Source organism: Gymnodraco acuticeps, unplaced genomic scaffold, assembly GCF_902827175.1.
Source record: "Gymnodraco acuticeps unplaced genomic scaffold, fGymAcu1.1, whole genome shotgun sequence".
NCBI classification, from domain to species: Eukaryota; Metazoa; Chordata; class Actinopteri; order Perciformes; family Bathydraconidae; genus Gymnodraco; species Gymnodraco acuticeps.
The window spans coordinates 63,914-124,978 of NW_022990961.1; the positions used below are offsets into that span (position 1 = coordinate 63,914).

General features: G+C 40.2%; 2 protein-coding genes and 1 long non-coding RNA gene across 5 annotated transcripts; 1 reads left to right on the plus strand and 2 right to left on the minus strand.

Annotated features, from left to right (window-relative positions):
- The first annotated feature begins 12,550 nt into the window (after positions 1-12,550).
- podxl (podocalyxin-like) lies at positions 12,551-53,950 on the plus strand. Its single transcript, XM_034235169.1, has 8 exons — positions 12,551-12,889; positions 41,506-42,348; positions 45,842-46,047; positions 46,401-46,424; positions 47,681-47,813; positions 47,908-47,951; positions 48,048-48,167; positions 51,550-53,950. The coding sequence occupies exons 1-8, from the start codon at positions 12,847-12,849 to the stop codon at positions 51,745-51,747; spliced, it is 1,611 nt and encodes a 536-aa protein (XP_034091060.1). The 5' UTR covers positions 12,551-12,846; the 3' UTR covers positions 51,748-53,950.
- On the minus strand, positions 22,001-28,217 carry LOC117558783. 3 transcript variants are annotated; one of them, XR_004570873.1, is made up of 6 exons: positions 27,182-28,217; positions 26,790-26,856; positions 25,733-25,840; positions 24,929-25,036; positions 23,875-23,985; positions 22,001-23,318 (listed from the first exon to the last, which is right to left on the minus strand). It is a non-coding gene; the product is annotated as an uncharacterized LOC117558783 (long non-coding RNA). The 3 variants fall into 3 exon arrangements; XR_004570872.1 differs by having other exon boundaries at positions 27,133-28,215; XR_004570874.1 differs by lacking the exons at positions 24,929-25,036; positions 25,733-25,840 and having other exon boundaries at positions 27,133-28,163.
- Positions 53,951-54,035: 85 nt separating the features above from the next.
- On the minus strand, positions 54,036-60,673 carry mkln1 (muskelin 1, intracellular mediator containing kelch motifs; the record flags this gene model as incomplete). Its single annotated transcript, XM_034235168.1, is given in 5 exon segments — positions 54,036-56,727; positions 57,695-57,749; positions 57,861-57,963; positions 59,790-59,929; positions 60,559-60,673. Coding segments are annotated over 5 exon segments (535 nt in total), but the record flags the coding sequence as incomplete, so codon positions are not given.
- Between the last annotated feature and the right edge of the window lie 392 nt (positions 60,674-61,065).

Here is a 61,065-nt window from a genome sequence, read left to right on the forward strand (position 1 = left end):
GTTCGTGTGTGTTGGAGGAGGGACTCTGTAAGAAAGTCTGAAGGCATATATTTTTTCCGGTTGTGTATTTTCAAATTCTAGCGCACTCGAGCTGGTTTCTCCATTCTTACCTTTATATATACAGTCTATGATTCTTACCTACCCTACCTTTAACTCTTTTTAGGGTGCAGCTATATGTTTTATTTATTTGAAAGTGGGCCCATTTTAATAATATTTGTTTCCCTTCAAATGTGCAGAGGACTCCCCAAGTGCTGTGTTTAATTTATTTTAAAGTAGGCCTGTGTATTATTTTGAATTCTCCTTATAAGAGTTCTTTGTTTCTTATTAGAGGTTAACAGTTTTATATCATTTAATAAATAGCCTAATAAATGCAAAAAAACTGTAGTTTTTGTCTGATATAACAATACAAAATTATGAAATATGTTTTGCGGCTCCAGACAAAAAATGTTTTTGGAAAAGGGAGCAAAATGGCTCTTTTGGTCAAAAAGGTTGCCGACCCCTGCCTTAGACTGATAAATCAAAGTCTAGTTCTGGGGCTTTATAATGAAATACTTAACCATTTGGGAAGGATAAAAAGTCTCACAACTAGATGTTAAAGTTTGTCCTGAGGGGGGCGTTAGAGGAGAGCTCAGGGTGTTCAAAAGTAGAATATCTTTATACTCTAAAAATACCAGTGCCGAACCGTCAGGGCCTTCTAGTAGAATACCCTGGAACACTCAGATAAAACAAACAAAAAATCGATTCAATTATATAAATAAAATGTATATAAAATGAATAAATGAGAATGGTATGTGTTGTTGATCTGTAATATTACAGTGTTACGATGATTTGTTTGTCCATCTCGGTCCATGCACTATACGCATTTCAGTGGTTTTGTGTTAGAAAAGAAAGCAACCAATCAGATCTGTTTCTGGGTCTCTATTCTAGAAGGTCCGGTAGTCAACTGGCTCGAGACAGAGGATCTATGAATGCGACGAAGCAATTCATGCCGTTTTATTGTTTTTAACGTTGAAATGGAAAGTGCAACAGGTGAAGATGAGGAGGGGGGGGGGGGGGGGGGCGCGTGTGTCTACAGAAGGTCCAGTTGTGATAGACACGGTTCGCCACTGAAAAATACTGAGCCTACATATTAAAAATTAAATCTGAATAATGAGTGAATTATTCTCCCAAAGTAAGGTTTAATGTTAGGGTTCATGAGTATGAAAATGAATATGAAGGATGTGAGTCTTTATCTCCATCTGTAACCATAAAGGTGGCAGATACGTTTTTTTGGGAAGTTTTGAATGAAGGTTTTATTGTAGCAAAATGTCTTTCATTCAAATAGGAAAAATGTATTGAAAAAGCCTGCTGGAGCTGTCCAATTACAGTATATATTGACCTTGGAAACAATCAATATACTTACTTATTGAAGAGTCAAATCTGAATAATTTAGTATAAATACAGAATTAATTATTCTCCCAAAATAAGGTTTAATGTTAAGGTTTGCGAGTATGGATATGACACTGATTTGAGTCATATTCTCCCAACTCTAACCATAAAAGTTGCAGATAAGAAGGATGAACTCTGAAATCTTGAGTAAGGTTTTCCCAAGCAAACTGTCTTTTATTAGAATAGGAAACATTTATTTTATTTTGAGCTGTCCAATTGTTTCTTAACCTTGGAAACAATCTCCATTGACTACGAAGACGTGGCACTGATAGGACACAGAGAAGGAAAAACTTGGGACCTGGGAAGTGCCAAGCTTTGATGGATGCACCTGTTCAAAATGAAATATCTCATTGTCGCTGACGTTTGCCAGAGGAGAGTTCGAAATGACCTCGGAGATTTCTTCTAACAAAAACAGAGCCTTGTTCATCAGTGGACAGTGTGTGTGTGTGTGTGTGTGTGTGTGTGTGTGTGTGTGTGTGTGTGTGTGTGTGTGTGTGTCTGCTGTGGATCTGGCCAACAGTTTGCAGTGTCAGTCGGAGCAGTAGCACCTCCAGATAAGTGTGTGTGTGTGTGTGTGTGTGTGTGTGTGTGTCCTATCACAGGCAGATAGAGGTGTGTGTCCGTCAGCTCGACCCCGGCTGTCACTGATTCCCTGGAGACTCCACGGTCAGATAGTTTCCTCTTAGTGAGTCCAGGGAATGTTCCTCCATGGCACACACAAAACACCTTCTTCCACTCCCTTTCTTTAGGCTGCGTCACCTACTTCCTCCCTTTAACCTTTACGCCCCCCATCTCCTCCCCATCCATTCTGAAGTAAACAGAAAGAAGGAGGTTTAACAACAAATCGTTTCACAGTCAAAGCAGAAGAGAGGCATTTGCTAAGAGCAGAACCTTTTGACACTCCAAAAATCTCTTTAAGAAACACACACACACACATTGACGTACTGTAGTTATGGCTCCAGATGCAGCTCCGCTTGGTACCAGGCTTCAGATAAGAAGGTGTGGAGTACTCTGCGTCCCATCATTACTCTCATGTCAGGCCTCCTCCCACTCACAGTTGAGTAGGAAACAACGGAGACCATTTTCAGCCATCACACCATGACCATGATATTGAAGGAAATAAATTATAAACAAAGCCACGAAGCGAGAGAAGAGGCAATGTTAGTACAACATGAGAAACAATCGACTTAAACTAACAGATAAGGGAAGATAATTTGATCGATACATTAAGAAAATTAAACTTCTGGAGAAACATGGTAGGGCAGATTCAGTGTTAACACAACAAGCTGGATACATTTTGTTTATTTATAGTTTGACAGATTTGAATATATTGAGCGGACTAGAGGGAATAGCCAGTTGGACTCAATCGACCCCATCCCATAGTAAAGGGTAATCTCAGTTAATGTCATTGTAAATAACTATTTGACAGTATTTAAAACTGTTTATGTAGCTTCTAAACTTTAAGGATGATGTCCTATAGGGTCCATCTGGGGCTACACTTTAAATTAAGCTTTTTGAAAAAATCTAAAATGTTACATCTTCTACACAGAGATTCTCATTTGGCTTACTAACCTTATCAAAATAAACAATTACTTCAAACTACAAATGCTATACAGATACATTCTACTTAAAAACGTTAGTAAATCGTAGGAAACTAGCCAACAAATTATTACTAATATAACCGACAGGACTCCCTCCCACTGGGGTTCATTGTCAAGGCTAGCACTCCGCGCTACTAGCATTAGCTGCTAACTGGCTAACACATGTAAACAGTTAATACAGTCGCTTATCAACAATTGAAAAATCGTATACAGTGTGATTGATTGATTGATTGATTGATTGAAAAGTTTATTAACAGCTTGTATATTGGGTACAGTACAGTACAGCTCAAAACATACAATTGTTAAGGGGACGCAGACCAGAGAAAGACTTTCGTCTTGTTTACATCAGGGTCCCCCATTTCCAATTCATCATATCATTTAAGACATATAAGACATATTTGACATACAGATGGCTTATTTACAATTTACATACAGGTGGTTTTTACATACAGATTGCTTATTTACAATTTTCATTTTAGATTTCGTTCTAATACATCCTAACCGGACATTTAAGACATACCAAGTCTACAGATATACAGTTAGTAACAGAGTCTAAAATGCGAGTATATACATAGATGGGGGGGGAAGCTGTCCATTGTACGACAGGTTGAGATTTGTACCATTACCGGGGCCAGTTTTGCAATGCTCTCCCCCGAAGGTGCTCTTTAAGAGAGGTTTTGAAGGTAAGTATAGTTTTACTTTCCTTTACAGTTGTGGGAAGAGCGTTCCACCTTGATGTGGCATAATTGCGAAAGGTGTATTCCCCCTTTTTGTGCCAAATCTGGGTTTCACATATTTACTTTATAAACATTGCTATTCGAGGATACCCAGATATCATCACCGACTTACCTGCAAAATGGTGTAATATAATACTACAAAAATGCTTAAACACGATTGCTACACATAAAAGCTACAACTTTTGTTTACTGTGACTTCGTGAACAGACTTGTTTTGTAAGGAAGGTAAACACGCTTTAGCTTCACCTTTTCAGTCTATAAAAGTATGGCATTGTTTTCCACAGCGGTTAAGTCGGTCCTACTTTCCTTTCCCTAATTATTTATCGTCAACCGTTTCCGATGCCAAATTACAGTTTCCTCAAGTTGTTTATACCGTAAAGGAAAGAGAAAGTCCATGCAGCTCTGGCTCGGAGAACAATCTTAACTTCTGCATGACACACTGAGCACAAGTTCAAAACTATTCGTCAAACACAAAGAGAGAACTTTCACTCATGCATACAGATGTTAGCTGCAGTGAATCTGCTCTGAACTGATAGAAAAAAAGGGGAGGATTATAATCTTATCTACTTGTGATTGGTACCAGGAGAGTTCTCAGAAAGCTGGGAAGGTCTGGAGGAGAAGCAGCACAGAGGTGGGAGGTTTGAACCTGGGGCGGGGGGGGGTAGGAGGGGGGAGAGGAGAGGTTTGAGGGGGTACATTATGTGAGATGTGGATGTTTGCAGCACCATCTAACATCAAAGCAAATTCCTTGTGTAAACGTACCTGGCGATAACTGGTTTATCTACCAGACATAAATATTCTGTTTAAGCATTGATATTTAAATCTGAAGTAAGACATTAAGTAAAGTGAAGTATTCCAATTAAGGCGTGATCCTGAATACTTTTGTATTGTGTGAGTGTGTGCGTGTGTGTGACGTGTGTGTGTGTGTGTGTGTGTGTGTGTGTGTGTGAGAAATGTTGTTACACACACGTCACACACATACATGTTAATAAACACTCAAAGGAAATCATCTCCCTTCTCGTGCGGCAAAGATTAAAGTATCACCAGAAAGTAAACAGTGTGTGTGTGTGTGTGTGTGTGTGTGTGTGTGTGTGTGTGTGTGTGTGTGTGTGTGTGTGTGTGTGTGTGTGTGTGTGTGTGTGTGTGTGTGTGTGTGTGTGTGTGTGTGTGTGTGTGTGTGTGTGTGTGTGTGTGTGTGTGTGTGTGTGTGTGTGTGTGTGTGTGTGTGTGTGTGTGTGTGTGTGTGTGTGTGTGTGTGTGTGTGTGTGTGTGTGTGTGTGTGTGTGTTTCTTCATCTACCAGACATAAATATTCAGTTTAAACATTGATATTTAAATCTGAAGTAAGACATTAAAGGGATAGTGGAAATGGAACCTCAAATAGTTTCGTTTTAACTTATATACAAGCATAATTACGTACCAAAACAATCACACCTGATTAAAAAAATATAATAAATGCCTTACGCATGTTAGAAGCACTTTATTGCAGCTTCCCCGAAGTTTTTTAGAAACGAAATGTTCGACTCAGCCAAACCGGAAGTGACGAAAACTTAGGAAGACGATACGATAACAAACCATGGCGTCTATGCAGAATGAACGTGGAAGGGCAAATATACCAGACAAAGAAGAAGGATTGTACGAGGTATCCAGTGATGATAGCGAGTCAGAAACATCCTCTCGGCTTTCCTACGAAAATGTCGTTTTAGGAACTGAATCTGAATCCGGTTCAGTAAGCGACGATGGTGACAATATTGAGCCAGACGATGGACCATTACGTCCTTATTTGTTCGAGCCCGAGGTGATGGTTCACGGCATGGGCAATGGCGAGGATGACCAGGACCAGGCGCCAGATGATGCACCCCTACGCACAAATAATCTTGACTGGTAGGTCCCTAAGCATAGCTCACGCATCTTAAGATCACCTGTAGCCTTTACAAATAGTAATCATTGTTAACCAGTTAAGGCCGAAGGTCCCCCAGTGGACCCCTCCCACAGTTTTTTTTCTCTCACATGTCTCAGGGCTTCTTAACATTTATGAAACTATTAATGTTTCATACCCTTTTAAAGGTAAGAAACTCCGCTAACTGACAATAAGAACAATTGTTAGCTAGAAAAAACACAAGCGTAATACCAAGCCTTTGAATTAGCATTGAGCGAAACAATGCTAACTAATGCTAACGCTTTTTTACACACAACACACGGTAGAAATGCCCTTATTACTATCTTAACTGCACAAACAAGATATACGATTTAAAGCTGAGACTCCACAGATTCCACACATGTAATGTCATCACTGTAAGACCTCGAATTCCTGGAGCTATCAGCCAGAAAAGAGAAAGTAAACAACATCCGGTTCCAAAATTACGTCCGGTTACAATAATTACGTCTTACCGCGGATACAAGCGGCCGAGATGGGTTTTCTCCGCAGGGTGGCTGGTGTCTCCCTTAGGGATAAGGTGAGAAGTTCGGTCATCAGGGAGGGACTCGGAGTTGAGCCGCTCCTCCTTCGCGTCGAAAGGAGCCAGTTGAGGTGGTTCGGGCACCTAGTTAGGATGCCACCTGGGCGCCTCCCTAGGGAGGTGTTCCAGGCACGTCCAGCTGGGAAGAGACCAAGGGGTAGACCTAGGACCAGGTGGAGGGATTATATCTCTTCGCTGGCCTGGGAGCGCCTTGGGATCCCCCAGTCAGAGCTGGTTGATGTCGCCAGGGAAAAGAAAGTTTGGGGCTCTCTGCTGGAACTGCTACCCCCGCGACCCGACCACGGATAAGCGGGAGAAGATGGATGGATGGATGGACGTCTTACCTTTTTTGATTTGTGATCAAAAGTTGTGTTCAACGGAATAAAAACGCATCTCAAGGTTAATCCAATGTCGTTGTGTCACGTAGAATTTTTCTGTCGCACTACAGCCATACAAAACACATCTATTCACCATAATAAAGGTCGGCTATTCACATGCAAATGCTATTGAATGTCCGCCATTGTTTGTGCCCGTCTTCCTGAGCTCTCGTCATCACCCGAAGATTCCCGACGATTCCCGAAGTATTTCGTTTCATTGAGAGGGCGCAGTAAAATTGAAAATAAAATGAAACTAGGCGCATGAAATTAAAAAAAATTGTTTATTATGCTTATTTTTAATAAAAATACATAAATTAAACCCAAAATTCGCGGATTTCCACTATCCCTTTAAGTAAAGTGAAGTATTCCAATTAAGGCGTGATCCTGAATACTTTTGTATTGTGTGTCTGTGTGTGTGTGTAGAGAGGATTGTAGTGGGGGGGGGGGTGAGTGTTTAAAGAAGACCCAGAAGGTGATGAGGAGGTGGGGAGTTTGAGGGGTTCTGAGGAAGAATTCACACTCACATTCCTTACATGCCCGCCCGCCTCATTGTGGTGGGTTAATGAGGCGAGGGGGGGGGGGGGGCGATGGATCAACCCACCGGAGCGCCGGCCGGCACGGAGCTGAGCTCAGGGCTGAGGAATTTCCAAAACGGCAGACATGAGGGTATGGCACGGTGCCAACACACACACACACACACACACACACACACACACACACACACACACACACACACACACACACACACACACACACACACACACACACACACACACACACACACACACACACACACACACACACACACACACACACACATTTATATCAGTGTGACCCACGCTGAGCTGGTGTGAAAAGTCAGACAGTTGGTCATCCACCCCTGACAGGATGGAGATTCCTCCCTGAGAGTGGATTTGAACATTTGTGTGGCCTTTGTAGGATTTCATTAATGGAATATATTGATGTCAACTGAGGATCTGTTTCTACAGTAAAAAAAAACAACATTTTGGGTGAAAGTGACACATGGTATTTTCAATTTGTGTACAAAAATACCAGATTGGAAGATCAAGGAATGCACTTACTACATATTAAACCACAAGGTCACAGAATGGCCCAGACAGAAATTGTGTTTATATGATTCATAAAATCCATCTGCTCCAGAATAAATGGAAACTTTGCAGTAAAAGAAAACCTGCCCAGTCTGAGTTTTTCATGTTCTCCCATGACACGAGGATGTCAAACAACACAGAATCCGTGGAAAAGGTCTTTCTTATCTTCAGACATTTACTGAATGTCAGCAAGTATGTGACAGAAAGTACTTGTGATCAGCAGTGTATAAGTTAACATGAAAGAGGATGAAGAGAACATCCTTCCTCCATCACAGTCACAGCTGACAAGTAGACCAATGAGAAGAGGAACAACGTGGGTCTCTTCAGGAAGCTCAGTGACACATCCTTCCCTCGCTCCATCTGCCATTTGCTCACTGATCCTGGCTCCAGCTCTCCAGATGAAGTGCGTCAGCCACATGGCGCTAATGGAGGGTGAAATCTATGCAGAGCTGGAGCATCAAACTGGAAGCACTCGAGCTAACGTGACATTCCTCTGACCGGCTGCAGGCATTAGGTCAGCTGCTGGAAGTCATGCATGCAGCAGGCGGTGTGATCATCACTGCTAATCTGACTGCGGAGTGCAAACACAACTCACCTCAACCACCACAACAAAGACAGCATGCTGACCAGCTGCTCGTACACAGTGCTCAAATCCCATCTGATTTGCCCTCTTTTAAAAATGATTTTACCACTAATTGACGGACAAGGCTAAAACCAGTTAAAATATTTTACACTAAGTCAGACCACAATGATCCCTTTTTTTTCCTCAGGTGATTGTCGCTGCACCATGTGACCAAGCTCTCTGCCGTCTGCTCTTATACAATATAGTTTGTAAGTTAAAAGGCCCTATTCTTGTAATTGTCAGGTGTATATCAGTATGTAGTGTCTCTACTTTAAAGAGTCCTCTCCTGCTGATGTTCAGGTGTATATCAGTATGTAGTGTCTCTACTTTAAAGAGTCCTCTCCTGCTGATGTTCAGGTGTATATCAGTATGTAGTGTCTCTACTTTAAAGAGTCCTCTCCTGCTGATGTTCAGGTGTATATCAGTATGTAGTGTCTCTACTTTAAAGAGTCCTCTCCTGCTGATGTTCAGGTGTATATCAGTATGTAGTGTCTCTACTTTAAATAGTCCTCTCCTGCTGATGTTCAGGTGTATATCAGTATGTAGTGTCTCTACTTTAAAGAGTCCTCTCCTGCTGATGTTCAGGTGTATATCAGTATGTAGTGTCTCTACTTTAAAGAGTCCTCTCCTGCTGATGTTCAGGTGTATATCAGTATGTGGTGTCTCTACTTTAAAGAGTCCTCTCCTGCTGATGTTCAGGTGTATATCAGTATGTAGTGTCTCTACTTTAAAGAGTCCTCTCCTGCTGATGTTCAGATGAATATCAGTATGTAGTGTCTCTACTTTAAAGAGTCCCCTCCTGCTGATGTTCAGGTGTAGATCAGTATGTAGTGTCTCTACTTTAAAGAGTGCTCTCCTGCTGATGTTCAGGTGTATATCAGTATGTAGTGTCTCTACTTTAAAGAGTCCTCTCCTGCTGATGTTCAGGTGTATATCAGTATGTAGTGTCTCTACTTTAAAGAGTCCTCTCCTGCTGATGTTCAGGTGTATATCAGTATGTAGTGTCTCTACTTTAAAGAGTGCTCTCCTGCTGATGTTCAGGTGTATATCAGTATGTAGTGTCTCTACTTTAAAGAGTCCTCTCCTGCTGATGTTCAGGTGTATATCAGTAGGTAGTGTCTCTACTTTAAAGAGTCCTCTCCTGCTGATGTTCAGGTGTATATCAGTATGTAGTGTCTCTACTTTAAAGAGTCCTCTCCTGCTGATGTTCAGGTGTATATCAGTATGTAGTGTCTCTACTTTAAAGAGTCCTCTCCTGCTGATGTTCAGGTGTATATCAGTATGTAGTGTCTCTACTTTAAAGAGTCCTCTCCTGCTGATGTTCAGGTGTATATCAGTATGTAGTGTCTCTACTTTAAAGAGTCCTCTCCTGCTGATGTTCAGGTGTATATCAGTATGTAGTGTCTCTACTTTAAACAGTCCTCTCCTGCTGATGTTCAGGTGTATATCAGTATGTAGTGTCTCTACTTTAAAGAGTCCTCTCCTGCTGATGTTCAGGTGTATATCAGTATGTAGTGTCTCTACTTTAAAGAGTCCTCTCCTGCTGATGTTCAGGTGTATATCAGTATGTAGTGTCTCTACTTTAAAGAGTCCTCTCCTGCTGATGTTCAGGTGTATATCAGTATGTAGTGTCTCTACATGTCTCCATGCTTTAATGTTCAAAAAGCTCTTTATTCTTTTCATACTGCCTGTGCTGCAGCACCTCTTTTCACCCTCTGTCTGAAACCAGAGCCCAGTCTGCTCTGATTGGTTAGCTGGCCGGCTCTGTTGTGATTGGTCAACCTGATTAGAGATGCCCCGCCCCTTAGCCTATCACGTACAATGTGTTGGAGCGCTAGCCAATAGGAGAGCGAGTGTTACATAATGATGTCACTATGTTCCAGAAGTAAACAAAGGAGTTGAATGGAGACAATACAAGGAGGGGGGACTCCATTTACATGCACACAAACCTATAAACACTACAGGAGAGGGGAAACCCCCAAAAGCAGCATCTTTCTTACTTGCAGTTATTTAAAATATGTCATTGTGTTAATTTCCATTTTCAAAAATGTCTTATTTTTAAGAAAATCCTTCAAAGTCTCCACTACATATCCTTTGAGTCTGGACAGATTGGTCTAAACTGAAGCTTATCCTGCTGAGGCGGTAGTTTGAGTTTCATTTCTCACAAAACATGATAAAACAAATACCCAGCAATCAAAGGACATGTTGGAGTCCGAGCGTGACTCCTGATGTCTTTGAATCTCGGCCTCGTGTTATTAATGACTCCTAACTGTTCCAGAGGCAGGAAACACCCAGGAACACCTCCACACCCCTGATGCTATCTCTGCTATTTGTTCCCACATTTCCTATCAGCCGCCAGTGGAGCTGCTGCCATCACGATAGCAATTGGATAGCAAAAAATTGTTTGTTGTTGTCGTATTTCAGAGAAGGATCTGATGTGTCAGTCGAGGGATATTTGGAGCTCAGTGAATGGAGGCAGAGTAGAAGTGCCATGAAAGCAATTCCTGGGACGTTCGTGAACATCGTCGTCATGGCTACAAGCGACTGAGTCAATTTGAGGGGTTTCTGCAGGGCAACAGTCTGCTGGCCGACTTTAATCCAAAAGCCAAACACAACGCCAGCTGGACCAATGTGCCCGTTTCTAGAGTAAATTAACTCATTGTTGGGTAATGGGAAAGGAATGAATTCATATCCATCAATTAGAGCAGGGGTGTCAAACTCAAATATACAGTGGGCCAACAATAAAAAATGGGTACTAGTCGAGGGCCGGACTGGTTCAATGTTTATTGCAAAACTTATTGAAATGAACTTATTGCACATATTAAACCTGGAACTAACAAAGCTTCAATGATTGCCTATAATAACAACATTAAATAATCAGTTGCATTCATTTCTTATGGCTCTATCTGCAGCTTTTCCAGAGTCATTTCCTTATGATTACATTTTTCCACAGAAGGAAACATCCATTAAACTCAGGTTGCTGCTCTGTGATGCGAGTTCAGATACTTGGCATCTCATCTCGGGTGCAAGGTCATCAATGTTTGGGCTCAGGCTCTGAGCGGAGGAGACCCTCAGGATGGAGTGAAGGTGTGCGTGCAATATACTGGCGGGCCAGATCTAATAGGAATTAGAAATTATCCTGCGGGCCGAAATTAAATCCACCAAGGGCCTGATTTGGCCCCCGGGCCTCGAGTTTGACACATGTGATGTAGAGTTACCAGAATATGGAAAGACACAACTAGGATGGCTTTAATAAAACTGGTTGGTTATATATGTGATGGTTTGCATTAGGGCTGCTCAATTAATCGTATTTTAATCGCAATTACGATTTTTGGCTTGCAACGATTATGAAAACAACATAATCGAAATAAAACGATTATTTTTTTTATATTGGTTTTTCAGTTGAATTATACTTGGCGTTCAGGGTAATCAACTGTTAAAAACATACTGTTCACATTTTCTTTTTCAATAAATGGATGATTTCAAAGTAAACGGATAATTGTTTTTAATAATCGTGATTTCAATTATTGACCCAAATAATCGAGATAATGATTTTTGCCAAAATCGAGCAGCCCTAGTTTGCATTGGATTTCTCCTGTGACATATGCCTATCAAGAAAGAAAGAAAGAGATAGAAAAAAAGGAAGAAAGAAAATATATAAGTGGAACAATTTTATTTTTTTTAATGGAAGAACAAAAGAAAAAAAAAATTGAAAAAAAAAATTGGAATTAAAAAAAAAATTTAAATAAATAAATGTAACCTGATTAATGTCACATTACTATGTTAGTTAAAAACATAGAAAAACCATACTTCTTTGTATTGAAATCCAAAAGTAACAGAAAGTAATCTGGTTACATTACATTAATATTGTGATACTCAGATTACTAATTACATATGTTCCGGTAGCTAGTAATTGTAACAGAGTACATTAAAGTAACCCTCCCAAGTTAACCTGAAGACATGCTGACTCCTCGATCTAAACGGGCCTTTCCCTTGATCAAACACCATCAGATCTGTGTGACTTCACCCTGCGTCCTTGAGTCATGGACCGTTTTAGGAATGAATCCAAAGCAGGGGGAACACATTGTCTCACGGCTTCCTTTGTTATTCAAAACGTCCCGGTAGCAGCAGTGAGTCCACAGCGCTGGGATTGGAGAGGACTGGCTCTGCCCCTGGTTCCTCATGATAAGGGAGGTAGTGCACACACACACAGCTCTTTAACTCAGCATCAGACCAGTGAGAGAGGGAGAGGGAGACACACACTCACTAACACACACACTCTACCCCCAAATCTCCAGCTCTGCTCAGAGAAAGAAGCAGCAGAGACACACACAAAAGCATTCTTGGCTTTCAGTTTAAGGGAAGAAGAAAAAAGTGAACAATACGCCTGGTGAGATCTTTTTACTTGAGATAGAAATAGAAGGAGAAAGGCGTGACAGGACTCAGACTCGTCGGGTTTAGTGAGGATCGTTGGTAAGGATCTCTACATCAGGAGAAAAGTGGACAGCAACAGCATGCGAGCAGCGATGAGGATCACGTGGCTGCTGCTTTCTCTCAGTGAGTACAAATATTTGAAAGTGCACGTTCACCTGTGGAGTTAGGGTGCGTTCTCTGTGTGATTGCTGTAGTAGTCGTACTCTAGAAGATACTATAGGATGTTAGGACATTACACAGAAGAGAGCAAACAGGTGCACACACACTTAATGTACTCCAGTATGAGTAAAAGTTAAGTATTTCAGTACAAATAAGTCTTTTAACATGTACTGTTTATAATGTAGCCTCTGTATCAACAGTAGAAGTACTCTTAAAATGTATTAAAGTCATGCATTACATATACAAATCTTAAAGAAAGTACAACATCAGTATAACAAATGGGGGCGGTGGTGGCGAAGTCGATAGGGACTTGGCTTGGCAACTGGAAGGTCACCAGTTCAAGTCCCGGAAAGACCAAGTGCTACCGAGGTGTCCCTGAGCAAGGCACCGTTCCCCACACTGCTCCCCGGGCGCCGTACATAATGGCAGCACACTGCTCCTAACACTAGGATGGGTCAAATGCAGAGAAACCGTTTCGTTACATGTTACCTGTACTGTGTAATGACAATACGTTCAATCTATCTATCAAATACAGAACAGACAAATAGTATTGATATTGAATATTATACGGCCAGATTTGTATTGCTAGTGAACAATGTTATGACTAGTATAATCCTAGTTCTAGTAGAGAACGAAAATTAAGGAGCATGACATTTTAAAAACGTTGTATAGCTGTGTTTCTGTATCATGTTGTTGGATTTATACTCGTTCAGTGTAAGCATCATGTTGTAGCTGGTGGAGCGAATTGAATTGTTACGCTCTTGGTGTTCAGAGAGTGTTTGGGGGGCTGCGACCCGTCTGAGTTGCTTCAGGACTGGATTATTTGAAGGGGTTTTAGAACCCTGCTAATTCAAACATGCAGTATTTCTTCATGTGATGACCCAATCTTACAAAATCACTGCTTAAATATATGACTTTGCATTTGATTAGATTATAAAGTGTTTTAAACCCTCATTAAAGTGTCTCGCAACTACAGTATATCTGTCACATACATTATTTTCTGAGTTCACTGGTAATATGTCCCGCCTTTTCCTGGATCAAACGATATTTAAATAGGCTATTTACACTAAAAGAACTCTTTAAAACGTTGCTTTTTTTACATTAAGTATGATGAGATTGTGTTTAAAGTGTTGGTCAGTTTCAATTACTGCACAAATAGTTTGTATCCAGGTCCATGATTACATTTAGATCAGTCGTTAACTTTAACTGTGGATTTAGTGTACAGTGTGTGAGTATAGCCATACAGCACATGCAATATGATCGTTAACTACTGATATCTAGGTGTATGTCACATAGAGATGAAAACATTGTTAAAAAAGTTTGTGCTCATACTTTCCACATGACAATTTTAGGATAAGATACGGTACGATAATACTTTAATGGTCAGATGAAGTCTGAAGTTTGACTTCAGTGTTGAAATGCATACGAAATCTAGTATACCCAATAGATGGGAGTTTAATGCAAGAATGTCTTATCAACTTGTGGACACATTCAGGCTCTTAGAAGCAAATAGAAGACAAAAAGCCTCAGTTGATGCCAAACTTGAAACGTGCTGCTGCCGCTCGGAGGCTTTTTGTCTCCGTCGTGCTTCTTTGTGCACTCATTTGTGTCATAATTAAATGGAGTGAAATCGTCTGCGTTGAGCCGCGCTCTTAGTTTCTTTTCTTCTGTGTCTCTGATCGAGTCTGGGAAGCTTACCGCTGCTGAGGGAAATCTGTAGGAAAGGGTTTATGGGACGGTGATAGAAAGTAAAACATCTGCCCCTCCAACACACACACACACACACACACACACACACACACACACACACACACACACACACACACACACACACACACACACACACACACACACACACACACACACACACACACACACACACACACACACACACACACACACACACACACAGAATAATGAAGTGCCCCCCCTCCAGTCTGAGAGGCGAGGAAAGTGTTTTTCTTTAATTATGCACCTGCCGCTCTCTATACAGTGTGTGGATTCAGGCGGGGGGCTTTTATTTTTGGGAGTATGAGAAAAAGACATGTGACACTTCTTCTAAACTCAAGTCAGCACTTTATTCTTTAAAAAACAAATAAAAGCCTGACACTTTTTGGAGCGTGTGAACTATCTGTGTCGGTGTGTTTGACAGAATGTTATCCCAAAGAGGGTGAAAGCCTCGCTGTGAAGTGAACATGTACTTTGAGAGTGTAATCGAGAAGCCTTTTTGTACACTTTGAGATCTTAGTGAGTGATTTAGTTGTATTATACCTGATCACTTTTAATCAGACTTTAAAAGACTTCAGGGATTTCATAGTTTGGGAGGGTTTCCTTAACAATATAGCAATTAGACTACTAACAAGCTGTTCAAACTATTAAGTAAGCCTCTTATTTAATATCCCCCCCCCCTGTGGGACTAATAAAGGTGATTGTGTATTTCTAACTTGATTACTTTACATCAAATGTGCAAAAGAGACCACAGAAATGTACAAACTTATGGTAAAACTCAATGTAACCTCCAGTCCAGGATCATTGTTTTCCCCATACACCATGTATTCGAAAATAACCAGCTTTTAAAAACGTGAATACATTTTCCCGAGCGCCACAAACCCCCTGAAATGATTCAGAATGACCTCATCTTGGATCTTGTTCTCCACGGGTCTTTAGGATTTGTTTCTCCTGACTGTATGGGCGCAGCGACTTCCTGAAATTACAGCTGATCGTCACGGTGATGACAAGATTTCAGGAAGTAACTGCGCCTAGTCTGCCGGCTGTAGTTACAGTAAACCACAGTTTTGTTTTTATGTGTTTGCCTTATCTTATCTAGTAGAATTACCTACATACTGTTCATTTGAGAATTACTCAAGAAGGTTTCTCGTACAACAGTGGTAGAATAGCAACGAAAATGCCAAACTACTCCTTTCCTGTAGTGTGTTATATAGCTTTTAGTGCATGTAAATGGTCTGCAGAGGCTTACAATCCCACATTTCCCCCCAGAGGGAGTTTCCCTTTGTTTATTTCCTTAACATACTGTAGTGACATCACTATGTAACACCCGTGCTTCTATTGGCTAGCGTTCCAACACATTGTACGTGATAGGCTAAGGGGCGGGACATCTCTAAGCAGTTGACCAATCACAACAGAGCCGGCCAGCTAACCAATCAGAGCAGACTGGGAATCACCTGAACATCAGCAGGAGAGGACTCTTTAAAGTAGAGACACTACATACTGATATACACCTGAACATCAGCAGGAGAGGACTCTTTAAAGTAGAGACACTACATACTGATATACACCTGAACATCAGCAGGAGAGGACTCTTTAAAGTAGAGACACTACATACTGATATACACCTGCACATCAGCAGGAGAGGACTCTTTAAAGTAGAGACACTACATACTGATATACAGCTGAACATCAGCAGGAGAGGACTCTTTAAAGTAGAGACACGACATACTGATATACACCTGAACATCAGCAGGAGAGGACTCTTTAAAGTAGAGACACTACATACTGATATACACCTGAACATCAGCAGGAGAGGACTCTTTAAAGTAGAGACACTACATACTGATATACACCTGCACATCAGCAGGAGAGGACTCTTTAAAGTAGAGACACTACATACTGATATACACCTGAGCATCAGCAGGAGAGGACTCTTTAAAGTAGAGACACTACATACTGATATACACCTGCACATCAGCAGGAGAGGACTCTTTAAAGTAGAGACACTACATACTGATATACACCTGAGCATCAGCAGGAGAGGACTCTTTAAAGTAGAGACACTACATACGATATACACCTGACATCAGCAGGAGAGGACTCTTTAAAGTAGAGACACTACATACTGATCTACACCTGAACATCAGCAGGAGAGGGACTCTTTAAAGTAGAGACACTACATACTGATATACACCTGCACATAAGCAGGAGAGGACTCTTTAAAGTAGAGACACTACATACTGAGTCTACACCTGAACATCAGCAGGAGAGGACTCTTTAAAGTAGAGACACTACATACTGATCTACACCTGAACATCAGCAGGAGAGGACTCTTTAAAGTAGAGACACTACATACTGATATACACCTGAACATCAGCAGGAGAGGACTCTTTAAAGTAGAGACACTACATACTGATATACACCTGAACATCAGCAGGAGAGGACTCTTTAAAGTAGAGACACTACATGCTGATATACACCTGAACATCAGCAGGAGAGGACTCTTTAAAGTAGAGACACTACATACTGATATACACCTGAACATCAGCAGGAGAGGACTCTTTAAAGTAGAGACACTACATACTGATATACACCTGAACATCAGCAGGAGAGGACTCTTTAAATTAGAGACACTACATACTGATATACACCTGAACATCAGCAGGAGAGGACTCTTTAAATTAGAGACACTACATACTGATATACACCTGCACATCAGCAGGAGAGGACTCTTTAAAGTAGAGACACTACATACTGATATACACCGGAACATCGTCAATAGAAGCTGCTGAAGAGAGTCTTCAGATGCTAGAGAGTGAAGTCAGTCAGTGTTAAAATAGTTCAAGAGGAACCTGGACACCAGGAAGGAGGCAGCAGCGTCCTCAGTTATCAGTCGTCTCCAGGACTTCCTCCCCCGACGCAGACCGTCTTTCTGCTGCGTTTTGCAGGTTCACGACTTGTCCGTTTCCTACAAGATAACAGCAGGCTTGGCACTCTGGACTGGTGTCTGCGCTGGCTGGCGTACATGCGAGAACAATAGATGAGGGAAAAAAACTATATCAACATCCCAGTTCCCAAGCAGGGCGTGGCGGCAGGAGACGGCCTCGAGGCTTTTCATCCAAATCCTGGTGGAGAAACAGGCCGAGGAGATTTAGGGAAATATAGCAGTCCTTAGCAAAGTGGAAAAAGCAGTTGCATAACAAAAAAGACTCACTTAAAGCAGGGGTGTCAAACTCAAGGCCCGGGGGCCAAATCCGGGCCGCGACCTCATTTTATGTGGCCCGCAAGAGCTTGCAAAGAATATAATATATTGGTGTAATTGTTGAATATTTACTTTCAATGATTTGCCCTAGACTTCTGTTTTCAGACGTAGTTATTTAGGAAGATATTACCAGAACTGATAATAATCCAATGCAGGGCCAACAATGTAATATAATACATTATTTAATATATATTATATATTTACATATGTATATTTATATAATTAAAATTACAACCGACCCTTTGAGTGCAACCATAATGCTGATGTGGCCCGGGATGAAATTGAGTTTGACCCCCCTGACTTAAAGCCACGAAACCACAAGATCTTTACACCAATTGCCAGATATTGCTGACAACAGTTGTGAGGATTTTGGATATTATAGAAATGTCATTAAAACATTTTCAAAGTATACCAGCAAACCTTATTTAGATGATATGACAAAACACTGTGTAGAGACATTCTTGATGTCTGCATAAATAAAGATTATGACTTATAATGATTTAGATCAAGTGATCTGCACTGCAAACAAAAAGAACAAAAGCCAGTATCTTGCTTCAACCAAATGACTCGTGGTGACTTCAATCTTTAGCTGCCATTGATTGATTGCCAAGTGGTTTGCTAACAGGTCTTATCAGGAAAAACAAACAAAAACAATAGAACCTGTTAACATGGGTTCAGTCTTGTTATTAAGTGTTGAGTTCCCTAAACGGCCAACAGATGTTAATTCACCTCAAAAAGAGAGTTTGGGTTAAAAGATGTAATTCAAGAAAAGTTAAACGATAAATTACTTTTAAATTATTCCAGTCTCTGTATTTTCGGAGGAACTTACTATTTTATCATTCAACATTGTTAATTAATGGAGTTTGCTCAGTCGTTTTGTCTTGGGGAATGGTCTGCAATAAGTTTGATTTGTTGTTGGCGTGGCCTTTTTGCATTTAAAGCAGATTTGATGCCATAGAGCAGGGGTGTCAAACTCAAGGCCCGGGGGCCAAATCCGGCCCCTGACTTCATTTTCTGTGGCCCCACAAGAGCTTGCAAAGAATATAATATGTTTATTATACGGTTACATGATACTTTGCAGAAGCACGTTGCCCATAAACTACATGTCCCACAATGCATCTCAAATTAGACTTTTTTTCTCAGAATTGGATTTTTATTTCAAAATGTCACTTCTTTTTTTTGTTTTTCCAGAATTTGGCTTTTCTTTTCAAATCATTTTGTGACATTCTCACCGAAGAGACTTGCAATTATTGGCCCTAGACTTCTGCTTTCAGACGTAGTTAATTATGAAGTTATTACCCTATCTGATAATAATCCAATGCAGAGACATTAATGTAATATAGTACATTATTTTATATATATTAAATATTTATGTATTTTTATATAGTCTTAAAGTTACAACCGGCCCTTTGAGTGCAACCATAATGCAGATGTGGCCCGCGATGAAATTGAATTTGACACCCCTGATGTAGAGGAAAAACACTTTGCAAAGACACCTGTGATTCCCAGTCGTTCCTTATTCTGTTTCAACCCTCTGGATGTTTCCCCTCTCACTTCTGACCTCCCTGGAGCATTTCTGAAGATCTAAAGCAGCCTTTTTATGAACCATGTGTTTCGACCAGATGCATTTTTATGTTTTTAAAGGCCAGGCACGGCTGGCATGTGGAAGTTTCCATCGGGGAGCACCCTCTAAAGCCAAGCATTTCATCACTGTCCTGATAAAGAGCCCCTCGCCTTCACCTCTACTGTAACCTCGCACTCCCTTTCTTTACCCAGCATGCCACGCTGCACAACCAGGTGTCCATTAATCAGGCCTGTGTCTGGTACCGTCATGGACAGCCTCCTCATTCCTCTCCTCCCTTCATCTCTCGCTCCTCAGCACTCTTTTCTTCTGCCTCATCACTTTGTGTGAACTCCCCTCACTCCTCGGGTTTTAGGAAAACAGAAAACAAATGCTACGGCTTTATTAGCTTGTGAACACAGCAGAAAAAAGGCAATCATTTATTTAAAGAAATGCATTTGAAAGTGTATTTGCATGTGAAGTAATTCATCCCGACTCAATAATTCACAAAAATATGAATAATTTAAGATTTTCAAATATTCTTAAAGTCGAGAAAAATCTTGGTGAAAGCCTCACAGCTTGTTTCTACATGACGATGAAGTTACTCTGAAAACACTGAAAAGCTGACTTTAATTAAATGTATTATGTCAACAAATGTCACATAACTGTATTAGGTTAGTTGAAAGCAATAAACAACAGTAGGTTCAACTTCATATTATTGCTTTCAACTAACCTGATACAGTTATGTGAAATCTGTGGACATAATACATTTAATTAAAGTCACTGTTTCAGTTTTTTCAGTGCATGTTAATATGTAGAAAACATGGTCAGTGAATTGTATTGGACTCCAGAATACATAATAGAAATATTTAATATATTAGTGTTCATAATGATTCTTATATTTTATGTTGCAACATAGCTGCCAAATACAAATTTGCAATGGTTTCCGAAATACTCTCCTGTTGCCCAATTTATCTCGGCAGAGGGTACGTGTGTGTGTGTGTGTGTGTGTGTGTGTGTGTGTGTGTGTGTGTGTGTGTGTGTGTGTGTGTGTGTGTGTGTGTGTGCGCGCGTGTATTGGGGGGGATTGCAGAGCTTTAACATTGAACTTTTACCATCAGCGCACCCCGACAGCTCGTATAAACACACATACCAGTCTGGTCTCCAAGGACTGGGAGTGTGTTGTTTGTAGATAATGTGTGTGTGCTAATGTGTGTGTGTGTGTGTGTGTATGTGTGTGGTCGGTCATTTCCATGTGGCCGTTAGATTTACGGTGTCTCAAACCCTCTTCACTTTCTCTCCTCTCACCCCCCTCCTTTCTTCTCTCCTCCCTTTCACTCGTCTCTCTTTTATTCCCACCGAGTGTTTTAACATTCACAGCTTTCCCCTCCCCTCCCCCACACCACCAGTTGAGGGCTGGATTAGGCCTTTCAATGGGACGAGGATGGGTTGGGAGGGTTATTTTTAAATTGTAATCCGTTTCAATAACTAGTTACATGTCAGAAAATGTATCAATCAAGGTAATATGTGTACGCCAAGTGGGCTGATTTTGATGAGTTTTACGTCCTTTTTAAGGTTTTAGGGGTCTCAAAACTGCCATTCTTTACCCATAACATGTCAGAAATGTATTCAACATCCTCAATTTACCTTGGAAAACACACCATAATCGTCCAAGCAATTTTTTGCTCATAGATAGATAGTAGTAAAGTACTTTATTGATCCTAATTTGGGAAATGTTTGTGTTGCAGCAGCATAAAAAACAAGGCAATGTACATAAGAGAAATGAAGACACTAGAAATAAACAGTCCAAAATATTTCTGAAATAGGGTTAGTGGAAATACAAATACAAATTTCCAGTAGCAAATATAATGTATATCGTCTACATAAGCTAATTAACACAACTTATGCTAATCGTGCTAATTGCCCAACATATGCGAGTTAGCATCCGGCAGTTTCTATGTTCCAGGGACCCGTACTATATATTTATCTCGTAAAACGTTGGGGTACTCAACATATCCACGTTCACAATGCTGGTAAGTAGACTAAAGCCTGGCCGTGAGGGAGTAGCCCGCTCCTGCATGGCCGCACGTGGGGGCCAGAGGGTCTTTGTGTGGGCTGTCAGAAAGCTAACGGCCCCTTTGTCCCACCGCCGCTTTAGAGCGACAGCTACATTTATTTATTTACTCACAGAGCATGTTCACGCTCCGACACACACCAATCCTGAGTTACAGTCAGGGGGTCTGGCAAGCTGCAATCACTGGCTGGGACACACACACACACACACACACACACACACACACACACACACACACACACACACACACACACACACACACACACACACACACACACACACACACACACACACACACACACACACACACACACACACACACACACACACACACACACACACACACACACACACACACACACACACACACACACACACACACACACACACACACACACACAACTCAATTGTGGGGCCCGAACTGATTTTACCCAATTGTGGGGTCCACCCTTTCCAATTATACTAGACCTCCGTAAAAAAATCAGGCAATATAGAAAAAAAACTAGAATCACAAAAATCACTTGAAATAAACATAATTCCAAGCTTTTGTCATTATGCTAGTTTTTTACCCACTTAGTGGGGCCCAGTTTCTAGCAGTCAGCACTTATGAGGTCCATTATACACACACACACACATATTTCTAGTTTTCATATCTTGGAAGGGATCAGACACACACATATTTCTAGTTTTCATATCTTGGAAGGGATCAGAGTTACTAGAGACATTATTGAGTTGAATGGACTTTCCTTGTTACCAAAGAAACTGCAGAACAGCATCATGAACATTTACATTCTACTCTGATATTTTTTACACCAACAAATTCACATTGCTGGTAAAATAAGTCATTACTTAGGTGATTAGCCTCATCTTAACATAGAATATAACTAGACAGTAGACATGGCAGTAACATTGAAACACCATGGAGACCAAATCAATAATCCCCTAAAGATCCTTTTCGTTCAACATTGTTTTTTCTTAGAGGCAACAATTAGTAATTCTTGAGAAAAAAGTATAATTCATATAAACTCTCTACAACATTATTTTAATGCTATAAATATTGATTTGTATATTATTGGGGTGTTTCTATATCGTTAAAACAAAATGTACAACTTGACCAATCCCATGACCCAAAAAACAAAACAAACAGGCCTAACAAATCAGTAGACTTTTACCTCCTTTTGAGTTACATTTAACAATGACATATTCTGGTCATTTTGAGGTTCAAATTTGTATAAAGTTTCTCTCCTGTGAAATGTTTCCATGCTTCAATGAGGGATTTTAGACTTTGAAAAACATTTACATGCACAAAAAGATATTTTCTACACTACAGGAGAGGGAAAACCCTAAAAGCAAAAAAGGAAATCTTTAAAAACATGGATGATTCTTTCTAGCAGCATAATCGGAATGCAATTGATTTCCCTTTAATTTATATTAGTTGACGATTCAAAAATGAAAATTTGGTTTGGTTTAGGTAAAACCCCTAGTTTTGGTAGTGGTACTTGAAACCCTTCTTTCAACATTGAACGTATTTTTCCTTGGTTCAATTTTATTTCATTTACATTCGGAGAGAAGAAATTGAAATGTTCATGTAATACTTAACGGCTCCCCAGTCCCTATTTGTTAGGGCTTGAGGTTCGGCAGGGATACAATCCTCACATGCATCTTTCCCTGGAACCTGGTTCTTGATTGTCCATTTCATAACCCAAGTGTTGTTCCACAGCAGCACTTTCTGCTGACGTCCAGCTGCGTTTCACAAACGTTTGTTTCCCTAGGTGGACAAATAATAACATGTCATAGGTTTAAGAAGTTTAAGAGCCAGTTATTATCATACAGTTAAGAATCTTATAAAACATTTAAAAAGTACCCATATTGCAGATCTGAAAGAATGTTAATGGTGCGACACCTTCTGATCACTTTATTCCATCACAATCAGACACACCATTTTGTTTGATACTAAGAGTTTGATTATCAACAAAGTGATTGGTCAATTTATCTGTAAGCTCCCATTCATTGTGCAGATACAAACTAGCGTCTGGCATAATTTATAGAATTTATCAAAGTTGCAAAATGGTATTCCAGAAGATGTCCGTGTGGCTCATTTACAGTCCTGCTCCAGTGTAGTTTGTGACATCTAAGGCAAATACTTGAAAATGTCTATGTTGCAGAGTAAATGAATACACTTAATTTATTACAGACAGAATACTTACTTAAATGTACATAATAATACATGTAAACATTGTAAAATGTAAAAGGTCTTATCTTGGTACATAGTGAAAAGGAAAGAATACACATATTGTGGAGACGGCTCCATATTACTGAATTACCTCGGTAGTAGCACAGTCACTGTTTGATGCTTATGTAGACATAAAGTTCCAAGGAGAGCGTCTCGTCCTCAACTCCCTCCCTGGATTAGTCTGCCCGTTTGTCACCTGGAACTGAGATACAAAAATAATGCACTAAGAAGGTAGTAACCATGCATATAATCATTAGTTGCTGAAGTTAGCTAAATGACAAACTATCTGAAACTGGATTTGGATCAAAACAAAGGCATGGCATTATTTAGTCCTGTGGTCTCAATACATTTTTCAATATCAAAAAGGGGTTGCAATGGACTGCTTTCAAATTACCCTTTCAAACATGCATAGGCTCAGGAAGTGTAGACTTATACATACAATGACCTACTATTAGATGTTAAGAAGGTACTTTAGAAATCTTTTAATTCATTTTAAGTTATAACCAAACGGGAGGGCCTCATAAGGACAAGACTAGAAACAAGTGTGTGTGACAGGTTTTTGTAACTACTCCCATCGAGGCTAAGGTAAATGATAACCATTTTAACCATGCTTATGCTCACAAAGTGTTAACTTACGCCTACAACAACTTGAGTTTAGATTCCAAAAGGTGTTGCACAAATGTTTTTAAATGACTTTAAGTTATAACCAAACGGGAGGGCCCCATAAGGACAAGACTAGAAACCAGTGTGTGTGACAGGTTTATGTAACTACTCCCATCGAGGCTAAGGTAAATGATAACCGTTTTAACCATGCTTATGCTCACAAAGTGTTAACTTACGCCTACAACAACTAGAGTTTAGATTCTAAAAGGTGTTGCATAAATGTTTTAAAATTACTTTAAGTTATAACCAAACGGGAGGGCCCCATAAGGACAAGACTAGAAACCAGTGTGTGTGACAGGTTTAAGTAACAAATCCCATTATAGCTAGTCTAAAAATATGTTCAATTTAGTTTCCTCAGTCAGATCTACACAAATCACTCAATTAGTAACAGGATTAAAGCTGTATCAGAAAATAGTTTTTTAAAAAAGGGTCCTCTCTTGAAATTAACATATTGTGGAGACAGCTCCATATTACTGAAATACCTCGGTCGTAGCACAGTCACTTGTTGATGTCTCGGGGAAAGTCAAGTCTAAGGGGAGCCTCTCCTCCTCAACTCCCTCTGGATTAGTATGCCCGTTTGTCACCTGGAACTGAGATACAACAAGAATGCACTAAGAAGATACAAACTATCTGAAACTGGATTTGGATCAAAACAAAGGCATGGCATTATTTAGTCCTGTGGTCTCAATACATTTTACAATATCAAAAAGGGGTTGCAATGGACTGCTTTCAAATTACCCTTTCAAACATGCATAGGCTCAGGAAGTGTAGACTTATACATACAATGACCTACTATTAGATGTTAAAAAGGTACTTTAGAAATCTTTTAATTCATTTTAAGTTATAACCAAACGGGAGGGCCCCATAAGGACAAGACTAGAAACCAGTGTGTGTGACAGGTTTATGTAACTACTCCCATCGAGGCTAAGGTAAATGATAACCGTTTTAACCATGCTTATGCTCACAAAGTGTTAACTTACGCCTACAACAACTAGAGTTTAGATTCTAAAAGGTGTTGCATAAATGTTTTAAAATTACTTTAAGTTATAACCAAACGGGAGGGCCCCATAAGGACAAGACTAGAAACCAGTGTGTGTGACAGGTTTAAGTAACAAATCCCATTATAGCTAGTCTAAAAATATGTTCAATTTAGTTTCCTCAGTCAGATCTACACAAATCACTCAATTAGTAACAGGATTAAAGCTGTATCAGAAAATAGTTTTTAAAAAAAGGGTCCTCTCTTGAAATTAACATATTGTGGAGACAGCTCCATATTACTGAAATACCTCGGTCGTAGCACAGTCACTTGTTGATGTTTCGGGGAAAGTCAAGTCTAAGGGGAGCCTCTCCTCCTCAACTCCCTCTGGATTAGTATGCCCGTTTGTCACCTGGAACTGAGATACAACAAGAATGCACTAAGAAGATACAAACTATCTGAAACTGGATTTGGATAAAAACAAAGGCATGGCATTATTTAGTCCTGTGGTCTCAATACATTTTTCAATATCAAAAAGGGGTTGCAATGGACTGCTTTCAAATTACCCTTTCAAACATGCATAGGCTCAGGAAGTGTAGACTTATACATACAATGACCTACTATTAGATGTTAAAAAGGTACTTTAGAAATCTTTTAATTCATTTTAAGTTATAACCAAACGGGAGGGCCCCATAAGGACAAGACTAGAAACCAGTGTGTATGACAGGTTTTTGTAACTACTCCCATCGAGGCTAAGGTAAATGATAACCGTTTTAACCATGCTTATGCTCACAAAGTGTTAACTTACGCCTACAACAACTAGAGTTTAGATTCTAAAAGGTGTTGCATAAATGTTTTAAAATTACTTTAAGTTATAACCAAACGGGAGGGCCCCATAAGGACAAGACTAGAAACCAGTGTGTGTGACAGGTTTAAGTAACAAATCCCATTATAGCTAGTCTAAAAATATGTTCAATTTAGTTTCTTCAGTCAGATCTACACAAATCACTCAATTAGTAACAGGATTAAAGCTGTATTAGAAAAGAGTTTTTTTTTAAAAAGGTCCTCTCTTGAAAAGGACAACATTAACATATTGTGGAGACAGCTCCATATTACTGAATTACCTCAATATCAAAAAGGGGTTGCAATGGACTGCTTTCAAATGACCCTTTCAAACATGCACAGGCTTAGGAAGTGTATAAATATACGTAGAATGAACCTATAACACAAGAATGCACTAAGAGAAGATCTCAAAAGGTATAGCTATCCAATAATAAACAAATTAATCACGTACTATAATTATTTGGATGGAAACAATAAAATGTGTTGAATCACGTGTTATTGTTGAGTTATATGTGTAAATGTACCTGTTTGCGCAAAGGCCAGTCAGCATCCCCGTAACTGCAGGTTATTTCTTCTTCTGGGGAGTTGTCTCTGCAAATAGGCAGAGATCCAATCAATGACAATAGTTTTCATCTTGCAGTTTGGTGTTTGCCCAGTAACTTGTCTTGAAGAGATGCATCAAGGGGTCAAGACTTAAATAAATAGAGATTGAATGTTAGTAGTATAATTTGCATACTTGGATTGGATACAGTGTTGAAAGTAACATTTAAAAAGAAAAATTATTATTATTATTATAGACTTCAGAAAACACTGTCCAGAACCCGCCCCCCTTCACCTCAATGGAGAGAGAGTGGAGAGGGTCCCCACCTTTAAGTTCCTGGGGGTTCAAATTTCGGAGAGCCTCAGCTGTACACACCACTGCAGCAGTTAAAAAGGCCCAGCAGCGACTGCACTTCATGAGGGTGCTTCGGAGGAACAGACTGAACAAGAAGCTGCTGGTGTCCTTCTACCGGGCGACCATCGAGAGCGTGCTGTCATTCTCCATCTCTGTGTGGTATGCTGGATGTTCAGCTGCGGACAAGAAAGCCCTGCAGAGAGTGATTAGGATGGCAGAGAAAACCGTCGGCGGCTTTTGCACACTGGGACAGAGTTGCACTCTGAATCTCGTTGTATTTTTTGTATAATGACAATAAAAGGCTTTAACTTTAACTAAAACCAAGTGTACACTAAAGTGCATTTCCAGTCACTAAAACAAAGATGTGCTCTGCTCCCACATAGTTTTCCTTGCAAAAGTATCCAAAAGACTAAGGGCAGCAATAGACAATGCTGGAGACAACAGTGTGAAATCTATTTGACTACACATTATTATAAATAAACTACGGTCATGTTGCCGGTTAGAATGCTATGTTTACATATTCACTCACCTGTGTCTGAGACACATTACATTCAAATGTTTATCAACAAAGTTTGATTAAAACATCCAAAGGGTTATGTTTAAATCATCACAACTGACGTCAACAAATAAGAAATAATAACCCAATTGGCCCCAGAGATGCTTATTTAATTATATATGATTTATTCTGAATAATAACTGTTTGACTAAAACAGTTATTGGGATAACTTTGTATTATTATATGGGAACATGCTCAACTTCCATGTGGCCCATTTATATGATGCCCAGAGTCTGTAACAGGCATATGGTGTTTCTTTTGTTTTAAACACTCACATTTGACTTTTGTAAGTGGCTTATTTATTGATGAATGAATATTTAGAAAATGTTACCAAATATTACAAAATTATCTTATCTTAAATAATTGCATAGCTTTTTGCTTTTCCCTAGCTTTAAATGTTAATACTGCCAGTAAAAAGTAACTTTTTGGAGTTAAGATTCCCATGGGAAGCAATGTTGGGATTATAAATTAAGATATTGTGATTTAATTTGCACTATTTGCTTGTGTTTATTTAAAACATGCAACATTGTAAGCACTTACCTTTAAACGGTGTGTTACAAATGTGATCCTGGCATCCTGTTGAAGACCAAGCCGTCTATTCCTCACTGAACTCTGTTTTCTTAATTGTCAGCCATCTCACCTGTTAGACAGAAGAATAGCCTTAATTATTAATTACACCCTGATCCTGTTCAGGATATTTCAATGTTAGCAGGTTCTCAGTCAGTTCAGTCATTCTGATGTTTAATGATGACCATTGTCACATAACTTATTGAAGCTAATGTTATCCCAACTTAATTGAATAAGAAAGTTAATAGCTAGCTTACGTTATCTGGCTAAGAAGGTATAATATTATGTATTATTTACACCACTTTTACAAAGAGAAGTGCCATGTGCACTAAAAGCCTGACTTAATGGTGTGCTGTTCACTCTCTCAGTCTTCTAACCTCATCATGTAGCGCTTGACTGTTTAGCTGAAGCTGTGAATATTTTTCAGCCAAACTCAACTCTTCAGCTGTTTGCTGGCTGTTCTGTGCTTTGCTCTCTGTTGTATCCATATCATCACTGTTGCCAGTATTTTTCATTATTTGCTAAATGAGTTTTAGCAATTTCCTTAGATGATACATTGAAATATCCTCTTCTTCATCATTTATTACATTATCCACGGATCCTGTTATTAGTCTTGTTAAAGCTCGCCTTGTAATGACATTTCCACTTGAGACTTTAGCTTCATCACACACCTCTTTGAGCTGATCCAGTTGCAACCTGCTGTGCGCGTCCGGTGCTCCAGCCCTGCTCGCTCCCGTCAGGGGAAAACTCCGTCCGAGTTGGTGTCACACACAGACACGGCGAAACATTAATACCTCAGCAGTGCCTCCAATATTTGTTGCACACGTGGACACAAGAGGGATTTCCAGGCGTGCATACGTTTAAAAAACAAGACGATCTTTACTTCAGTTCTTCAATTTACGTAAAAGCAAGACTTTACATCACGTGTCTGCATGCACTCCTCTCATCCCCCGAGCTGCCCCCCCCCCCCCCCCACGTGCCTGTGTAAACTTCACTAATTTAGGCATTGCACATGAATACAGTGCATAAATATCCAAAATCCTATGGAGGAGAAATCACGTTGCTTACTTCCGGGTTTTAGGACGCGTCACTGCATCACTGCTCTGTCCTGTTTCTCACAGCACGGCTTAGTAAGAGTGGGGGAGGGGAGGGCAATCAGGTGCACGTGCACCATGCTCTGCAAATGCACGGGGAAACGAACCACAGGAATATTGCCGTTGTTAACTCCCTGCATCCTGATGCTATCTTTACTTGTACTCAAGCACAAGATCTGAATAATTCTACTTTTACTCAAGTACAAGATCTGAGTACTTCTACTTTTACTCCAGTACAATATCTGAGTACTTTTACTCAAGTACCAGATAGAGTACTTCTACTTTTACTACAAGATCTGAGTACTTCTACATTTACTCAAGTACAAGATCTGAGTACTTCTACTTTTACTACAGATCTACTTTTACTCAAGTACAATATCTGAGTACTTCTACATTGACTCAAGTACACTATCTGAGTACTTCTACTTTTACTAAAGTACCAGACCTGGGTACTTATACTTTTACTCAAGTACAAGATCTGAGTACTTCTACTTTTACTCCAGTACAATATCTGAGTACTTTTACTCAAGTACCAGATAGAGTACTTCTACTTTTACTACAAGATCTGAGTACTTCTACATTTACTCAAGTACAAGATATGAGTACTTCTACTTTTACTACAAGATCTGAGTACATCTACATTTACTCAAGTACATATCTGAGTACTTTTACTCAAGTACCAGATCTGAGTACTAATATTTTACTCAAGTACAAGATCTGAGTACTTCTACTTTTAATCAAGTACAAGATCTGAGTACTTCTACTTTTACTTTACTACAAGATCTGAGTACTTCTACTTTTACTTTACTACAAGATCTGAGTACTTATACTTTTACTCAAGTACAAGATCTGAGTACTTCTATATGTACTACAATATCTGAGTACTTCTACTTTTACTCAAGTACAAGATCTGAGTACTTATACTCAAGTCCAATATCTGAGTACTTCTATATTTACTACAAGTAAGAGTGGGGGAGGGGAGGGCAATCAGGTGCACGTGCACACCATGCTCTGCAAATGCACGGGGAAACGAACCACAGGAATATTGCCGTTGTTAACTCCCTGCATCCTGATGCTATCTTTACTTGTACTCAAGTACAAGATCTGAATAATTCTACTTTTACTCAAGTACAAGATCTGAGTACTTCTACTTTTACTCAATTACAAGACCTGAGTACTTCTACTTTTACTAAAGTACCAGACCTGGGTACTTATACTTTTACTCAAGTACACGATCTGAGTACTTCTACTTTTACTCCAGTACAATATCTGAGTACTTTTACTCAAGTAGCAGATAGAGTACTTCTACTTTTACTACAAGTTCTGAGTACTTCTACATTTACTCCAGTACAATATCTGAGTACTTTTACTTTTACTCAAGTACCAGATAAAGTACTTCTACTTTTACTACAAGATCTGAGTACTTCTACATTTACTCAAGTACATATCTGAGTACTTTTACTCAAGTACCAGATCTGAGTACTTCTATTTTACTCAAGTACAAGATCTGAGTACTTCTACTTTTACTAAAGTACCAGACCTGAGTACTTCTACTTTTACTTTACTACAAGATCTGAGTACTTATACTTTTACTCAAGTACAATATCTGAGTACTTATACTCAAGTCCAATATCTGAGTACTTTTACTCAAGTACAAGATCTGAGTACTTTTACTCAAGTACAAGATCTGAGTACTTCTATATTTACTACAAGATCTGAGTACTTATACTCAAGTACAAGATCTGAGTACTTATACTTTTACTAAAGTACAAGATGAATACACTGCATATATATCCAAAATCATATGGAGGAGAAATCACGTTGCGAGGGAACCAGCATCTTATTTCCGGGTTTTAGGACGCGTCACTGCATCACTGCATCACTGCTCTGTCCTGTTTCTCACAGCACGGCTTAGTAAGAGTGGGGGAGGGGAGGGCAATCAGGTGCACGTTCACACCATGCTCTGCAAATGCACAGGGAAACGAACCACAGGAATATTGCCGTTGTTAACTCCCTGCATCCTGATGCTATCTTTACTTGTACTCAAGTACAAGATCTGAATAATTCTACTTTTACTCAATTACAAGACCTGAGTACTTCTACTTTTACTAAAGTACCAGACCTGGGTACTTGTACTTTTACTCAAGTACAAGATCTGAATAATTCTACTTTTACTCAAGTACAAGATCTGAGTACTTCTACTCAATTACAAGACCTGAGTACTTCTACTTTTACTAAAGTACCAGACCTGGGTACTTATACTTTTACTCAAGTACAAGATCTGAGTACTTCTACTTTTACTTCAAGATCTGAGTACTTCTACATTTACTCAAGTACAAGATCTGAGTACTTCTACTTTTACTACAAGATCTGAGTACTTCTACATTTACTCAAGTACAAGATCTGAGTACTTCTACTTTTACTACAAGATCTGAGTACTTCTACATTTACTCAAGTACAAGATCTGAGTACTTCTACTTTTACTACAATATCTGAGTACTTCTACATTTACTCAAGTACATATCTGAGTACTTTTACTCAAGTACCAGATCTGAGTACTTCTATTTTACTTAAGTACAAGATCTGAGTACTTCTACTTTTAATCAAGTACAAGATCTGAGTACTTCTACTTTTACTAAAGTACCAGACCTGAGTACTTCTACTTTTACTCCAGTACAATATCTGAGTACTTTTACTCAAGTACCAGATCTGAGTACTTATACTTTTACTAAAGTACAAGATGAATACACTGCATACATATCCAAAATCATATGGAGGAGAAATCACGTTGTGAGGGAACCAGCATCTTATTTCCGGGTTTTAGGACGCGTCACTGCATCACTGCTCTGTCCTGTTTCTCACAGCACGGCTTAGTAAGAGTGGGGGAGGGGAGGGCAATCAGGTGCACGTGCACACCATGCTCTGCAAATGGACAGGGAAACGAACCACAGGAATATTGCCGTTGTTAACTCCCTGCATCCTGATGCTATCTTTACTTGTACTCAAGTACAAGATCTGAATAATTCTACTTTTACTCAAGTACAAGATCTGAGTACTTCTACTTTTACTCAATTACAAGACCTGAGTACTTCTACTTTTACTAAAGTACCAGACCTGGGTACTTATACTTTTACTCAAGTACAGGATCTGAATAATTCTACTTTTGCTCAAGTACAAGATCTGAGTACTTCTACTTTTACTCAATTACAAGACCTGAGTACTTCTACTTTTACTAAAGTACCAGACCTGGGTACTTATACTTTTACTCAAGTACAAGATCTGAGTACTTCTACTTTTACTCCAGTACAATATCTGAGTACTTTTACTCAAGTACCAGATAGAGTACTTCTACTTTTACTACAAGATCTGAGTACTTCTACATTTACTCAAGTACCAGATAGAGTACTTCTACTTTTACTACAAGATCTGAGTACTTCTACATTTACTCAAGTACAATATCTGAGTACTTCTACTTTTACTACAAGATCTGAGTACTTCTACATTTACTCAAGTACAATATCTGAGTACTTCTACATTTACTCAAGTACAATATCTGTGTACTTCTACATTTACTCAAGTACAATATCTGAGTACTTCTACTTTTACTACAGGATCTCAGTACTTCTACTTTTACTCAAGTACAAGATCTGAGTACTTTTACTCAAGTACAAGATATGTGTACTTCTACATTTACTCAAGTATAAGATCTGAGTACTTCTACTTCTACTCATGTACAAGATCTCAGTACTTCTACTTTTACTCAAGTACAATATCTGAGTAATTCTACTTTTACTCAAGTACAAGTTCTGAGTACTTCTATATTTACTACAAGATCTGAATACTTCTACTTTTACTCAAGTACAAGATCTGAGTACTTCTAATTTTACTACAAGATCTGAGTATGTCTACATTTACTCAAGTACAAGATCTGAGTACTTCTACATTTACTACAAGATCTCAGTACTTCTACTTTTACTCAAGAACAAGTTCTGAGTACTTCTATATTTACTACAAGATCTGAATACTTCTACTTTTACTCAAGTACAAGATCTGAGTACTTCTATATTTAATACAAGATCTCAGTACTTCTACTTTTACTCAAGTACAATATCTGAGTACTTATACTCAAGTACAATATCTGAGTAGGCTACTTATACTTTTACTAAAGTACAAGATCTGTGTACTTCTACTTGTACTCATGTACAATATCTTAGTACTTCTACATTTACTACAAGATCTCACTACTTCTACTTTTACTCAAGTACAATATCTGAGTACTTATACTCAGTACAAGATATGAGTACTTCTACATTTACTCAAGCACAAGATCTGAGTACTTCGACATTTACCATAGCCCTTAGCTGCTATGCTTAACACTTAGCTGCTTTGCTTAGCAATTGCTGCTAAGTAGCTGCTAATATTAGCACCTCTGACTTCACCCACCTCGGACCAAAAGCCTGAATATGGTACACAATGTCTCTTAATTCACCACACTGTAGTACCCCGATTGTAAATTCTTAGCACTTAGCTGCTACACTTAGCACTGCTAAGTTGCTGATAATATTAGCAGCTACAAAGGTAGCTAAAGCCTACTGAGCAGTTACAAATATTACTTACTTAATCACAATTAGAAACATATCAAGAAACAACTGCAATAAATGTGGAGGGAAACTTTGTTATAAACCAAATAATTACAATATTAAACCAAAACATATTAAATAACTTACCTGTTGCTCAAAGCAAAGTCCATGTGTTGTCATTCATGTAAGTAATTCAATGCATGGGAAATGGCTGCATGAGATCTCGCAATATCTCGCGGGATTACGCACATCACACGTGATTTGGTTGCCGGCATCTGATTGGCTTAAATGTTACACACTTTCAGGAAGTGTGTATAACTGTAGTTACACCAAATGGCCTCCGGGGAAAAAAATAGTTTACACACTTTTCTAATTTTTGTGACATTGTGGGCCAAGTGAAAAAAAAGCAAGAGGCATATAAGGGGAAGCTCTAGAGCTCATTTATAGCTTTAATATTTGTGGGGCCCACCATTTTGGGCCCCACAACGTGAGTGTTCTCCCTGTTTACAGGCCTCACAAAGTAATAAGAACAAGTACAACACACACACAACACACACACAACACACAACACACACACACACACACACACACACACAACACACACACACACACACACACACACACACACACACACACACACACAACACACACACACACACACACACACACACACACAACACACACACACACACACACACACACACACCACACACACACACACACCACCACACACACACACAACACACACACACACACACACACACACACACACACACACACACACACCACACACACACACACACACCACACACACACACACACACACACACACACACACACACACACACATCTGACTGCCTAATGCAATACTAATGAGGTAAATACTTATTTTGTCCACCAAAAGTAGTTTTTATGATATTGCATAGATATTTTCACATGGAGTTAGTTGCATAGCCCAAAATATATTTTTTGTTGTTCAGCATGGAAACATTCATTAGCTAACAATGACATTATTGTTCTATTAATATAAAGGGAGGTCAGGTACTCTTTAAAACAGCTGCTAGCTAAGTACATTTCAAAGTTCTTTACTTTTACTTGTTAGTCAGTACTTCTACCAGAGTATTTTTAAACACGAGTATATGTACTTCTACTTGAGTAAAGGATGTGTGTACTTTTGCCCTCTCTGGCGCTATGTGTGATTGTACAGTATCCATAAGTTACGTGGACTTAACTTCCCTCACCCTGAGATGAACCAAAACAATGTCTGTGAGCCGGAACTTTGTCAACTTCCACCACTGATAGCATTTGCTCAGGCAATAAAAGCGTCCCCTCTGTCCTCCTCTCTCCAGTCTGTGTGGGGTCTTGTCCCTCGGGGCATATAGCAATATGGCGGTCAGGAAGGAGAAGGAGAATCATCCAGTCTCCACCCTTTTATCCACTCGGTCAATGCGTACGGATGGTGGTTCTCACACTGAACAAGTGACCCCCCGTAGGGAGGGTTCAGGGAGACCCCCCTCTGACCTCCTTTGACCTCCTCTGGACCTCCACTTAGTCTCAGTGAAAGCAGCTAAACACCGTCGCGCTCCACAGATCCACTAAGGAGCATCTTCAAAGGCCAGGTCACTGAGGAGGGACACATGGGATGTTCTTTCTGCTACATGTCTGTGGAGGCTAATTTACGATTTTATGAAATGCTTAAAAAGTCTCCTATTATACTGTTTTTCATCAATATATCACAGGTCTCAGATATATACAGAGCCTGTCTCTGATTGGCTGAAACACCAAACAGATCATTGCAGCATTACCCATAATCCCCTCTGTTTCAGCCCTGTTTCCAAAGTGCTGATTGTCTGTTACTTTAGATGAAAATAAGGAGCCCCTCCCCACGCCCCTCTGAGAGAGATTTGGTTACAAAGAACTCAATGGTGCTCTAGGAGGAGATTCATGTGATAAGGGGGGGGGGGGTTACCTTGGTTGCTGATTGGCTAATGGTTACACAAGACAAAACATTGTTATGACATCATAAAGTGGCCAAAATCTGATCAGCTTATTTTCAGACAGGTTTTTATAGAAATGGATCAAAAAGAGAGAGAATCTTTGTTCCTGAAATTTTCAGAGTCTCTTTCCACAGAGGGGACACATGTTGATGTAGAAGAGACATGAAGAAGAGGGGACACATGTTGATGTAGAAGAGACATGAAGAAGAGGGGACACATGTTGATGTAGAAGAGACATGAAGAAGAGGGGACACATGTTGATGTAGAAGAGATATGAAGAAGAGGGGACACATGTTGATGTAGAAGAGACATGAAGAAGAGGGGACACATGTTGATGTAGAAGAGACATGAAGAAGAGGGGATACATGTTGATGTAGAAGAGACATGAAGAAGAGGGGACACATGTTGATGTAGAAGAGACATGAAGAAGAGGATTTTGCATAATAGGTGACCTTTAAAAGTCTTGCATTTAAAAAGGAGATTAAGGAAACCTTTTTTTGCTAAATCTGATAAGTGAGTTATTACATGTATTGTAATGTACGTTAAATTGAGAGGGAGGCACTGTGAGTGTGTGTGTGTTTTCTAACTCTCTGTTTTCTGTGGAGGCTAATTTAAGATTTCATGAAATGCCATCAAAGTCTTGCATTTTATGATTTACTGTTGGTAGTTTTTAGATCATATGCTAACTATAAACTTCCTCGATAACACTGATGATAGTGTCCTTAAACCGAGGTGAAAACAGCTGGCAGAAAACCAACTCGAGTCCACTTTGTGTAACAGAAGTCAGACGAGTCAACACAAGTGTTTCCTGTCACTGAAGTGAGCCAAGCGAGAAAACAGAGAATCAGGGAAAGGACAGCAGGTCGATTCTCACACTCTGCTGTCTGGGCCTCAGTCACAGCAGGGCACGCCATGAGACAAGACAAAAGGACAATGTATACTTTATATTTATATCTGATCCGCAACATGTACGTTGTGTTTCAGAAACAGTCACACAGAAGGAGGCAGTGAGCAGACTGAGGTCAAAGAGGTCATCAAGGTCAGAGAGTATTTTTACAATGAGCTGCGTGCAATATATTTGTTTTCATTCATTCAAATGCTATTTATAGATACACAAACTGTTGCATGTAATTCCCTGTCTCTTTATCCCCTTTACTTCCATTCTACTGTTGCTACTAACAAAGCCACATTTATACGCAGATATGTTTTAGTTTCCAACATCCCCTAAGAAACATTTCTGACACTTTAGCTGCAAGACGCTATGCTCACAAGCTATCGTTAATCTAAGAATATTCACTACTACGGAAAGGTTTTCATGTTGCTGTCCACACAACAACATTAATCAAAAGTATATGTTATGCTCTAACTACTTTTCTTTCATGTGCGCTTGAAAAGGTTACATATCAGTAAAACTACAACATTGAAAACCTTATTTTCCCCCCAAAAAAACTCTTGTAGGCTCTACTCCTTTTTTTACATACAGCCAAACCACATTAGTAAGTTTAACTAACGTAAAATAAGCAGATGTTAACCCAACTCCTAAGAAATGCCTGGAAGCGTTTGCCTCATTCAAAAAAAAGTGTTAGGTAGGTAACATTTGATGTAGTGCAGCAAAAAGGGATTAAGGAAACATTGTTTGCTTATTCCGATAAGAGTGAGTTATTACATGTATTGTAATCTACGTTGAATTGAGAGGGAGGCACTGCAAATGTATGTCTGTGTGTGTGTGTGTGTGTGTGTGTGTGTGTGTGTGTGTGTGTGTGTGTCCTAGCATTACTATACTTGTGGGGACCTAAATCTGTTTACACAGTCACGTGTGGGGACTCACCGCCCTTATGGGGACAAAATGGAGGTCCCCATGAGAGCAATCATTAATTTTAGGGTGAAGACTTGGTTAGGGTTAGGCATGTGTTGGTTATGGTTAAGGTTGGGATAAGTCTCCAGGAAATGCATGCGAGTCAATGTAATGTCCCCTGAAGTGATGTATATATGGTATGTGTGTGTGTGTGTGTGTGTGTGTGTGTGTGTGTGAGTTTTGAGTTTGTGTGAGTGGTGAGGAATGAGGGGGTGAGGTAAAAACAGCGCTGGTACTGATAGCAGCAGGAATTATGCGGTGCTGCTGGTTGAGAAACAGACGCGTCAGTGACAGCTCGGGTCAGCGGGGTCAGAAAACAAGACACACACACCTGGGGGGGGAGACAGTGACTTATTGCTTTCCATTACATCTTTAAAAAAAAAAAAAATGCCGTCATATAGTTACTTATCTTTCATCATCTTTGGAAAAACACGCTGAACTCTGTCTGTCTGTCAAAATTCCCGTCATATGATGCATTGTTGAAAATCTTTCCAGTTGCATTGATATAATCAACCTTTATAAACATATAAGCTTATGGTTGTTGCTTTGCTGCGTTCATTTTCAATACTGATAATCAAAAGTAAACGGCAGATTTCAACAACCAACTCCTAGCAGTGGTGGAGAGTAAATAAGTGAGGTACTTGACTTTCATTTTAGACTCCTTTATACTTCTACTCCGCTACATTTTGGAAGCCAAGTTTGTACTTTTTACTCCACTACATTTATTTTACAGACTTATTCACTAGCCACAAAAAAACATCTGATTTTGACATCGAAAAAAGTAGAAACAACTTTTGAAATGTGATTATTTGGAACAGATTAAACCATCCAACATTATATTTAAAAACATTTCGCAGTTCCAGCTTCTTAAATGTGAAGATAGAAAGATTTTGCAATAATTACTTCTACCCCTAAGTACATTTTTCTAATTGTACTTATATATATTTTTTGCTCGAGTACCATCTTGATGCAGTACTTTTACAGTGTGGTATTCGTACGTTTGCTTAAGAATCTGAATACTTTTTCCACCACTGACCCCTAGTTATGATCCCTTACAAACAGAACAGGTTCAGGGTCTGTTCCTCCTGTGTGAGTGTTAATAACTTCAGTGCCATGCAGCTTAGGAGGTGACAGACCCTTATTATAACCCTCAGAAGGAGCGAGGAAATCATGTACTGTAGATCTGAACCCTCGGCTGAATCAGATGAGTCCTCTGTCCTCCGAGGGCTTCGACAGATTTCTCTCTCAGTAACAGTCTTTACGACCGATAAGCTCTGTGTGTGTGTGTGTGTGTGTGTGTGTGTGTGTGTGTTTTAAAGAGACAGCATCCACTTGACCAGAACAGACTCTTATCTACTAACTCCCGACACTGATGCTGCGTTCACATGCTGTGGGAACTTTGGCTCAAGTGTTTATTTATGTGAAGTCTGAAGAACTTGTGATGTATTTATCTAATTTTCTAATCTGTAAGAAATATTAATGTATGCAACAATTCTTCTTTGGCATAGATCTCCACAAACTAGTAATGTTATTTATCTTGACTCGAAACGCATTGCAAAGAAAGCAGCTTGAAATAGGTGATCCTAAACTAGTAACATTCTGATTATTATATATTAATGTGTGTTTCAAGCATGGAGGTATCACGTTTTCATGTTTTAGTTTAATTTGTATATTTAAATGTGGTGTAAATACTTGTCTTTGTTCATCTTTAATGCTAAATAGTTTATTCTTTTTATAATCGTTATATTTCTGACCTTCACAACTTGTGTTTTCACCAAAATACACCAAAGCAAAATCCTTGTAGGTGTAAACGTACAATAACTTCCATTCTGATTCTGAAATGAAAAGGGAACAAGAATTAAACTGTGACGTCTTTATCTCAAAATAGATTTCCATTACAATCACAACCCTTTAGAGTTGTGGTTTTAAAAAAGGAGGCTCCAACATGTTAAAACAACACAGTGTGGGACGGCCCAATAGTAAATACTTTTTGGCATAAGGCTTATAAAGAAATTGTCATCATATTTGGAACAAAAATTTATTTTAATTTGGACGAACTCTTCTATATATATTCTTATATATGATGAATTGGAAATGGGGGACCCTGATGTAAACAAGACGAAAGTCTTTCTCTGGTCTGCATCCCCTTAACAATTGTATGTTTTGAGCTGTACTGTACTGTACCCAATATACAAGCTGTTAATAAACTTGTCAATCAATCAATCAATCTTCGGTTTTCTGCACTCAACATCCACAAATATTAAAACAAAATACTTATTTGGGAGTGTAGCCGCGAGGAAAGCAATCACAAAGAAACGGCTCAAACCAAGCAGCCCATCTATAGAGGATTGGTACGATATCATTTATGAAATCTTTGTAATGGAAATAGTAACCGTCTCTATGAGGCTCCAGGAACTTACATGTGAGGACATTTGGGAGAAATGGAAAGCGCGTATTACCCCGAAACGCCTTCTTTTGTTTAACCGTTTACATTTTTTATGTAATGATCTACTGTATACTGTCAACGTGTTATATTGAAAAGAAAACACCATGTTCTTGTGTGCTTATTGTTGTCGTTTTGTCAAGAAACGGACCACTCTGTGAAACTATTTAACTACATGTGCATATGTACACTGAAGTTGAAATGTGATCCAAAACTAAATTTAAAAAAACAACACAGTGTTCCTCTGAGGAAACAATATATAATCCTTGTCACTTGAACCGGCTACGTGTCAGGTCATGCGTCGCCGGCTGACGCTCAGCTTCACTGGATGTTTAGCAGGAGGGTGGAGGGGGTCATGCAGGGGAGGGGAAGCCATTGTTTTCTGGACCTGGAGTCGGGCGGGGATTGTTTGCGAGACTCTCCAAATCGGAGGGTGTGGTACTTCCAAGTTTATTGTGTGCAGCATCCTGTCCTCGTCACTATTAATAGAAGAAGAATATGGAGAGAGCGCTGAAGCTTACAGCTGAACCACAGGAAATCTAGGAGTAGTTCTCCACATAGTTTACAATGCTCCACCAGCTTGACATTTGATTCATAAAAAGGACATTATTGTACATTTAAGCTGCACTAATCAGTGCTTTTGTATTATTTGTGTAAAGTATGAAAGGGGTGCTTGTAGTGATGAACCCACAGATAATTATACACCAATTTGACAGTTTCTCCAGCGCTACAGAAAACATTTGTCCGCTCATTGTTCTGGTTTCACAATGTGTACTTTACTGGTTCAGTTTCATGGCCTTTCTTTTGGTTTGTTTCCATCTGCAGCTCTAACAAAAAACGTAGTACACCCCAAACTAGCTGGTGAAAAATGGAGCAGCTAAAGACAACGCAATAGGAGTTGGTTGGAAAGAGAGGATATTGGACTTAAGGTAGATCTAACCAAGTTAAAACGCAAGCAAGCCAATATGTCCCCTATAAAAAGCCAAAACAGTGTGATCATGATTTACACAAACCGAAGCTCTTACATATATTTAAAGCTTATAAACTACTATAAATATATTACAAATACTTCTAAATGAATGATAAAGCTCCATGTCTGCTGCATGTGTAATCAAACAATATATTAATACCAACTTTGTGATGTGAAATCGTGTCAATGTCGTGTTTAGCTTAAGAAATAATGCAGATATTCACCACAGATTGATCTCTTTTAGCAGCAATCGCTAACAATCATGTTTGTTCCTCCCCTTTAGGCTTCCTATTCAACAGCGTCTGTTCAGATACCACTGCCACTTCTGCGACATCGCCCGGGCCAACTACAGGTCAACCATCTACTTCCAGTAAGGCGGCCGTTGTTAGTGGCCCAATTGGAACCACCAGCTCTACGAAGGCACCAACGACTGTAAAACCAACTACTGCAGCCGTTGCGACGACTGTTGAATCCAAACCTACAGACAAGCCAAACCTCAACCCAACACAAGCACCAACTGTCACATCACAACCACCAGCACCAACCACTGTGGCCTCAACCACGAAGGAAACCACCCCCATCCCAGCAAATACCCCAATCACAGCAAAGACCACCATCACAGCAAATACCCCCATCACAGCAAAGACCACCATCACAGCAAATACCCCCATCACAGCAAATACCCCCATCACAGCAAATACCCCCATCACAGCAAATACCCCCATCACAGCAAATACCCCCATCACAGCAAAGACCCCCATCACAGCAAATACCCCCATCACAGCAAATACCCCCATCACAGCAAATACCCCCATCACAGCAAATACCCCCATCACAGCAAATACCCCCATCACAGCAAATACCCCCATCACAGCAAATACCCCCATCCCAGCAAAGACCACCATCCCAGCAAAGACCACCATCCCAGCAAAGATCACCATCACAGCAAAGACCCCCACCACAGCAAATACCCCCACCACAGCAAATACCCCCACCACAGCAAATACCCCCATCCCAGCAGTAACTGAATCCAGTCAAACCTCCGGGACTCCAGCTCCTGTTACTCCAAGTCGAGGGGTGCAGCAGGCCACGACTCACAGCACCTTCACCACCAGCGGCAAAGGCGGTAAGTTTCCCTGAAAATCTCCTGTAATGCTTTGTTTACTTCCTGAACTTCAATATGTAACACTCGCGCTTCTATTGGCTATAGCGCTCCAACACATTGCACGTGAAGAGCGCTGAGGCACCTGAACATCAGCAGGAGAGGACTCTTTAAAGTAGAGACACTACATACTGATATACACCTGGACATCAGCAGGAGAGGACTCTTTAAAGTAGAGACACTATATACACCTGAACATCAGCAGGAGAGGACTCTTTAAAGTAGAGACACTACATACTGATATACACCTGAACATCAGCAGGAGAGGACTCTTTAAAGTAGAGACACTACATACTGATATACACCTGAACATCAGCAGGAGAGGACTCTTTAAAGTAGAGACACTACATACTGATATACACCTGAACATCAGCAGGAGAGGACTCTTTAAAGTAGAGACACTACATACTGATATACACCTGAACATCAGCAGAGAGGACTCTTTAAGTAGAGACACTACATACTGATATACACCTGAACATCAGCAGGAGAGGACTCTTTAAAGTAGAGACACTACATACTGATATACACCTGAACATCAGCAGGAGAGGACTCTTTAAAGTAGAGACACTACATACTGATATACACCTGAACATCAGCAGGAGAGGACTCTTTAAAGTAGAGACACTACATACTGATATACACCTGAACATCAGCAGGAGAGGACTCTTTAAAGTAGAGACACTACATACTGATATACACCTGAACATCAGCAGGAGAGGACTCTTTAAAGTAGAGACACTACATACTGATATACACCTGAACATCAGCAGGAGAGGACTCTTTAAAGTAGACACTACATACTGATATACACCTGAACATCAGCAGGAGAGGACTCTTTAAAGTAGAGACACTACATACTGATATACACCTGAACATCAGCAGGAGAGGACTCTTTAAAGTAGAGACACTACATACTGATATACACCTGAACATCAACAGGAGAGGACTCTTTAAAGTTTGTTGGTTTGATCCAAGCGGCAAACTGTGGGGTAGAGCCGGGAAGCCAATACGGAAGTGCCACACACTGCAGTTCATATATTGGCCGATAGGCAATGGCTGCAGAAAGGAGCAATTTCCATAGACCCCCATGTTAAAATGCCCGATTTTACAGCAGAAAAAAACATGTTTCTACCCCTGGCTCCATACATTTTATTATCGATATAGTTAGATTCCACCTTCATGATTATGGATCTGTGAGTGAATTGTTTTCTCACGCGACCCTTTATATTTATATTAGGTCTTAAAGTTTGTGCATACATTAGGTTGTGGTCACTTTGATTGACAGATACGCGCCTCACTGTCAGCTAACATCAACTTGTCCAATCTGCTAGGCTACAACCATAGAGGCTACAACGTTAGTTAGTTGTAGTTACTGTACTTGATCCTTTAGCTGTGTTCGTGGTGATCGTGCCTGTTAGGGAATATTGTTACAAATACCAGATAATTAAAATGTCGTGCTATGCGCTTGAATGTACTAACAGATCTTCCAAGTAGTCTACTTTCAGCTTTTTTCGGTGAGTAAAATGATAATATTATACATGTTAACCCCGTTAGCAGGTGTTTGTGTGCTTGTTAGCTTAGCCTGTTATGTAGCTTATTAGCCAGTTAAGGACGTAACCCTTTATACATATATACAGTTTAGTTTATGATTCAGCCTTGGGTAAGACTTTTATACTATATGGCTATGACGCCCATAATGCTAAACAGGAGCAAATGTTAAAAGGGGTGGGCCGCCGGAGTCCACGCCACCGAAGCTAACGGGGCTGCAGGGTGCTAGCTCGCTAGCGCGTCCCGGCGGCCGTAGCTAGCACCCTGGGGCTCCGTTAGCTTCGGCCAGCGGCGGAGTCCGGCGTTATAACTGGAGATCAAGGAATGCATCGTAACGCGGACTTGGTTCGCCTGCAGCCCGCTGTAGTATTAGCTAAATAAATGATGTTGAGCAAGGCTTATTAAGCTGAACACCGCCACAATTATTCTGCTATGTATCGGTACTTATTTTATTTTATTAACGTGTGAATGACAAGCATTAAGAATAATACCAAATAGCTAATTATCTTGCAGATTGTCTCGTTTGATTATGAATGTAACGTTTATATAGTGGAACTACACTGTTTTATCAAAACCAAAGTGCCACGCAGTGACTTGGTATGCATGTATTTCAGCAGGAAATGTGCAACCTAGATGACATTTACCAACACAGACTATATAGAAATATTTGTAAAAGTTGTTCATGCGTTACTAAGTGAATATGGCATTAACCCTCCTGTTGTCTTCGGGTCAAATCTGACCGATTTACTACTTTCATCAATCATGTTTTACATTCGATTGATACTGAGAGCATGTTAGCTTAGCTTCTTAGCCTGAGCTAGGACTTGAACGTCACGCTCGTTGGCAGCAGGTCCCGCCCTGTCCCGCCTCGGCTCAGCTCCGCCTCTTTGCCCTTATTTGGAGAAGGCGGGAGTTAGACTCTGACGACACCGTCGAGCCGTTAGTGGCCGACTCCGCCTACTAAGGGCTTCACGGCAACTCTGCAGAATCCTATGGGTGACGTCACGGACCCTACGTCCATTTATATATACAGTCTATGGTATGATCCTTAGCCCATGCAGTCAACATGTTGTGTTGAAGTGTCCTTAGATACTAAACCCCAACTCCTGATGTCATAGCCAACAGTGTGTGTGTGTGTGTGTGTGTGTGTGTGTAGGTTATGTCAGCCTCTGCCTCCGTATGAATGTGTGTGTGAGTAGCTGACTTGTTTATGTAAAAGCACGTTGAGGGATTGTGAAAACTGGTAAAGCACTGTATGTGCAGTTCATTAACCTAAATCAAATATTATATATGAATAAATAAATACATAACACAGATTGACCTTATTTTTATAAATGAACCAAATTAAAGTATGAGGTCAATTCAGTTTCAAGATGACACTGACCTGACAGAAGGGGACTGTCGTGGCGTTTAAATCCATTTCTACATTTAATATCCACTTTCCTTTATCGGGGTTGTGGGTTACGAAGCACTTTCAAACAAGCTTTGCGGAGATCGTTGTAGGTTGAATCACTTCAGATGTATTCTCTGATCAAGGCGGCATACAAACATGAGACAAACTTCCTCGCTTCAAAGTAACTAAAAGTTATCCGTATCAAAAAAGAACAAAAAGAATATAGTAAAAACTAAAAAGACCATAGCACTTCCTGTCTAATCACAAACTCAGCTGTGTCCCATTGTCCTGCACTATATAGGCATACATGCACGTCATACCTGACAGCGCACATTTGACAGCACATAAGTGAGGCTTAAATTAACATATTTTAAAGCGTAGTGTGACTCACAAAAATAAATAGTTAAGAGTTTACTCTAAAGCCTTATATTAATAAGACAAACATTCAAACCATATATAAATGGCTCTAACAGGGACATTATGTTAACTGTTGCATATTGTTCCTGGTTGAAGGTGCTGGTAAAACTACAGAGACGGCTACAAGCCATGAAGGGACATCATCATCCTCATCAAAGGACACAGGCACCACCAGGGCCTCCTCCACCCTGGCGGAGAAGATCCCGACTGCAGGAGTCACCGCTAGGAATATTGCTTCAACCACATCTCAAACCACCATCATCACCACCACCAAGGCAGCAGCTCCAGCAAATACGTTTTCGGTAAGACATGATGCAACAAAGTGGAGCAGATATATAGTATTTGTCATATTTTATTTGACTGTAGGTTCAGTTTCTTAAAAATCTACAATTTGTTGCTCCTTTCTATACAAATAAATGGTATTCTTCTTTCTGTGTATTGTTGGGGTTCGCTGTATGAGCAAATCTAGTTATTAACAATTATAAATGATAAATAATATTAAAAATAACATGAATCTTTAGCATTTACACCAAGGCACATTCCTTGTATGTGTGACACTACTTGAGTAATAAAACGGATTCTGAGCTGGAGCACATTCACAAACTACAGCAAAAATGTTGACTGACGCACTTATTTTCTGACTTTTTTCTTACAGTATTCGCTAAACAAAGGACAGGAGGTAAGATTTAGCTTTATTTTGAGTTTTCAATCTGTTACAGGCATCAGACTGTTTCTATTCCCGCAAACAATACATGTGATAATAAACACAGTTCCTGCTCTGACATAGGCCTCTGCTATTGTCTTGTTCATGGGAGCAGGCCCACACCCTTTCCACTGCTTTCTTCACTGACATTAACTCCCCAAAGTGTTCATTCACTTTAGAGATGAAAAATAATACTGCGACATCCTGCAGGAACAATAAGACATGTTTTCTTTCTGACTAAAGTAGCATAAAGTCCTTTTAGGATGTGGCAGCTTTTACATTAATTGCAGATAGCCTACATGTAGGCTTACTGACTTGTGTTAAACTTTATAGTAAGAAAACATTAGTTAAATGATGCACTGATATACTTGCCTTACTGTGTTTAAGAAAATTGTTAACCGTCATACAGCATGGCGAACATGACCGTGTAAACACCAGAAGTTGAACACACGTCATTGTGAGCATGTTAGCATGCTAACGTTAGCTTGTTAGGGTGCTATGGCTTTTTTCATTTATTTGCTGCATGGATTTGTAGTGAAATGTATTCATATCGTAAAAAGGAAATGATGCACTGCCATACTGTTTCATAATAAGATTGTTAACAGTCAAACAACATGGTGACTGAAAAACTAAGTTTCACGTGGGCATGTTAGCATGCTAACGTTAGCATTTAGCTTTAAGCCCCATTGAACAGCCTCACGGAGCTGATGTAGACTTTGTTTTGTTCATTTAAAGTAAGACCTTTATACAGCTTAATTAAGAAGGGTGGAAGGAGTACTGGTGTCTCCTTTCTATAACCCTGCCCTCCTGCTAACACACCAGCAGCTTTATCACAATGCATCGTTTCCATTCTCTAAATCTTATTATAATAAAGTTAAAACACTAAAATGTTCAAAGCTTTGTGGAAAGAAACATGTTTATTTTTTCTGCTGAGGCTCCTGGACAGAACAGGAAGCAGTGATGCTCGATATAAAAAAAAGATTCCAGTCACCGGGTGGAAAAAGTGTCTTAGTGGGAACCCTTCCTGCCTTTCACTGATTTCCTTCGTTCCCCACACCTCTCTCTTTTATATACTCACCCTCTCTCTGCCTGCTTATGCAGCTGCGCCGTCCCATAACAAAACAGAAGATATGACCTCAACTGTCACCTTTGACCTTCGTGCCCAAACTCTGTCTGTATGGCCGAGGCTTAGCGATGACGAAAAGTTTACAGACGTATCATTTTACCTTCAGAAAGAAGAGGATAAAGAACTGGTGGAGGTGTGCAGGCGGCTGATGGTGAACTTGCTAGATGGAAACTGCACGCTGTCATGGCAGTACCACAACAACAGATTACTGTTCGACTATGTGGAGATAAACGGCAAAGGTAAAGCAACTTCCTCCGATGAGAAAATTCACATTTGTCAGGTCAGATTAAATTTAAACTGATTTCTAATCCATCCTTAAAATGTGTCTTACAGTGAAAACAAACATTGCAAACCAGTACTATGAAGACATCACCAAGGTAAGGGTTCATATTTTGCTGATAATTGCAGGACGAGTAGTTCAAAGTGTATCATTGTGAAAATAAGTAATTATCTTGATGTGTTTCTACTTGCAGAAACCAACAGATAACAAAACTCTGATAGCCATCCTGGCCTCCTGTGGAGCTCTGCTCATCATGATCGTCATCCTCGCTGTTTGTGCGTCACACCATCGAAAGCCGTACAACGAGAACCAGGTAGGTGGAGCACGTTTCAATACATTCAATAACATATAGCCGATATTTTTATTCAATGAGATTCAAAAAAAGTGCATTCAACCATTAAATCCTGCAGGTACATTTAGCTATCTACAAGCCAGACCACATTATTTGCTTCTGTCTTAGCTTCAATTTAAGGCAAACCTTTCTAAGTGCTACGTATAGAAGAGACTTTTTTACTATTTTTTATTTTGGGGATGACCCTTCAGAGGCACAACACTCCTACCTGCCTTCTGGAGGTAAAGCTAAATGTTCCTCTTTACTATCCAGTACTTGCCAACCTTGAGACCTCAGAAATCGGGAGCATTTAAAAACCACCGCGGGGGGGGGGATCGCCGGAGCTGTTCGATTAACATTAACATGCTCACTGTAGTTGTAAGTGCTGCCTGTAGCTCCATCCTTGGAGCATATGTGTGGGCTGGACGCAGGAAAGGAGTGAGCAGAGGGTAGAGTTGTCGATTCTTGTTCTGTTTTCTGTGACTTTTCCTCACCATGCTGAACACCCTCTCAGACTTTCAGTTGCGCGCGCTACCATGGAAACCAAACAATGGTGTAGCAGGATTAAAGTCCGAGTGGAAACAGTCGTGAGTAAATCTGATTGTGTCAGAAATCGGGAAAAGTGAGGGAGAAATATAACCCCGGGAGGGAAACCGGGAGAGGGCAATGAAATCGGGAGTCTCCCGCGAAAATCGGGAGGGTTGGCAAGTCCCTACTTTAGGACTCCCAGCAGCTTCTACTGAAGCCTTCCGAGTAAATCGCCAGAACGCCGACACCTCATCTCCACCGCTCCCATGTTTTCTTTTGTGTTGCCATAAGTTAGTCTCTCTGCGTTGGTGCGCGGGGCTAATGCTAATAATGCTAATGCGAGGATAATAAAATGGCGGCTTCACAATTTGCAATCCGCCCAGCCAATCAGAAATGGGAACCTTTTTCTCCCATAGGCACATTCACACCGCAGTACTTTTCCCACAAAGGTTCATGAGAACTTCGGGTGCATTCACACCTAATAGTCCGCTCTCTGCTGCGCACCAGACGACAGTTTGTTACATTGTTTCATTTTTCAGAAGGTTCGGTTTGCGTTCACACGGGCAACACTCAAACGGACTATAAACTTTAAACACAAGTCATGTGCACGGAAATGCTGTTCAACCATTGGTCAGACATTAAGGGGGTAAAACGCAAATCCCGGCATTTTCTACCGGAGCCTCCGCCGTGGAGCATCGGCACTTTCGGCAGGTTATTCTCATGCTGCTGTTAATCTGGAGATCAACAGACTCTAGCGGCCCGCGCATATGATTATATAATCAGACAACGTCCGTTAAAAAACATTATAACATAATGAGAGACGTTCTGCAGTAAGGAGGAGGGTTTCACCGACGACAGGTGTTCTTACTTTTATGTAGGCTAGTTGACGGAGCATTTTTACTTTACACAACACACTGTTCAACATTTAATTCTGCTTTACTCTTTAACTAAACAACCGTGGATGTCTTGAAAGACTCTTTCGCTGAACATCCGCGTTCTTGTGACACGTAAATACTACGCTTCCTATGTGTTGCTGCGGACTGCGTTCACACCAGCAATGAACCGCTCCAGAGTTCGCAAGCAAGCGCTCCGAGACCACCTATTTTAGCGGACCAGAGTCCGGTTGTTTAGTTCACTTCAGAGGTCTCGGATTGTGTTCACACCGACCCAAACGAACCGCATCAAGCGGCTAAACGCACCAGGGTTCGATTCAACCGGACTATACAAGGCAGGTGTGAACGCACCCTTAGTTCATGAGAACGCTTTTGTTGCGTTCACACCAAAAAGAGCCGGTACTAAAATGAGTTCATAAGAACCTTTTTACCCCCTTTTCCGTCCCTGCTAGAGAGCAGGGACTTTCGTGGGAGAAAAAGGTTCCTATGTCTGATTGGCTGGAAGGATTGCAAACCACGCCCCGTAAAAACTCCCAAAAAGTTATGTGAAGTCGCCATTTTATTATCCTGGCATTAGCAACATTAGCATTAGCATCATTAGCATTAGCCCAGCGCAGAAACGCAGAGAGACTAACTTATGGCAACACAAAATAAAACATGGGAGCGGTGGAGATGAGGAGGTGTCGGCGTTCTGGCGATTTACTCGGAAGGCTTCAGTAGAAGCTGCTGGGAGTCCCAGCAGCTTCTACTGAAGCCAGTCCCCAACTCCGGGGACTTTGGGCGGCAGTATACGCCGTGAAGTGGTTTGCGGCCTGCCAGTAAACCCAGAGCAGAAGAAGAAGAGAAGTGACGTCAGCGGCTTCATTTGCCTAATCCTCCCCCAGGGACTTATTCCGGTGTGAACGCGATCTGTACTTAGTTCATGAGAACTAAAGAGTTCTCATGAACTAAGTTCTCATGAACCTTTGTGGGAAAAGTACTGCGGTGTGAAAGCGCCTAAAGTACCTACTCTCTAGCAGGGACTGAAAAGGTTCTCATGAACTAAGTTCTAGTTACGGATTTTTTTGGTGTGAACGCAACATTTCGGAAGTATATCGGAGCTATACTGGGAAAAGTACACCGGTGTGAAAGCGCCTATTATATATTTTGTTTATCCATGCTGAGGTCACATGATCATGAGTAGAGTCACTAAACATGTTAGAAAACGTGGAGCCAACTGCACACTCACCCATACCATGAGTTATTATTGTTATCAACCCATTATCAGTTGTAAACAATACAAATCTGATGCTCAAGATGGAAAAAAACAGCCACTAACCACATATTTGAAAAGTGAAAGACTCTTTTAGATGCATGTTTAACGTTGTGAATGGAAACTACGCAAACACTTTGGGGTTTAGGAAAAGATTATGGATGGGGACGGTATATAATTTTCGTACGCAAGGTCAGTAATGTAAAATACCTCGATGCTTTTAGTTTTGGTTTCAAACAGGACATTAACAGGTGTAAGTCTGTTTGACCCACAAATGCCCAATCACCTTCTCCCTATATGGACTTTAAATACCACTGCACATCATTTCCTCCAGTGCCACCATCATGATTACTATGTGCATAAGAGGTTAACGTTGTCTTCTTGTATTTCTGATCAACCATGTGAATAGATATTAATGGCCTTCTGAACTTAGTAGTAGCTATAAGATGCCCCTTAAACCTGTGTCTAAAAGACTGATAACAACGCTCATTCAATCAGCTGATAACATTTGAATCTGATGTTATTTTTATTTACTTTCTCAAAAAAAATCTCCCTTAAAAAGCAGTTTTTTTCATGAAAATAAAATTAAATGTAACTCTGAAAGGTAGAAATGTCAATACATGGACTTTACACTTATTTAAAGTAATTATACACAGCCTTTTGAAGACTTCTTCCTCTTTGATCTCTACAGCAGCACCTGACGGAGGAGTTGCACACGGTGGAGAACGGATACCACGATAACCCGACGCTGGAGGTGATGGAGATTCATCCGGAGATGCAGGAGAAGAAGAAGACGGCGCTGAACGGAGAGTTCAACGACAGCTGGATCGTCCCCATAGACAACCTGCTGAAGGAGGACATCGCCGGCGAGGAGGACACTCACCTGTAGAGACGAAGGAACAAAAACAAACAACTATCCACACTTCCTGCTCCATGCCGACCTTTTCCCTACATCCTGGGAATGCTGTCCCCGTAGAGAAGACATTTCTGTTCTGACGACTGTAGAACAACCCAATTGTAATGAAGTCCGTCTGTTATATATTTTTTTACTGTAGTGAGCAAAACAAAAAGGATACAAAATCAAGCATGAATGAAATTGCACGCAAACCTATGTTTGAATAATCAAGTAAATTAATCACTGTTATCTAATCCGGATATTTTATATAAATAAGTGACTTTCTACATCATTACTCATTCAGAAAAAGCTCAAAGCTACAAGAGGATTGTGCCTTTGTACACATGCCACTGTAAATAGTGTTTTAATGTTATTTTGAGAGAGGGAAAAAGAGTCAGGAGATGCTTAAGTTCATCTCGAGAGCTACCAACTTAGATATAGATGACTTCAGGATACTGCAAAGCATCCTGGTAAATTTCCACTTATGTGTGTTGGCACTGGTGTACCAATCATAAGAGACAGATGTCTGAAGACACTACTTAGCCAGATGTGTTTATAGTTTAGTGTATTGTTTTCCGTGATACGTGACCCTTGTTGGGGAATAATTTGCCCTGCATGTCCTCCTTCGCTGTCCTCCTTCGCTGTCTGACGCAGCTGACCAGCCGCTATCTCCCATAAGGAGGGGCTGCCCTAGCATATTGTTGATGTTGCTAGTTTGTGACCGGGCAGCTCTCGGTCAGAGATAATGTGGAACACATCCTTCTCAGGGTGCAGATGACCCCGAGGCATAGCGACAACAACTGTGATCCAGTGTCCCCCACAACCCTGACTTAAAGTTGTTTCACGTGATTACAATCAATGACAAAGCCTTTAACTTTCATATGAAAATAGGTATCCACTTTAATCCGCTCTTGCTTTTCAATGCAGGACATCGCTCAGAATATCTAACAGGAAAATCAACTCGTCGCGTTTTTAGTGAGCTTTGCTTTCTTGCATTCAAAATAAAATAAAAAGTGACATTACTGAACATTTCTGGTTAATACATTTCAGGACTGTACTTATATAACGCTTTATCCAGTCTTTACGACCCCTCAAAGCGCTTTGTATGCTACATGTTATTCACCCATCCATACAGAGCAGTGTACCTTACTCTAGGAACTAGCATTCACACACCGTTGGCCATCGGGAGCAACTCAGGGTTAAGTATCTTGCCCAAAGACATGTTGGCTGCACAGGCTGGGATCGAACCGACAACCGCACTCCCTCGCAGACAGTTTTTCCTGCTTTCAAAACTTCATAAGCAATAAAACATACCGTTGATTATTCAGGGTTTTTGCTACACGAGTCTGACCAGTGGCGTACGCTGGCTAGCTAACATTTAAATAGTTTTAGAAGTCAAGTAAAACGGGAAGTAAACACTTTGTACTTCACGGTAGGTTTTTAGTCTCAGTTAGTCAGGTGGCCGAGAGAATCTTGGGAAATGAAATCGTTAATTATTTTGCACTTGACTTCCACACACCGCATGATCCAAAAGTGGTTATTTTTGACAACAGTGAATCTACCATTTTACTTCGTAGAAAACACAGTATTTTCTCAATAACTAGCAACAATTCTCCCAGTCCAGAGAATCGCCATTTTTTTAAAGACCAGAGTGTAAATTACTTTTCCTGCATAGAAATATCACTAAAATGCCAACTCTACAATCAAAAAGAAAATATTATCAGTTGTAAAAACACTGTTCTGATGCCGATTTTGTTTATTAATAACCTCCTCTGATGTGAACACTGTAAATATTTCTGTTTCTTCCACTCTTGCTGCTGCTGGAGGGTCATGTGACATTTGAAGATGATCTAAAATCCCTCACAGCAGAACCTGGGCACGTTTCCTTTTGGATTATGTTCAGCTTAATAATTTCTCTTAAACCCATTAAGAAGTTAATATATATGTGTGTACTTATATACAAGTGAATCACCTTTGGGCACTCCTATCCACCGTTTGTTTGTTTTGTTTGTCTGCCGTTTCACGTTTATTATAGCTGTGATATTTTCACCAAAGTATGTTACCAGTATTTCTATGTATTTATGATTTGTTTGCTGCTGAAGGCGAACAGCAGGGGTCTGACACACTGGAAAATGTAAATTGTCATGTTGTTTTACCTGTTCAGATTTGCAAATAAAAGCTTATTTTTTCCACTCGATTCGGTATTTTACTTTCATTTCTTTGACAGCAATACTCACAGATGACCACTAGGGGGGCAGAAAACCCACACTGGAGAGATGGGATTTAAGAAAACCTGAACAAAATACAATCTTTATTCCTTATATACAGTACATACAATGCAATACTACAAGGTTTTTCTACACATTCACTGATCTGAGTGTACCAGCCTTAAAACTCTCACCCAGGGGTCGAGAGACGGGCAAAACGGAAAGAAAAATCAAATTAAAACAACATTTCATCCGTCAAACATTGTTGTGTGGAAGATATTTACTCTAAATTAGCAAGTATTATTTGGCATTGTGGTTTTTTTCTAACAAAAAGGTGCTTTTAATTCTTTTTAACGTCACAAAGTAAAGCGTGATGAGCCCTAAATGTTGTCATATCTTAAATAATTAGCATTTTAATGTTCTAATACAACTTATGCGTTTCTCTGGTGTCCTTTTCACCAATCTGTTTCCATTGAGTGTGTTTCAGGGCAGCAGCAACTCGTGTGACATCCTCCTCCAACAACATGAACGCAAAAACACTCCCAAATGTTAGGAGTATTATTCAAGCAACGTCTCTATCGTGCTCCATCGTTACAGGTTCAACTTTCCTCAGGATTCATTTAGAGAATCAAATGATGTGTCTGAGTAGCAGGACACCTCCCTGATGATGTCTGAAATAACTACTTATCTCCAGTGTCAGTGAACACACCAGCAGGATGATTTAGATGGCAAAAATGTCTACTACAGTCCAAGTGTTTTGTTAAAGTTTCAATATGAATATTATGAATTGGAAGCTGCAAAAAGCAAGAGAAGCTAATGGATGCATTTTCCATCCTATTCAGGTATTTTTGTAGGCAATGCTGAGCTTATGTCTGACTTAAAGAGGACCATAGCACTATTTTTTTTAGCTGTCATTTTCAACACTTTAGCGACTAGTCATGTGCTCTTAAAGGAATAGTTGGAATAACGTTAGGAAATTGCCGAGGATCAGGTGAGAAGACTGAGACTACCAAAAGTAAAAATAGCCACTGATGTAGAACCTTCAAAGCTCATTAATTAACCACATTATGTAAAAAGATCATAAGGTGTGGTGTTATAAAAAGTTTTATTTATATATGACCAAGTGCCGTAACCTAGAGTCTTGTTGTCACTGTGTTAATAAGTGATCTTTAGATTGCCTTTGGACTGAGCCCGGCTACAGGTTTCCAGTTGTTATGCTAAGCTAACAGCTAGTGGTAGCCTCACACTTAGCATACATGACAAAGAGTAGTCTTGATCTTCTCTGTAAGCAAGCAAATGTCTGTTTTCCAACCCCCTGATTTCCAAGAAGCAGCAGAATATAACGTCACATTTGTCCGGAACGACCAGAAGCTAACGGTGGCTAATGTTACCTTCACTGTAGTTGGATATTTCAGTTCTTCCCATCACATAGGCTCACTTTAACCTTACTTTTTCAAACTTAAATTTCACCTGCAAGACACCAGAATGCTCCTTCAGCTTCAACAAGTGCATAACAAAGTTAAATAACTGTATTAAATGGGACTCATAAGTTCACTTGTGCGGACAAGTTGACCCAGTAGAGTTTTGAATGAATCATTAAACGAGAAAACATCTGTTTACCCGATTCAGTGATAAAAGGAAAATTAAACCCATAATGTCATCACACTGGAGAAGCGCCTTTTTTTTTTTTTTAAATAACTCAAAATGCCCTTTCCACTCTCAAACTGGCACCAGCACTTCATTTACAAACGCACACCGGCTGCTTTAATACCTCCCAATAAGTGAAATGAGGATTGTTTGTGGACCCTGACTTTTTCGGTAAATGGGAACAAATAAAAGAATCCAGCACAGGATGCCAAAAATCTTCGATATGTATATTTACATATCCTGTACAGCCTTAGAATGAAGTCCATTAACTACTGAGGAAAATAAATGTTACTTCACCTCGAGTGCTCTGTAGTATATATGCACATTTACCAACCAATTTGACAGGGATAACAACCGAAAGCAATATAAAAAAAGGTATATTTAGATATATATTAAATTCAATCTCATAGAATCATTCCTCTATTGTAACTACAACACTATTCAATTGTTTTTTTAGCCTCTGCATGGCTGACACGATCACAAATAGATATATGTTGCAGAAAAGCAAGCTTAACAGATAATCCAAATGAAGGTTTGGCGGGAGATGCTGAAATGTGACCGAAGGGAGGACAGAAGAGTTGGGGAAGCCACTTCCTGTTTCACGGTCACACACTTTTGCCTTCAAATCAATGAACAACCAGTGGAGTTGAACTGAGAATCGACCTGAACACATCATCTCCAAATATGTGGACACAGCTCAAAAGTTATTGAAAACAAATGCGTGAATTCTCCTTTTTGGCCATTAAGTTTCTGAGGTGGGAAAAGATTTTGCGTGCTCCAAGAAACCAGCAAAAAAAAAAAAGAAAAAACCAAAAGGTGAGTTCTGTGAGTTTCCCTCACTGAAGTGTAAAAGTGTGTGTTCTCGAGGCTCACCAGCAGGGGGCGCAGACTGACAGCAGCTCGATGACGATGATGATGGTTAAATCCCACAGGAAGGTTCAGGAATAGAAAAATAAGTGGTCTCTGCCTCCTCCGGTGGGTGGGCGAGGTATTTGGGGTTAGAGCGTGATGAGGTCCACCAGGTTGCCCTTGGGAGGAGTCATGCTGTCGGGGAAGAAGTTGACGAGTGTGTCGAAGAGCTGCGTCCTCTGAGCGTACGTCTGGTCCACGTCTGAGAAACCTGAGAGAGAGGAGGGACGTTAAAGAATATTTGTACTATAAGACTACCCTTATAAAAGGGTTTACGAATAGTTTGCAATTCATTTATTAATTAGGTTGTGAACACTTTATTAATCATTAATAAGCTTTTATAAGACATGAGACAAACAGGGCAACGGTGACCAGTCGCTTGCCAAATAGTGAACCCACATTCATCTGTACTGCCAAGTCTTATATTGGCTACATAGCTTGCTTCTTCATCAGCCAGCATCCTTGGTATCTGTTGTTCACGGAGTTGATTCTCGCTAAGTAGCCAATATAAGGCTTAGTCATCTTGCCGAATAGTGAGCCCACATTTATCTGTACTGCTAAGCCTTATTAGAAATGGTAGTAACTCATTAATAAATGGTGATTTGTTTCACACTTTACAATAAGGCTCCCTTTTGGCAGCTATACATGTTAGTAACTCGTAAATAAATGGTCATAAGAGATGCCAAGAAACATCAAGATGGAAGGGGGGGAATCAACTCGGTGAACAACAGATACCAAGGAAGCTGGCTGATGAAGAAGACCAAGTAAGCTAGGTAGCCAATATAAGACTTAGCAGTACAGATAAATGTGGGCTCACTATTTTGCAAGATGACTAAGCTACTTAGCTTACTTCATGTTCTTCATCAGCCAGCATCCTTGGTATCTGTTGTTCATCGAGTTGATTCTCGCTAAGTAGCCAATATAAGGCTTAGTCATCGTGCCAAATAGTGAGCCCACATTTATCTGTAATGCTAAGCCTTATCTTGGCTACTTAGCGAGAATCAACTCGGTGAACAACAGATACCAAGGATGCTGGCTGATGAAGAAGACGAAGTAAGCTAGGTAGCCAATATAAGGCTTAGCAGTACAGATACATGTACTTATCCAGAACATCCTGGATAAAAGTGGTCTACATGTCCTTTGTGGACTCCCACGTGGTGTTTTTAATGAACACTTACCCAGTGGGATGAAATCAGAGCTGGACTTGAAGAGAGCCGAGGGCAGGAGCTGGAACTGAAGCCCGAAACACATTCGTGATCAACAAACAGTATTAGCAGGGACTGTAACCCCCAAAAACGAATATTGAAATAACACTAAAGCATGTCTTTAATGCTACTCCAGTACCTCTTTGGTCTCGTCGGGGTCGGTGTGATCCACGGTGAGCGAGAGGTCGTTCTGCAGGTATTTCAGCGCGTTCAGGGGCTCCGATTGGGCTTTCTCCTCAAACCTGACCAATGAAAACACACCAATGGTAAACATCCATAAACATTCATCTGATTGCATTTTGATAATTATTTATCTAATATATCATTCCATTTACTTTACTATTTATATCTTGTTTGTATTTACTTGTACAACTTGCTTATATTTCACCAAAATCATTTTGTTACATTTTGGCACCGGCACATTTCTGCAGACTCGCGCTACTTTCCTCGGCTTCAGGCCTCGCTGAGGAGAGGTAGGTGAAACGAGTGATGTCATAAATGTTGTATTCAATATGTTAATAGATTGTTTAATATAGGTTCATGTTGTACTTTGTTCAAGTCATACTTGTTTGCAGTTAATATACCTATATTCTGCTGTGTATAAATGTAATTTATAATGTGCATCAGACAGTGTTCGTGGGCTTTCCAAAGTTTAAAGTTTAACGGAGCATGTGGGTGTTTTTTATGTACTTTCCCAATCTCTGTTTTCTTCCACTGAAGGTATCAATGTAGAAAGCTGGTGAAGCCATTTCCTGCTGTAATTATATTCTGTTTTGCAGATAATTAATCCTGGCTGGCAAGAAAGAAGTCGTTTTATTTGATCACAAAACACAACGCAGAGATAAATGTGGTGTCAAACCAGACCGGTTACACATCTCCAAACAGTCTCTTGCACTATTATATGTCCTATATATATATATGTTTCACTGTTCAGGGTTCCTGCAGGTTTCACCTACTTCAATTTAAGACTTTTTAAGACCACTTTGAATAGAATTTAAGACCTATTTCACGGCAAGAATGTATGAATGAAACTTGCTATGTTAGAAGAAACACGTCCCATAATTACTTACAAAGTAAATGTATTCACGTTCAACATAAGAACGATGACTCAACATAACAGCATAGCAGTACACAGAACTGTGTTAAACAACAAGTGTGTGTGTGTGTGTGTGTGTGTGTGTGTGTGTGTGTGTGTGTGTGTGTGTGTGTGTGTGTGTGTGTGTGTGTGTGTGTGTGTGTGTGTGTGTGTGTGTGAGTGACAAGAGCTATAGTCAGAGCTTGTATGATTGGTGTTTAGCGTCCACAGCAACTCCGTTTTTAGGGTTGACGTAGACTCAAACGTCACCCGGAGGTCCCCCGATGTTGTTGCGGGAGCTGCTGCACTAGCTAACGCTACATTAGCAAAAGGTGCAGCGGGCTTCAAACACGTTCCCCTCCACTGGTTTCAACCAAGCACTAAATTCGATGTTTTCCAACCAAATACGGTCGAACTTACACTTCCCCATATTCATTTGTAAGTAGATTCGAAGATACCTGAGTTTCTGACTGTCGCTAGCTGAAGCTTGGTTGGTTGCTAGGTTACTAGCTGGGTGTTCTCGGATAAGGGGCCGGGAGAAACAAAGTTAGTGATTACTGGTTCCATGTTGATTTATTTCAATCGAGATTGTTGGGGGGAACTGAAAGGCTCTTACCGCACTGGTTACTTTGCAGCCAGACATTTCCCCCAAACACATTTAGACGCGATCGCTACACAGAAGTACCTTTCAAATCCCATCATTTTTAAGACCTTCTAAATCATATTTAAGACCTTTCTAATTATTTTGATCATATTTAAGACTTTTTAAGGCCTTGAATTCTGATTATCAAATGTAAGACTTTTTAAGACCCCGCAGGAACCCTGACTGTTAGAGGAGCATGTGACCTACGTTTTTCATTGCCATAACTACACTGTAATGACAATAAAGCCTTGAAACTTGACCTGCAGTTACAACAACTAAACACTAGATGGCAACAAAGCAGGAAGAATCCCACAGCTCTCGAGTCATGTGATGAAGTTGCTGTGCCCCACCTGTATTTCCTGATCAGATATCTGCAGTGGCGCAGCAGATATTCCTTGGAGGGCCGACACAGTTTGAGGGACCAGAAGTCGTCCAGACGCATCTTAGGAGAACAAGACTTCCCGGGGTTTCCACCAAACAAGTAGTGCACCTGGACGCAGAAAATAAAAAGGAAATACACACCAATTAAAGCTAAAAACCACAACTACAATACAAGACGTAGATACATGTTATTGGGGTCTTTAGTTGAATTGGATCATGTGGTTTTTTTTAGGTAAAAAGCCTGATTTGTCAACCTTTTAGTTTAAACATTTTATTTATAAGAAATATTGCAAGGATTGGCAACATCTTGTATCTTGTACTAATACTGTTATGCATTCATGGTTTGATGTGTCTTTCCTCGTGATCTTAAGGTTGGAAATCTGGTCATTTAAGACACAAATGCGGTTGTGATTCTCTCCAAACTTGTGACTTTATTTCTTCACAGCTTTGTTACGATTAATTAGTCATGCAGACACTGATAGAAAGAAACCCTCCATCTTCTGACGTTGTTTTCGAGGTGCTCGGAAACATTTTAGAAGTTGATTTCACCGAGTACAGCTCCGATAGAGAAGTAGAGCCAGATGTGAGAATAACCAGCTCAAGAGGAGACGTGGACGTGATCATAAATACAGATCTTGAAAGCTGAGCTGGATATCGCCTTTGCAAAGTGATCAGCGTGTTACTATTCAAGTGAGTGAGCCCCAGCTGTGTGTGTGTGTAGCTGTGTGTGTGTGTTACCTTGTGCATCTCATCGTAGACCAGCTGGTGTGCAAAGCGTGGACACGGCTCCTCCTCCTGAAGAGCCTTGCTCGGGTTTTCTTTCACTGCCTGGTCGTTCTTATACACACAAGACCTGAACACACACACACGGGAGTAAAGAAGAGGAGGAAACTAATTGACATGTGTGACCAAAGACAAAACACTTCACAAAAACAAAATTTGTTTCACACACTTCAGTACAGCTACTGAAATCCACACACACACACACACACACACACACACCACACACACACCACCACACACACACACACACCACACACACACACCACACACACCACACACACACACACACACACACACACACCACACACACACACACACACACACACCACACTACACACACACACACACACACACACACACACACACACCACACACACACACGACACTACACACACACACACCACACACACACACACACACACCCACACAACACCACACACACACACACACACACACACCACA

Coding starts and splice junctions, on each gene's coding strand:
- podxl (XM_034235169.1), top strand. CDS start 12,847: ATGCGAGCAGCGATGAGGATCACGTGGCTGCTGCTTTCTCTCA. Junction 46,425..47,680: donor CGCTAAACAAAGGACAGGAG/GTAAGATTTAGC, acceptor TTTTACCTTCAG/AAAGAAGAGGATAAAGAACT. Junction 47,814..47,907: donor TGTGGAGATAAACGGCAAAG/GTAAAGCAACTT, acceptor TGTGTCTTACAG/TGAAAACAAACATTGCAAAC.